The following is a 59,312-nucleotide window of genomic DNA, read 5'->3' as shown; positions in this document are numbered from 1 at the left end:
GGTCTTCTGCTCAGAATTACAGGATTTTGTATTGCTTTCCAGCACAGATCAGAAAATATTCTGCATTCAGGTGCTAATGTTTCTGTCTTTTGTCCCAGGTAAGGTGTGCACAAAGCAGGGCTGATTCCTGGAGCAGAAGGGTTTGTATTCGTTGTGTTCTGGCATGCTGAGGCCAAATTCTTTCTTTAGACAACCCAGTTCTACAGAAATTAAATATAAAATCTGGAATTCTGCTTGAACAAGATGGAAGAAAACAAGTCTTTAAGGAGGAGAAGCAATTTGAGGTAGCTCAAAACTATTTCAGAAATTAATTGACTTTGAAATAATTGGCAATGCTATCTAGGCACCAAGTAGGCAATTATTTATTTTATGAAGTAAGACATCTAAGGGATGTTGAAATTGGAGAGCAGAATACTTGTATAAAATATATGGGTTTTCCTGCTAGTTTTCCATAATGTTATCTGTAAAACACATACAGACAGTGCAAAGGCATCAGAGCCTTTTTGTGTATTCTTCCTCTGCACATTAGAGATGGAGATATTAAGAGCTGAGCAAATCGTCAAAGGAAATGTATATTCCTAAATTCTCTTTGTTTGAGTAGACTACATATTTTCTGAGGATCTGAGTCCAGAGACACCAGATGGTTGTTTTTTCTCAGATATTTAGGCACCTACACATGCAAATAGGTGCCCAGCAGTATTTTCAAGCATGTCCAATGCTTCATTCTCTAAATAAGCATTAAAAATATTGATGTAACATTTTCATCCTATGATTTTTTTTTTCTCTGAAATATCAAAGGAAAAAATACTTCTATGGAAATTTTTAACTGAAGAGATGAGCACCCCCAGGCTACAGAGGGGGACCACACAGATATTTCTGCCAAATACAACACTAGACAGTTGAAAGCGATGGCAGCAATTCTAGGAACAACCTGGCACTGGAGGAGTTAAAAAATGCAATTACAGAGAGATTAACAGCTTCAGCCAAATTTAGTTGTGTTGCAACCATGTAGTTAAACATCTCTGTCCCTCCCTACCTTCCAGTATTCCCCAAAACTGAATGGGGACACAAAAATACACTTGGGAGGGGTAATTTGAAGTTCAGCTGATATTTACCCTACAAAAAATCAGCAAAAAACCCTGAACCCCAAGAAGAGAAGAAGGAAGCAACTCAGAGAGGAGAAGATGAGAAGTATAAACACTAAACAAAAATACTGAATTTACTCCCCCTTTTCTAGGACCATGGATCTTGTGTAGCTTAATGACACAGCTTGACAGCCTGTGCTGGGCTCTGCTGAAGAGGAATAGGATGTTATTTCTGCTCTTGAGAAGAATATATGTTAAGAAGAATATATGATGTTTTGTCCTAGAGATACTTTTTTTTAGATTCCTGATACTTGAGTAAATTGATTTATAGCAAAATACAGAGGAAGATGGTCTTGGGGAACAATTAGGGAGTTTTAAAATGCAACAAAAAGTTACAAGGAAAAAAAATCTCTTTGCTATAATTGATAGTTTTGTCTCAAAGGGAATTAACAGAATTTTATGACTTTGATCTTCTGAAGAATGAGGTTCTTAATTTCATTAGTCATTTTGCTTCAGTTTCAGCATAGATGCCACAAGAGAGAAACCCCCAGCCTTTTAAAAGAGGCAATCCTCCTACATTTGTCACAGCTGCCCTACTGAAGTTCAGTTCAAGAGATCAATTAGAGATTTTGTGCAGAAAATCCATTATAATTAATGAGCATTGATAATTAATGGCTGGCCTGATGTAGCCTTTGAGAAGGATCATAGATTTTCTCCTTATGATCTTAATGCAACAATTTCACTTTATGATCACAACCTTTCTATCTACTTAAAAACTTAGCAATGGGTTAAATGATAGCAGGAGTTAGATAATTCCACTATTAACCAAAGTTAAAAGCTCTTTAGTTTGCTGTTCTTGGAGACTGCACTAACTGTTCTGATTGTGAAGCATGAATTTTAATAACAATACTGTACTGTACTCCTCACCTGCATAGGTTTAGAACTAATTAAAATACAACAGGAATGTATCTGCTTCCATCTAGGCAAGGAACATGACTGAGTAGCAACATCTTCCATCACCTCAAAAGAGCCATCTCTTGCTAACACTGCTTTCCTCTGCAAAATTAAAAATCAGGTAAAGTTTTTACTTTGTTAATGGGGGAAATTAGTTGCAAGTATTTATATTTGCTTTATATTTCATGCAGTTTTATGAGCACTGTTACAGGTGGGAAAAAGAAAATACTGTCTTTCTAACTGATAGTGGAGTTTGAGTTTCTCAAATTTATTTCCATGAAATCATGGCAATGGAATTAAAACCAATTTTCTTGCTCCATGAAAGAGCAGGTATTCCCAGAAGCAATAAGATCTTAGATAACTAAAATAACCCTTGTCACACCCTGATAGATTTTATTGGCAGGTACATTCAATAAGCTCAAGGAGCAGAGCGGCGTTGCCGAGTATTTTAAATGCAGGCGAACCCAATGGGAAGAAATGACAATGTCTGACTGCATTCAGAAGGCTGAATTATTTCTTTATTATAACTATGCTAAAATACATTAATATACTATACAAAAGGAGGATACTAAAACTACATACTACTTTCTCTGACTCTAACACCACTCGTGACCCTCTCTGAGAGCCCAGCCCCAGGTGGGTTGGATTGGCCATCAGCTCAAACAATCCTCACCAGAATCCAACCAAGCAACGCCCCAGGTAAACAATTCTCCAAACATATTCCACATGGGAAAACAAGGAGCGGAAATAGAAATTGTTTTCTCTTTCATTTCTCTCTGTGCACCTCTGTGAAAAATCCTGAGAGAGAGGAATGTGCTGCCACAGCCGAGGGCATTTCCAGCTTTGCTGGGGTGGGCAGTGAGGAGCAGGGCAGGAGCATTTCTCCAAGGCTTCCCAAGGCACAGGCTGCTCTTGCACGCTGCTCTGCCATCCCTGTGGCAGCGTGGGCAGGCACCTTGCCTTGATTACTGCTAATTACACAGAGCCAAAGGCACGGAGCTGTCACAGCTGGGGAAGGACACGGAGGACGCAGGGGACCCACGGGGGTGAGCTGTGCCAGCCCCGGGGATGAGGGAGGGTGGATTCCCTCCTGCAGGCATTGCCAGCTGCGCTTCCCACTCACAAATCTCCTTTTCCACCTCTCCCTGGCAGCTGGGCTTTCCTCTGCTCTGGCTCTCCACCAAGGTCTGACCAGCAGCTTCTCACAGGAACAAGGAGAGGCTGCTCCAGGGTTTGTGGAGACACTGAGGAATCTGGATCACCAGAAAAAATTCACCTGATTCAAGGCTGGGTCTGCTCAGGCAGGGACAGTGCATTGTCGCTTCTATAATAAAATTTATCTGAAATAGAAAGTGCTGACAATATGTAAATATGTAACATTTGTATTATCAAATCGTTCTCTGGGATTCAGACTCCACCACAGAACAAGGGATAAACAGACAAAGAAACCTGATGTACAGGTGTAAGAGCCTTTTGTCTCCCTTTTAGTGTGAATATCTTCAGTAAGCAGCACAAATCTTTCAGATCAGCTCTTCTGTAGGAATGGAAATTACAAATTTACCCTTCTCTTGTACATCTGCAGGTGTTTTTAGAGAGCAGAAAAATAAGGATGAGGTTTCTTTTATCAATTAAAGACTTTATAAAAAGAAATTGAAACAAAGTTTTTGTTCTGTCATGCTTAATTTACTTCAGTTTGGGCACACAATATTTCAGCTGATGGAAACCTGGTCTCAGCTGAGGACAGACCATCCCCTGCTATGGGCAGGCCCTGTTTTCAGAGGTGTTCTGTGTGTTTTAGGGGAGGTTTCTATCATAACATCAAAAAGACCCTGGAGTTAAAAACAAGCAATGTGATTTCTTGAGTCAGACTGCTCTGAATGACAAATTAGAAATCACAAAACTGCTTTTCTTTATCAAGCAGCACACAGGCAATTAAACTCCCCAATCCCTGGCCTGCTGGGGAACACTGTGTTCAATTTTCCTTTAATTTTTTCACAGTCATAGATGGAAATACATCTTAAAGCAGTAGCCAGCCACACTGAAGGACTGTTGCTCCAGTGGGATGATGGTATAACTTTCCAGAGAGTGTCAACAGCTTATTAAGATTTCAGCTTCATCACCCCCAGGGTTCAGCTCCATCTTCCACCCTATTTTAGATGGTTCTTTAGTATTTTTATTTTTTTTTAATCTTTTAACCACATCAGAGCACCTTGCTACCTTTACTGATTAATCCTCTGGATCCCTTCAGGGTAAGGAAGTATTACCAAGTCTGTTTTTCAAACTAAGGAGGAGTTTGCAAACTGAGATATTGCAAAATAGACATCTTGTTGCCCAGAACATGACCAGAGACACCCAGGTTTGGCATGCAGGCAGGGAGGCAGGAACACCATGGGCTGGGAAATAACTTCCCTCTGCATGTCATGGGGATCTCCCAGGTTTAATAACTCACCTTATTGCTTGCCGTTGACTCCCCTCAGAATTTGCAGTTAATATCAACCTTAAGAAAAACAGAGTAAAAATCAATAACCAGAGAAGAAAGAGGAGCCCCATCTCCCCAGGCTGTCACCTGCTGCCTGACAGCCACAGCTGCCCACCCCTGACAGACCCTGCCCAGGGCTCAGAAAGAGAGGAGGAAGAATTTCTGACGCCAGACAGGTGAGTTCTACCAGCAAGAAGCCATAAATAAAGACATCCTGGTAATAAAAGAACCCTGTGATGATCTGTGAAGCTTCACAACAATCCTTGGCTCACCCCAAACACCTGATACTGGCAAAATTAATGTAGGAGGGTAATGCCAGAGGATTTCTGCCTGAGAGTTCAACACTTTTTCAAGAGATGATGGTGGCCCCCAGCCATTCTTGGTCTGAATTCCTACAATGAAGTTAACATTACAGTTAAATAGGAAGTTTTGCAGCATACCAGTGCACAGTGCACATAAAAACTAACAGTGCACATAAAAACTAACAGTGCACATACTGCCAGTGCACATAAAAACTAACAAAATCAGCCACTAAATGGAACCAGTGGAACAGGCAGGAGGAGGGTTATACACACAGGTAGGGGATATCTTTTGTGCAGCAACCTGGAGGAAGACTGCTTTTAATCTTTTCGAGAAGAGACATGAATAGGAGACAGGTGAGAAGCACAATTTTCCACAGCCTCCCCAAATCTCCTTCTGATCTCCAGAGGATCTATTCAGGATGGGACTGATACTGCCTCTTGTTTATATTGCAAGTTGGTGAGGGACTGTAACACCAGAAGCAAACTGTATTCAAAACTGAAACCTTGTCGTGAGTTGCAACCCTTCATCCTTTCTTTTCTTACTGAAACTCAACCCCCAGTAATTTGGGTTAAACGCTGGCCGTGCAGAGCCAGTGAACAGCACACAGCCTTGTCACTGCACACTGCTGCCCTTGGAGCTCCTCCCTGTCCCAGAGAGAGCCCAGGAGCATCCTGTGCTGCCGGGCCAGCACTGCCCTGCTCCTGAGCCAGCCCATGCAGGCAGCACCCCAGGGCCCAGCCGAGGCTGAGCTGGCAGCCCTGGGCTGGGTGAGGCTTTTCTCCTGCTGCAGAGCCCAGCCCAGCATCCAGGGCCCCTTTTGTTCCCAGCTCAGCTGACAAAGCAGCTCTGTTTGACTCGGGATCTGCTGGAGTGTAAAAGAGGAATCAAAGACAACTTTACAACCTTTCTCTACAATTAAGCCTTTTGCTTTTTCTCCCAGAGCACCTCCTGCTCGTGTTCTACCTGTGTGGATGCGTGGAAGCTGCATCCCCAGGAGTGTCACTGGGTGCCCACCCACATCTCCTCGCTGCGTGAAACTCGATCGAGCTGTGCTCTGTCTTCTGAACACACCAAGAAGGCAACTGCACAGAGAAAATGACAATTTTTGTCAGGACCCAGGGAATTCATGCATGACCACACAACCTTTCCCCAAGGGTGAAGCTGTTCACCCTGCAGAAGCCCCAAGGAGCTGGGCCAGTGCAGGCAGGGCAGGGAGGCTGGGATGCTCCCACCATTCAGGTGACATCCAGAGTCATTCCCCTGCACCCCCTGGAGCAGTAGCAAAGCTCACTGGGATGGCAGGAGGTGTGTGCTGCTTATTGCCCAGCCTGTGCCTGGATGAACCACAACACTCCTCCCAGCCCAGAGGAGAACAAAGGATCTGGATGCAGAACTGAAATTAATACACACAAGCTCCCTTTTATAGAATGCAAGAATGGTTTGGCTTGGAAGGGACCTTAAGGTCACCCAGTTCCACCCCACTGCCTCAGACTTCTCTGGAAACTTCCTAAATGTTCCTGCTTTAGCTGGTGCAAACACGTCCTGAGGAACCTAATGGCGGAATTTAGTTTGAAATAGCACACACAAGCTCTTCTGAAATAAAGCATTTTCATGACTTCTGTGCACTTGAGCCAATTTCTTTAGGCAGCCTGCCCCATATTTAAGAACCAAAGGTAAGATCCCCACATTAGGTGTCTAGTGCTAAGTTTTAAGGCCCTGCGCTTGAAAATATGTTCCTAAATATCTGAAACTCAGGCACCTGGAAATAAGTATTTGCCTTTGGAGCGAACAAAAAAGGAAAGCATCCCTGTATGTTATTTTTATTTTCTTTCCTTTATATGGTTTTAAGCTGCTTTTATGCGGCACTGGAAAGTTACAGCCCGTGATTTGTTGCATTCTGGTCTGCTAATAGAAACATCCCCCTGACTGCTGCTCACTCTGCAGAGCAGGAGGATCGTAATGCAGATTGTAAATGGTTGCATTACGGGGAAGGATAATGTTTCTTTCCACTTTCATTTCCCTCGGTTGGTGTTTATCGTGGCAGGGGTTGCGTAAGCATATGAGAGAGAGATCATGCATTATTTACCAGGCTGGCACTGGGGAAAGGCTCCAGCCTTTCAGAGTGTGGATGGACGCCCAGCAGCTCCCACCCGCTAAGATTTGTGCTGTGTTTGGTGGGAGCTTGGCTGGAGGATTGTTCAAGCAAACATGATCACCCTGCCAGCCTGGAGAGCAGCAGGGATGGGGTTGAGGGACACAGGCTCTGCTCTCTCTGCTCAGCTCTGGACACTTCATGGCAGTATTTATCTCACTCCTTGGCAAGACTGGACCAGAACTGCCACCAAGTCACCAGAACCATCAACCAATTCCTAAAGATCTGCTGGGGCTCCAACACACCTCAACAAAATTTCTTGCTCTTGAATGCAGCTGCGGGCAGACAAACCCAGAGATGGGGGGGCTGACACAGGAGGAGACACAAGCCTTTCCAGCCCCAGGATTGTCCCCACGATGCCACCGGGGCCAGTGATGCTGACCCAGTTTCTAAATGGGACAGGAAGTTGCAACACTCTCAAGTTTATTATCATTAAACTCTAACCAGGGTTACAGGCTCTGCTTGTCCCTGCAGTGCTACTGCCAGTGCACATAAAAACTAACAAAATCAGCCACTAAATGCTGGCAGCCTTGGGAAAGAATTTTTTTTTAAAATCCCAGAAACCAAGAAACAACCCAGTGAAACTACTAAATAAGGAATAAGTTAATGAGGAAAAATTAAAAGGAACTGAAGACTTTAAATACTCTTCCAAATTAAGGAGAACAAAGGGAAAGGATCAGCTCTTATTTTTGCAATTAAGGTGTTGTTTACGGCAATTTAGCTGTTTTAAGATTAAGCTTGGATACAGTGCCATGGAAAATACATCTTATTTACTCCCAAGACTTCTCATCAGTTTCTGGATGAGCACCAGCCAGCCAGCCAAAAAGCAAGAGGAGCTCTGAACTCCCTGTAAAACACCCTGAGGACTGATGCCCACACTGGGCAGCTGCACTGTGACCACTGGGAGCAGCCACAGCACTGGCACCAGAGCTGAGCTATGACACCTTCAGGGCAGGAACCTTCCAAGGGTGAGAGAGAACTTTGTGTAGGAGCAAAAGGGAAAAATAAAGATTCTGCTTCTGTGTCTATGTGCAGCCTGCATGTGAAGAGGGGTGGGAAGAGGCTGCTCAGGGGGGCTCCCTGTGTGCAGGGCAGGGATGCAGCCCCATGAGGCTGTCTGGGGGCATTTACCAGGCAGAGCAAACAGCCCTGTCCCAGCAGCAAGGGAACCATCCCATCCTGGGACAGTGCCATCCTCCCCAGGGACACAGCCAGGGAACGCTCCCACGGGCTCAGGGGAGGGAGGGATGGAGGTGAAGGATGCCAAGGAGCCCCTGGCAGAGCCCTTTCTTCTGCACCACACTTGCAGGGGGGAAACACAGCAATGTCCATGACATCTCTATGCATCTTTGGTTGCATTTTCCTCCTATTACAGAATTGAAAACATTTGCTGAGAACTTGTATGAAAAACATTAAGACTGTGCACACTCCTTGTAGGATTCAGCCCCAGATGCCTTCTTGTTTTTCCTACATACAAATAAAAGCAATAAAGGAAATAAATAAAAAAGTATGTAAAGCTTTGTTAAAACAGTTCAGAGAGGAGAGAGCTGAAGATGGGATGATGCTGGGAAGACATTCAGCCTTGCCATGCTGCTGCTCACAGAGTCCCCTCTTTGAAGGAGGCATGAAAGGAGACTTTGCAACATGAGAGTTCAAACTCTGTGGCTCTGTTGATTTTTCCAGCCCCCCCGGCTGCCTGCCTCGGCATCCAGTTCTTTGAACCCACAGAGTAAATAGGTGAAACTCCCGTGGCTCTGCAGGCAGGAGATGTGCTCCAGGGAGGAGCACTGGGGGCAGGCAGGAAAAGCTCCTGCTGCCATCCTGGAGAGCAGCATGAGGCACTCAGAGCACTTGGGCTGAAAAACGGGGGGAAGAGACAGAGGGAGGAACAAAAATCAAGAAAACCTTCCAGAGAGGAAGACTTCCTTGGGAACGACAGGGCCCCAGGACTTGTAAGTAAACACACAGCTAATGCCTCATCTGAGGATGGATGCAGGAGGATGCGAACAGGAATGTGACAGAGATGTGTCAGCTTGCTACCACCCAGCAGAGCTGCTGGCAGCTCAAGGGGTTTAACTGGAGCACCTGGAGATGGCAGGAGATAAGGAACATGCTGACCAGGGCCTCAGAGGGTGTTGATTTGATTTTATTTAAATCTAACTGACCAGAAGATTTCTCTTCTCTTTGTTCGACCTCTCTCAGCAGAAACATTTATCATGCTAAGTGAAATGTTTAACCACTGGCACTGTTGGCTGCAACAGCTCATCATAAGCAGCTTTAGCATTCTCTGGGATTGGCACCCTGGGGCTGGAGGTGGCGTCTTCCTCTGCCCAGTTATTCTTCCTCGCTCCTCTTGTCTCCCCTGCCCATTTTTCAAGTTGCAATGCGTTAAAATAAAAGTATTAACGGCGCTTATCTTTTGCATGGGAGACTGTGAGAGCAAGCTGGCGAGCAGCCAGGAGCTAATAGCAGCATAAAGCAATTTGCTGAAAAAAAGAATTAACATGCTAATTGTCAGGCTGGAGAGGGTGCTGCGGATCACAGAGGAGTAAAACAAAAAAAAAAAAAAAAAAAAAAAAAAGGACATCTAGATTTAAACAATAAAGAGCTGAGGAAGAAAGAAGGGTTGTGAGGCAATTTTCTTTTTTGTCCCGTTCTCTGCTACCCTCCCCCAGCTCAAAACCTCCAGCCAGAGCCTCAGGCAGTCACGGGAATTTATCCGAAGATCTCTTCCTCTCTAGCAGCGGGTCGGTGCCAGCTGCGCGGCGGGCTGCGGGGCGGTGGGCAGCGCCGCCCTGCCCTGGCACGGAGCTGGGGCTGCTGCGGGGCACGGCCGGGCTGGCACAGCCCCGGCCCGCAGCGGGCAGCCTGCCCCAGAGCTGACCCTCGCCCGTGCCCAGGGAAGCGTTTTCGGTGCTGCTTTCCCGAACAAAGGGACATCGCTCTGTTGTTTTTTTTTTTTTTTAATTATTATCTTTTTAATTTATTTCTCTCAAAGCAATGAAAGGAGTGCCTGGAAAGCTCAAGCAGAAAGCTCAGCCTCTTAACAGCGGCTCCAGAGAGCGCCGTTAACTGGGATTAAGAAAAGTCAACTAATGCTTCCCAGCGCCAGGATTCCAGCAGCACGGAGCCTCCCGAGGCGGAGAACCGCGGCGGCGAACCCAGCGGGCTGTGCCGGCTGCCTGTCCCCGCGGATGCCGTTCCAGCCCGGCTTTGTGAGCATCCCTCGCCCGCAGCGCAGCGAGGGGCGCTGAGCGCGGCCGGCCCGAGCCGCGGCCGCTCCGCCCCGGCGCTGCCCGGCGCTCGCAGCTCCCGCGCAGCACATCCCGCCGGATCCGCACATCACATCCCGCCGGACCCGCATCACACCCCGCCGGACCCGCGCAGCACATCCCGCCGGACCCGCATCACACCCCGCCGGACCCGCATCACACCCCGCTGACCCGCGCATCACACCCCGCCGGACCCGCGCAGCACATCCCGCCGGACCCGCATCACACCCCGCCGGACCCGCATCACACCCCGCTGACCCGCGCATCACACCCCGCCGGACCCGCATCACACCCCGCTGACCCGCGCAGCACATCCCGCCGGACCCGCGCAGCACATCCCGCCGGACCCGCATCACACCCCGCCGGACCCGCATCACACCCCGCCGGATCCGCATCACACCCCGCTGACCCGCAGCACATCCCGCCGGACCCGCAGCACATCCCGCTGACCCGCGCAGCACATCCCGCCGGACCCGCAGCACATCCCGCTGACCCGCGCAGCACATCCCGCCGGACCCGCACATCTCCCCAGACCAGGCGTGCTGGGGGAACAAGGACACGAGGTACCTGTATCATTTTTGATTCATATTTGTGGATAAATGCTGTAAATATGAGCCAAGGAGGTTTAAAATAAAGTCACTGAGCCATGCAAGTGAATTGATTTGTTTCAGACAACATGCGGCTGGGCTGCATCCTTTTGCAAGCAGGAACATTATTTCTTTCCTATGCCAAAGACTGACTGCGTTTGCCCTCCCGTTTTACTTCTGTTGTGGAAGAAATTTAAGCAAGAACATGTATAGTGAATTGCTGAATTCCACCAGTGCCACTGAAGCTCACCTAATGATTCAGACCAACACGCCCTACCTGAGCAGCACTCCGAGACCCGTGAGCTCCTCTGCTCTTTACATGTCGACAGCCAGGGTGTTAAAAGAAGGGGAAATAAATAAGCCAGACCTGGTGACTTACATCATTCTATTTTTCTTTCTGTTCTTGACTGTGACATTCATTGTGTTCTTCATAAACTGCCAGCTGAAAAATTCTTTTTTTGCTACTCTTCCTTATGACAGATCGCTCAGGGAGGCGAGGAACCCGTGGAGGACACAAGCTGTCTGACACTTCTCATTCCAGCAGGAGCAGGCACCACAAGCCCTGTGCAAAAAGGAGCTAGTGCCATGTGCCAGTGCATGGATGTGACCCCCTTTAGAGTAGGGGGCAGGAGGAGATTGCTCAAAATCATGCTGTATGCCAATCTGAGTAGCTGTAAATAAAAAGCTCTGTTATGAACTGAAGAGAATGCTTTAGCAAATTTATACAGTTTTTGCAAAAAAATTGCCCCGTGATTCCAGATTAAGCTCTGTATGTATGCAAATGTCATCATCCACCCATTCAGTGTCCATACAAGGATAACTGTATTAACAACAATCTCTGATTTGGGCATCTGGTGGAGCTTGTTCCCCCATGTTTATGAAACCAAGCATCAAATGTAAAAAACCAGTGTGTTTACCTAACAGCTCCACAGAGATGAGTTTACTTTCCAGACCCGTTTCTCCCAACTGCTGCTGGAACTGCATGGTGATGCTGTGGGAGGCCTGTCAGGCAGGAGGAGAAAAAGAAAAATGTTTATTTAGGCTTTTGATTGTCATTCTGTTAAGAGTGTTTTTGATGTTTGAATGCATCATCGATCAAGTCTTAAGTTACTATTTATGTGAAACACTTATCACCTAAGGAATTTATTTTCATCTTTCATAAGCTGCAAAGGAAATTATTTGCCACAGCATGAAACCAAAATAATCAGGATGGGGAGAAGTGGGGAAAGAAAATTAATATATTTAATATTATGCAAACTAATGAAAAGTGTGAGCAGAATGCTCCAAGTTTGATACACAAAGTGGATAAGTTCTGAAAGCCATAAAACACAGCTTTATAGGAATAGTAGCTTTACTTTATCACTTCTTGTTCTTCATCTAAACCTGGCCCAGCATGAATTATCAATATGACAACAGCTTGATTCAACCCTGGTCACTGGCACCCCATACCATTTCAAATTACTATCTGATTTTGTTCTAAAATCAGAACAAAAAAAGATTCTGCTTAACACTGGTAGGTGACAATCTATTTGGTACATGATGATTTCCTGTAAACTTGCAGTTACAACACAATTCCAAATCAAGCTGCATGAACCTGGGAAGAGTGTCCATAATTCCCACAAACAGCAGGCAAAGTGCTTTTTTTTTTTTTTTTTTTTTTTAAATATTAAATTGTTCAACACACAGGAGAATTGCAACTATCCAGAAACACCCAGTCCTAAACCCTGTTTTAGCTACACTTTTGGATATTGGATCATCTGAAATGGGGTTCAAAGTGGTGTCAGATGCTGCTCCTAATCCTGTTCTTGACCTGCAGAATTCTCCAGAGGAGCTGTGTGTATAGATGTCTACATAACTTATTTCATCCAAAGGAGGAGATTTTACAATGCAATTACACACACATACAGGCTTGCACTCAAGAACACAGATAAAATGTGTATATATGGAAGTCGGTTTGCAAGCTTCTTTTTTAACCCAAAAATTGCACAGTTGATAAGACTTCCGTGTCATTGGCTTTGTTACCATGTTTTATTTTGCTCCAATAAGCCAAACTACTAAATAACAGATTTCAATATTTTATTCCTGGATATGTGGCCAATATTTCCTCTGAACCAAATTTAACTGGTGTAATTCCAATTAATGCAGAAAGCAACAATGTGTATTTCTCTCCGCTCTTTTTGAATAAATCAAGTTTTATCAAATCAGGCATTTCTTATTTATTTTTAAGTAATGACAGCATGTTTTCAGCTACCAGCCATAATGAGTTTGGTCTAAGAATTTCTGCTGGCAAAAGCCTCAGAACCTGGCAGAGCACATGTTGCTTTACACTCTTTATTTAAACATTCAAGAATAGCTCCAGAATAATCCTATTTTTCTCCACAGCCTGGTTGGAGTAATACTAGAGAAGAACCTGTCATGCTGAGAGCGTTAACTGATTTTCCGGGAATGCTTTTATCCATGCCCTGTGTTGCTCTCATCAATATCCAGGATCATTTCTATTGCAGAAGAAAGTTTCATTAATGATATTCAGAATCATAGAATCCCAGAACAGTTTGGGTTGGAAAGGACCTTAAAGATCATCCAGTATCAATTTCCCTGCCATTTTCCAATACCAAATTGCTCCAAGCCCTTTCTAATCTGACTTCGAGCATTTCCAGGGATGGGGCACCACCATAATTTTAGCCAATGTACAAAACATATATGTAGAAAACATTCTGTTTCATCAGGCTCAGGATTCAAGCTGACCAGAAAATCCACTTTCCAACCACAAGCACACCAGGGAGGGACTGACAGGCATTGCTTCACTTGCTGGAACTGCTTTATTAGATGTATCCCACACGGATTCTCCATCCCTTTCCCTCATCCCCTGCCAGTCACAGTCCTGCCCCTGATACAAACACACCGTTCCCTGCATCTTTTACCAAATCCCATTTTCTCAATGTGCCTTTTAAGAGGCTCTGAACACAGCCCTGCAGCAGCCTCCCCCTCCTGAGGGCTTTTCCTCAAGGCAGACTGGAGGTCAATACACTGCAACAGCAAAGATGGGTGACACACCAGGAATGTGGGCCACGAGGCTGTGAGAAGCAGAGTGCTCCCCATTCAGAGAAATCCTCACTATTACAGGCTTTGCTTCAAAAGATGAGCAGCCCCTGTAACACTTTGAGGAGCATTCATACACTTCACATCCATGGCTAAGCACTCTGCTGAGTCAGGACCTGGGAGTTAAAGAGGGCTCTAACTCTCCCTCTGGGCCAGGGAAACAACTCATCACTTCCACCTGGAAGCAGTGAGATGCTTGGAAGCTGATGACACCCTTTCAATGGATTATTATTATTGTGATATTTCATTCTGTTGTAATATTTCATTCTGTTTGAATGCACAGGCAGTGCCCTCAGGGAGTTTACCTGGTTCTGAGTAACCAGAGAGAAACCACCAGCCCTGTGCTCCTCTGGGAGAGCATTCTATAACTCATCCCATTGCTCTGAGTGCTGGGTTTGTTAACATGTTGGGGACCCAGCAGGACCCACCTTTCTTGTCATATTTCCTGCTCCAGGTGGGCTTCCCCATGAGCATTGGTCCTCCTGCACTTTCTCTTAACAAATGTCAGGAGCTGAGGGTTTTCTATACCCCATGCCACATGGCCATGACAGTTTCTGCTGGAAAGATCTCACCTGTAGGACTCACAAGTCAATGAAACTGCACAGCAAGACAAAAGGCAGAGAAATCCTAAGAGCTAAATATTCCACGTCTGCCTGGGGTGTCAGCCTGGGAAGCAAGGCAGTGCTGCACTGCAAGGCTGCGTTGTAGGATCACACTCTCCAAACCTGTACCAAACCACTGGGGCCACTGCAATTTGTAACTCACTTGCTTTAAGGAGATTTTTCTAGCAGGTTCAAGTCCTGATTTCCCGGTGACATGCTGCTGCCCCACTCCCACAGAGCAGTGTGGCCAGAGCTGACCCCAGCAGACCAAAAGGTTCAGTTCAGCTCTGCCAAGGCAGTGACCCCGCTGAACACTGCTCTGCCCAAGGTCCTTGCTCTCCTACACATTTTTAGAGCCAGGAGCCTTACCTACCTGATATTTGAAATATTTAAAACAATGGAAGATGTATCAGACTGAGATGGTGAAAGGAAGATCTTGATTGTGCTCACAGCACATTTGTTTTTAGGAGGTTCTTTCTTCCAGAAACTACATGTATAAGTAGATAAGTTTGCTCTAAATCTATTAATGCATACAGAAAGTCTCCCAGACACCAAGGTACATAGTCACATCAAGTTTCTTTTTCCTCTTCTTGACCTCCTTTTTGCCCTCCTGGTATCATCACATTCTTCCCTGCAGGGCTGAGCATCTGCATAGAGCACCACTGGTGAATTCTATTAATGGGCAAAGTCTGGGCACTCCTAAGTTTGTACTTTTAAGTTTAATATACTGTACTTACCTCAATGTCTTAGAGAAAACTTAAGAATTCCTTCTATTAAAATCTTTTAGTGACACTGCTCACCAGAGACCTGAAATCTTAGAAAAAACAGTTTCCATTTGGCTCTTACAGAAAAGAGCCCATTTTGTCTGTTTTGTGTCTGAAGTCAAAGTCACACACACAGCTCAAAGCTTTCTCAAGTGGCCCCCAAGTTTGCCATCAGCAGTTTCTCTAAGAGACTTCAGAAAAATCAGGATTTGCAGGAGTGACTGGGTTACACAGCACCTACAATGTAGTCCTGGAAATAAATTCTGTTATTGCAAACAACAAAGTTATTTCTCAAAAAGGAAAAAAAAAAGATATATTTATAAACAACAAAATAAAACTGGCCTTAGAATAGAAAAGCTGTTAATTTAAAAGGTGTGGGGTTTTTCTTCCAATGCCTTATGGAAAAAAGGAGCCCTGCAAGAAGCTGTTACAGAGAATGGCTGGACATGACCCAACAGCTTCTATCCCCCACAAAGTCACCCTTCAACCCCCTCATCTCACACCTCCACGGGAGAGAAGTAGTTATACAGAATTTGTCTTTGGGAAGGGAAATGTCACCTAAGCATGCTTATTTCTGAACACAAGTTGGAAGCTTATTTTCAAGCCCTAAGTCTGAAAAAACCTGATTTCACATTAATCAGCTGGTGTGTATAAATACCACCTGTCATGATGAGACTTTCACCTTGTCCTCGCTGTCCCACATCCCCTGCAGCAGGAACATTTCCGTGGCACGGTCCCTGTCTGTGCAAAGCCCACCTGCAGAGCAGCAGCTCAGCCTCTGCTAACTCACAGCATCCCTTTGGTGCAGGAACACCAGCTCCTGCCCGAGGCAGGGGGCTCCAGGTGACAGTGACAGAACTGCCCGTGCCACCTCGGGATGTGCTGCCCACTGCTCCTCCTCCAGCAGAGCACATCAAACAGCAGCAGAGCTCAGCAACTGAACATGAAACGGAGCTGGCAGAAACCTGCTCTGCACTCCAGGACAGGAAAGATCTCTCCTGTCACAGGGTAGGGGACACTCCATGTTTAATTAGTTGAAATGACTCTGAGGTATTTGCTTTTCACATAGCAGTGAACAGAAGCAGCCTCTGACATTTAACACACTGTGTAGGTGGGAGAGAGGGTGGGTGGAAGAGGGCTGTTTCACCCAAAACTTTTCTTCCATCTGTAAAAATCCCATGAATAAATAATTTCAGAGGTTTCTTTTGTTACCTACTCCCAGAGTTGTTACTGTACCTCCAAATTCCCCAGAAAGACCAGTAAGATTAAAAAAACCCCAAAACCCTCTTCATTTCAACATTATTTAAAACTTTTAATAATCAAGGTATTTTGCTTGCTTGCTTTTTACTTAAAAAAACTATTAATAAAAATCCACATAAAGCTTCTAAAAAGCTAATAAGCCACTGAAACTTCATCTGAGATCTTGCTCAAAAAATAGGCTGTATAATCTGTGTAAGACTACTACAGTAAATGTTCTGGGGATTTTCATGACAATCATTGTTTTGGAAGCAAACCCATGAAAATAGTACAGTATCAAAAGTTTAATTAAAAAAATACATTTTTACCTGAGCCAATAGATTCTCATTCACAGAAAAAAGCTCTTATTATTGAGAAAATGTCAGAATTTCAGAGTAATTCTGCAGGTGGCAGTCTGCTGGTAAAATTAAATCCCAAAACAGGAAGCCCAGACAAGATAAAGTTGTATCAACATTTTCATTTCAGTTTTATACTAAAGAAATCTTCTGCCATTGTGGAATTGGAATTCAGTTGTTTTGTACTCATTCTGCCCAAAAAAGATTTAATATATGCACACCACTTTTCACCCTCTATTTCTGCAGCATCTTTGTAAACAAGGGAAAAGTTTTCTTCCCCTCAATCTTTAAGAACAAGCTAATATACAGTTCACTAAAATTCTAAATGTACATTTTATTGCAGCAGTACTTAGTTACAAGAGATATCTGAGCAGCCTTCAATTTACTGGAAGGCTGTGGGTCAGCAGTTCAAAGCCTGACACTTTCAGGCAGGATGAGTTGTTTCGTCACAGTTGGCCACAGTGGGAAAAAAAAACCCAACCACCTCCAATAGTCATCAGATTGCTGAGGTCTCACAGAAATACTTCAGTTGGCAGTACAAAAAATAGTTCTGTAAGTACTATCAAAATGATACCATTTTGGCCCATTGCATTCTACAAGAAAAAAGAACTCTTTAAAATGAAGTTATGAAATAATTTATGTCTCTGCTCCTGAGAGCACAACAGTTTTACATTACCAAAAGCTAGAGAAAAGTATTTTTAAAATTACAGGATCACCTTTGTGTGAGGAGGAATACACACATGGAGAGGCATCAGCAGCAAGTTACATGTGATAAATTAACCCTTGTAAACAAATACTTGAGACACAGACTTAAAGGAAATCAGAAGAATCTGTGGGGTTTTTGTTTTGTTTTATTGAAATATGAGCAGCAGTATGCAAAAAAATATCTTTAAAAACATAACATAGCAAAACCTAGTAATTTTAAAATTAACAAAATAAAAACATGTTTAGAGTTAAATGAAAAAAAACTCATTGATAGAACTGTGTTTTCTACAATGTAAACAAAAGCATAAAGGTTATGCTTGCAACAAACACAGAAGCAGATTTATGGAGCAGCACAAGAAAGCAACATTATATTGTAATCTGATGGTTTGGTCTATTGATTTGAATTCAGAATGGGAAACCCTCCTCAACAGAAACTTCACAACTCCAGAAGAAAGTCACGTTTGTCATTTGAAGGAAAATGTTTAGAAAATGGTTGGGGTTTGGTTTTTGTTTTTGTTTGTTTCTTTGCCTTTCCAGAAACCATCACCAGCAACACTTTGAGCAAGTAAAACAATATCCTGAAAAAGTTACTATTTCAGACTAGTGAGGAAACCTGACACATTTTAATGTCCTCTAGAGTTATACTGCAAGAATCCAAGTTAATCTTAGACCCAAGAATTGACAACTTTCACACTGTAATACTGTGTGGGGGGAAAAAAAATCATTGCTTCCAGCAAAACTAAAAGAATTCCAACATTTTAAACAATTCTAACCTGAATCATAATACCTGGGCTGTTTCATCATTCTTTTGCCTGCTGGGCTGTGCTGTCAGATTTGTCTCTCACTGGTCAGTCATGCTAGAAGGTTTTATTTTGGTCCTGTACATTTTATAACCCAGTGTCAGCCCTTCATGCCTAATGCAGCTAGTAAGTGTGTACACCAGGCACTGCCTGACTGCCAGCAAGGCCCAGGTGTCTAAGGGGCAACAGCCAAGCTGCTGTCTTATCTCAGGGACTATAAAAGCACTCCCAGGAAAGCCTCCAGGATAAGCCTGCTCCAGGTTCTCTGCTGGTTCCGCCAAAGTTGCCATTCAGTGCTGGGGCTGGTGCAAAGCAGAAAGATGCCCAGAAAGAAGAAAATACACTACAAGAGTTTTTACTGAGGAGTAACATTCAGTCTAAGCTCGGCTGCAGTGGAAAGGCTCCATCTGCCACTACCACACCACTGGCTGAGTCAATCTCCCCATTCCTCTCTCTAGGCCAGGGGGTGATTTCTACACAATGGGCTGTACCAGGAGCAGCACTCCCTGCTCCTGTGACACTTTACACATTGGTGGCACCAAACAACTTTCTATCCAATCTATCCATGCACCCATATCTGAATCTTTTTATCAGCAGCACAGATGAACAAAACAGGATTAGCAACACCATGAACCAGTAGCACACAAAATCTGCTACCCAGAAAGCTCCCAAAAAGCCCTACAGGAAGGAACAGAGGAGTAGAATGCAGACAAATCTGACTGGGTTTGCTCCTGCAAGCCAGCCCTGCCAAAACCAGCAGTCACAAGGATATCCCAGCACTGCAGCTAGTACAGTTCCAGAATAGGTACACAACAGAAAAATGCCAGAGTACTTCAGTACTTAATGACAGCATCAGAGGTGGGTTAACTGGGTATTATAGCAGAAATTATGGTTCAGTGCATGGGTAGCCAATCTAACCACAATACTAGCACTAAACACCAGCTCTGGCTGACAACACCCACTGCAGCATCCATTCTGGAGTCATTCAGTTGGCCACATATAAGCATACAAGAGAACAGAGATGAAGCCAGGTAAAAAACATTTTGGATAAAGTAAAATCTTGTACCTACAACTGCAATCTTTCCTTAATTCAATGTGCCATGTGGTTTATTATATAAGCTAGTCAAGAAATATAATATTCTGTAGTGTTAAATATACATATTCAGCATCTTGACAAATGTCAGGCCCCAGAAAGAAAATAGAAGTAGGATCCTAAGGCCAACTGACTTGGCATCTTATTCAATCAAAAGAACTGTCTGTGGGTTGCAGCTTCAAAGAATGAAAGGGAAGAAGCCAAAGGTATGTGGCAAATAATGTTACTTCCCTTCTCCTGAAGATGTACTCATCTGTTTTCAAACACACTTGAGAAACTGTTATAAAAAACAAAACACAAAAAAACCAAAACAGTAATATAGAAATTCCTGTACAAGAGAACATTAGGGTTCTGCAGAAGTGTTACAGTTTATTCCTTTAAGGCAATTCATAAAAAGCATTTTAATGACACGTAAACAATTTTTAATCCTCTAAGATAATTTGTTATTTAGGTACCATAGAATGCACGATTTCCACATTTGAGGAGAAACTGTCATTCAACAGAAGACACAAGAACCTGTTTAAAAAATAAGTTTCTCAGGATTGCAGTAATTAACTGCAACACATATTTTAATAAGTATTTGCCTGTTAGTTTTCAGCCTCTCCTCCAAACACTGAAGAGGTGTTCAGGAAAGAGAAAAAGCAAGGTGAGTTTAGAAAATATAATAGGGTCTTTCTGCATGCAAAATTTTGTATATAGTTCACTTCTAATTCTCTTAACATGTTTCTCTCAGCCTCTTTTTTATGACATAAAGGACAGAAATAAGCATATATGTAACTGATTTTAGTGTTCAGTGCAGTGTTTAAATTCTCTACTTTGCCAAATGCAAACATCATTAAGTTCAACCAAGCCAAGTGCAAGGTCCCAGCTGGGTCCCAGCAATCCCAGACACACCTACAGGTTGGGCAGAAAAGTGACTGAGAGTAGCCCTGCAGAGAACAACTTGGGGGTGATGGTGGTGAGAAGTTCACCATGAACTGGCACTGAGCACTCCCAGCCCAGAAAACCAACAGAATCCTGGGCTGCAGCCCACGGAATGTGGGCAGCAAGGGTGAGGGAGGGCACTGCCCCCTCTGCTCTGCTCTTATGAGAGCCCACCTGCAGTGCTGAGCACAGCTCTGGGGCCTCCAGCATAAGGACATGGAACTGCTGGAGCAAGTCCGAGTCACAATTCTGGTAAGAGGACTGGAGCACCTCCTGCAAAGAGGCTGAAAAAGTTGAGGCTGTTCAGCCTGGAGAAGGAAGGCTGAGTACAGACCTCATGGGAACCTTCCAGGATCTGAAGGGGCTACAGGGAAGCTGGAGAAGGACTCTTTGTCTGGAACTGTAGTGACAGGTCAAGGAGTAACAGGTCCAAATTGAAAGAGAGCAAATTTAGCTTAGACATACAGAAGAAATTCTTTACTGTGAGGCTGATAAGGCACTGGCACAGGCTGCCCAGAGAGGCCGTGGGTGCCCCAACCCTGGTAGTGTTCAAAGCCAGGTTGGAGAAGGGCTGGAGCAACCTGGTCTGGTGGGAGGTGTCCCTGCCCATGGGAAGGGGGGTTGGCACTGGGAGATCTTTACGGTCCCTTCCAACCCTTAACATTCTTTGATTATTTAGATGTGAGAGAGAAATTGCATTGTCATATTAACACATAAAAATGCCAACCACAGCTGCAAGTCTGATTGAAGCCCTGCCATCAGGGACAGGATCAAGAGCACTGTTTCAGGCAGGCTACAATGAAGTGATTACTTTTGGTCGTTACCAACAGGTCTGAATTAAATACATGATCTGGAAGTAAGAGCTTCTGCATTCAGTTATTCATTTGCTAAGCCACTCACAGTCTTCAAAGAGACTCAAACTCATACTTGAAAGTGAATTAAATACAGTGTAATCACTAATACTGCATAATGTCTACTGAGAGACTAAAAAGGCCTAACACAGATCAATTCCAGACAGGTAAAATAAACAGCTAGAACACCAAAAAGAAAACAAAAAATGTATTCCTTCCAAAAAGTAGTAAGCACTGCCATTTACAAATAGTAGTGTTTATGTTAAAATAGAGAAAGGTACCTAAAAAGAAATAGCCTTGGCAACCAAATCCAAACGGCATGAGTGTAAATCAAAGCAAAACAAGAATCACTACTCCAGAACCGTGCAGGATGTTTACCTTGGATCAATTACTACTTTAAATGGTGGTTAAAAGAAATATTACAAAACCAAAGTGGGAAAAGGATAAGAACTGCTATTCTGCATTAATATACAATGTGTTTATGACAGCATTTTCCAATAGAAAATACAAGTGTTTTTACACCACTCCAATATTTGTAAAAAGTATATTTCATGTGTACATTAAAAAAAAATCACATTGTTCAATCTGAGGCAAATTAGCCATAATAAAGTCTAATTTTGCTTGTGACAGATGTCAACCTTAAGATGTTAAAACACTAAGCTAAAAATACAGCTTGCAAGCTGGAGCTGCACATGTTCAAACAGTTTCATTAAAACACATTAAAAAATCCCAAATTATGATATGTATTTATTTTCTGAAGTCAGTCTTCATTAATTCTTGTCCCTACAGGACAAAAAGGTTTTCCAGTTAAGACATTTGTCTGTTTAAGTTTTAAGGGGAAGAAGGGGAAAAGTGTTCTGAATTTTTCAATAGACTATTTTTTCCGTTAAGGCTCAACTGTCACTTAAGCATCACAAAAACAATTTGAAATGTAAAACTGATTAGCTATACACAATGGAATTGGTCACAAGGGGATCTAAAAAAAAAAGTTAAATCATAAGATCCATTCCCCATATAGCTCACAGTATCCACTGGAAGTTTCTCTAGAATTAGAATAAGTTCACTAAAAATAAGGCTGAAGGTGGAATTTCAGCACTATGAAACAGATGAGATGGGATTAAGAGGAGAACCCATTTGTGTAAGTACTTTATCCAGCCACTGGAGGGGCCCATGAAGATGAATTTCTATCCAGCACGGGGTGCTCGTGACATCCTGCCGGTGATATTCAGCTCCCCAGCCCTAGGAAATGAACAAAACGGTACTGATCAATTTGAGGACATGCTTGTCTTTTAAAATAACTACTAACAAGAAACAGGAAATAATGATCTCAATACACTTATCTGAAGGTAATTCACAATCTAGTCACACTGATCTAAAGGAACAAACTCGAGGCTGGAAGGAGCAGGAGGGAAGCTGCACCTGGAAGCCTGAATCAAGTCTTGCATGCTACAGCCTCCTGCGGAGCTCACTGCTGCCTTATGACTCCTGGCCATGGCCACATCTCTCTTCTCTTTCAACCTTCTGCTCCCTCTCCTCCACACTCCAGCTGAGCAGTATTTGTCATAACTGACAAAATCAATGAGACATCTTTTGGATAAGATGCAAATAAAACACCTGGAAGTCCAAGTTTGAACTCCACACTAAACCTGAGACAGACAACATCTTGATTAAATAATGTTCAGGAAACGCTCCTGTGAGAATAACAGCACAGCTTGACTTCAGAAACTTAAATCGTGTCTTTTTTCCATGACCAGGGATTACTAATAACAAATTGGAAGAAGTTGAAAATTTTCTTCAATCATTATGCTCCTTTCTACTCAGATTCTTTTAGTGGACTTGTTATTCCCTTTACTCCTTGAAATTCAGACCATGAACTTAAATCTCTTTTAACAAAATTACAGGAACCATAATGAATTAAATTCCTGTCCTGAATACTAGAGTAACTGAATACACAGCCAACATTCAATATAGAAACTGTGCTTTTCCTTTCTTGCATTGATTTCCTTCTCCCTCAGTTAATCACTTTAAAAAAACTTATAATTGAAAAGAACCACATCAGGCCAGAACAGCTTTGCTATAGTGCTAATGGAATTACTGCTAAATACCCAAACCCATAATAAACTTGAATACTCTCAGAATAATTTACCTTTACAAAACTCATTCGAATGGTGCACATTTTGGTGAGCTCATATACTGCTTCAAATCCATGATTGACAGACTGAGCTAAAAGCTGAGCAAACTCCTGATTGTTAAAAATTTTCAGACTGCATCCACTGGGAATCTTGCATACAGTTGTTGGATGAAAGCCATGGTGGTAGTTGCAGTTCCTGCTCTGTACAAATATGCTGCTATCACTTAAACACTCAGCATAGACTTCTCCACCAACATAGTAGAGATGAACTCCTTGAAAACAAAGATAAGAACATTTCAAATTACTTTGTTGTCTCTGATTTTGAGGTAGTTATCATAAATTCTATTTTATTGGGAAGAAAAAGGTAAAATTTCTGCCTGAGGGGGTTTTCAGAAAGGCTTTTGCTTGCACTGTAACACACTGTCAAATTTCAACACATCAGGCTCATGATACACCAACCACTAGATGTCCTTCTCTGACAAATTACAGAATAGAATGAAAAAATTACTGCCACATTTCAACTGTTATTTCAAGCTATTTTTCTAGAGAATTTATGTGGATTTTAAAACCCCAGTTTTATATACCTGGCAGCTTTTGCCTATGCCAAGTAGAACAGAAATAGGTGTGTCCTGGGAGAAGGGTCATTGATGGACATGAATGAGAAAGAATACCCACAGTCTGCTCTGATTTTACATTTTATCAAGCTGAAGGACAGTAAGTCCAACTAGCTGCTCCACTTAATTACCATCAGGGTTTACAAACTTTAACATTAACAAAGACCCCAGATTTATCACATCTGTCTGAATTCAGCTAAGCACATGTTTTGAAGTACATATAACATTATTACTGGCTAAAAAATTAATATACAAAAGCTGCCCATGCCTTCAGCACCCAAACTCAGGTGCTCCCTGCTGCTTTACCTGCCTTCCCTCCCCTATCCCAGTTTACAAGGTTGGGATCCAGCTCCATTTAAGTCATCCCTGCAATACCCTGAGAACCCACTACAGACCATCCCGTGATGTGCCAGAGGAGGCTGCAGCAAGTCAACAGATGCCAGTTAATCTTTCAGACAGCAGCCACTGTTGTCAACATTGCTAGACCGACTTGGGACTAAGGTAGGATGGTGGTTACAGAGGAAATGTTGGCTTCAACAGCTACAAGCAGCTGTCAGAGAATCTGGGGTGGGCAAGACTGCATTTTCACAACACAACCCTATTTATTTAAAAAGGCAGTGACCACCACTTGCCAGCTACAGTAAAAAACCGTAGCACATAGGGTTGGGTGGTTCTAAGGAGGCAGAACCTCAAGACCTTTCAAGCAAAAGCCATAAATAAAACAGTATTTTATCTCCAAACAACCTTAAGTGTTGTCAGAACAGTTACCATAAAGCAAAGTTTAAGTTCAATAATTACTATTAGAGATGCAGACATTTTAAAGCTCGTCACTATTCTACAATATGATGATGGGTCCTGGTTACACTTTTGACCTTAGGCAGATGCACAAGATTTCTCTGCCAATACTACTAAAAGAGGTGAGACAAAACAAAAGAGCCTGACAAACCACCCACACCCCACAAATCACTTGTTCCATTTATATTATTTTATTTATAATTTTTTTTGGACAACTGCATTGCAGAGCCAAGCATCCAACAGACACAAATAGAACTTCTGGTCTCCAAATTATCTGCAAAATTTTGTCATATTTATAGTAGTTTCTAATTAAAAGAATGTTAAGGGACAGGGTGAATTTTCATCAATCAAAAGACCAACTTTACCAAATGCTAGGTGGTAAAAAGGCTTCTAAACATGTGCAAGAGAAACAGGGTCCTCTTCTCAGGACTGAGTTAATCACAAAAACAATATATTCAGAAAAAGTGTTCTACAATTTAAGATAATCCAGGCAATATTCCATCTAAGATGAAAACTGTGCATCTCTATGTACTATCAGCCAAAACAGTACAGGAAAACTAGAAGATCTTGCAAAACCTGCTGTCTCCAGGAATCCCTCCCACACACATCCACGCCCCATGGATTCACTCAGACAAATGAGCCCTTGCAGTTTTGCATTAGCACTTCAAAGTCCTGCTGCCAACTCACCAAGATATTTGAACATACTGTAGACAGAAGGTAATACCTTACAACAACAAAACAAAAAAAAATCTGACATACTGCAAAGGTGTATGCAGAATTTAAGAAGTAGATATAACGTGGAGTATCATGGCATATCCTGTAATGTTTCTTGGTGCTGAAACACAGACCACTACACTTAGCCTAACAAGCAAGCCTCAATGGCAATCTATTTTGGTAAGGAAGGGGTAACATTTAGTCTTTTTAATTAGTGACAAAAAAATTGCATGAAATTCCTGACTAATTAGAATCAAACCATGCCTAATTAAGCTGTTTTCTGATACTGGAGAGGTAATGTATCATATCTCAGATTACCTCTAGCATTCTCATCTGAGAATTATCACTGCTGCAGTATAGAGAAATAAAACCAAGGACTTGGTTCATAAGACAGCTCAGTTTTACCTTTGCCAATGTGCCGCCGAGTGTTCTCGATCGTTGAGTTGCGGTTGACGTTGGACAGCAAACCTAAGCAGAACCTGTTCTTGTTATTGGAGGGATCTGTAAACCCATCCACTAAGACACTTGTGGAAGATGCATGGAAAGCCTCCCCAACACGGTTATTTAACTCATAATACACAATGGAGCACCAGTGTTTGGGTTCTTCATAGGCAACAGGCTGAACATCTGAAAAGCAAATGGAAGGAACAGTTTAGATAAGAGTTAAAACACTAAAGCTACAACTGTCAAGCAGAGCTTCCAAAACACCAACAGCTAAGTAAAGTCTGAGTAAACAATTAAGATGGACAAGAAGTGTCTTGATTATAACCTTAAAGATTTTGACCTTCATGCATTTTAGCTGGCCTGTTGTTTACTGTTTTTTATAATATTAAGCCTGATATTAAACAAAAACAATCTTACACACACAAAAAAGACTATGTTATAGCAGCTAAAACATAACTTTTCTGCTCACTTTTAAAAAATTCTGTTATAACTGGTATTTTGGGACTCAACTGTCAGAGCCTTTGTGCAAATGTTATTCCAGCAACAGACAAAGATAGCAGAAAAGAAATAAAAAAGTTCAACTCACGGGAAGCCACATTATGCACCTGAGGCTTTGAAAGGAAAAGATGAAAATAAAAATAAGCACGGTAAGTTTTATTTCTCAATTATGTCTCTTACAGCCCCAGTTTGCCTAGGAGGACTGCTTCCAGCTACCAGCAAGATTTACTGGCCCAAACTGAAACTATTCATTCAGTTTGGTCATGAGATGCAAGACACCAAACTATGTAATTTTATACCAGACAACACAACTTACCTCTGGTAGATATATTTGGCATGATCTGAGGGATCATAGTATTGCTTGTGTCCATAGACTGTGAATTATCCTGTCCCATTTGTTCATCAGGGGGCATATATGCAGGAGGTGGAGTATCAGCTACAAACATGAAAAAAATAAGAATAAATTTCAACAATTTAGAGCATTTATTTATACAGTCTACAGCTGTAAACACACAAAAATATTCCACAACAAGATGTTACAAAATTTGGCCTTATTTTCAAAGAAATCTGAACACAGCCAGCTGTCTTTACAGTAAAGTCCTCCAGTAGCTGAAATTTTACCTACGGAACCAATAACAAGATTGGAAATTTGAAAAAAAATAAGTGATACACTTTTTTCTTTCTGCCGTTTTTTTTCTTTAATACCTGCACTCCTGCACTTGGGCTTGATGACTCTGCTTCCCCCTTTTTGTCACACAAACACGAGCTTTCCTGGCTACCCTCTTCTCAGTGTTCAAAAACAAAGCAGTAGATGAAATAACTATTTGCTTAGTATAACAAAGGCCTAGAAGAGTTTGGGGGTTTTTGCTGCTCCTGCAGGCTGAGATCATTACAGAAGTGTGGATCTGTTATCTTCCATCACACAGCACTCAGTGTGGTAACACCCCACTGTGCCCCATAAATGCATCCACCCCAGTGATCCCGGTACTTGGTCAACACAGGTACCCACAGACTGAGACACTTCAGGGGAACTGAGCAACCAGAACACAAAGATTAGGCCACTGAGCTAGTGGAAAAATAAAATCTTTACTTTATTAAATTCCTGGCTTTATAAACCGTACCGATTATCACAATGAGTAAGACTTCTTTCCCTTGTCCCTTGTCAATTTTTTTCTGTGTTTTACAACTCGGTTAAACAGAATCAGTTTATTCAAATCCGTTCCCAACAAAAATCTTACTTTTTTCCAGTTAAACACCATATTTTAAGTGTTTTCATTCAGTGAAAACATCCATAAACTTCCTGATCGGCATCCTGTATTTGCTTTCTTTTAATTTCTACTTCTTCTTCTAAAGTATGGATTAGTTACTCTGTAGTGAAGCTGTGCAAAAAAACCTCACCAGTATTACAAGCAGGACAAAAAACAGTTGGAAAAATAAAACTGTAACAATTAACTCTGACCAGTGACAAAACTAGGAAGAAATTCCCATGAAATGCAAAAGAAAAAGCCATTTATGGCAAACATCACAAATTCCTGAGGTCGTGGGTCACAACAGCACGTGACATTTCAGTGATTATTATGGAACTGTCATTCAGGCTGTACTCACCTGGAAGCTGAAAGGGACTGGATGGCCCAGAGCTGGCTGGGGAGCTCGGGTAAGTGCTGCTGGCTGGAGAAGGTGGGTAGGGGCTGTTTGGCGAGATGGAGAATGGAGTGCTGTTGGGCTGCTGGAAGGAGTCCGGAAATGTCGCGTTGTGTGGCATGTGGGGCTCGTTGTGGCTGAGGTTCCTGAACTGAACTAGCAGACTGTGCTGGGGGTTGAATTCACTATGTCTAGGCACTAACACTGGAGGTAGAACTGCAAAAAAAAAACAAATCCCAGATACATTTAGATTAAAACCTGAGATATAAGGTAAGAGATACAAATAATGTGCTATTCTGCTCATTGTGATAATTTCAACTGTGGCTGGGGTGGAAAGAGGAGCAGGGATGGATCTGGCATGCCTTTAACCCATCCTCTCCTTTATTTTTAACATCCTTCTTCACGGAAGAGTCAAACTTTACTCTTGCTAGAATCACAAAAACACACACATATTTCACACAACCCAAAGTTAAAAAACATAAACCAAACCAGGCTACACGTGGCACATACTGAAATACTGATTCAGAAGGGCAAAACTTATGTCTGAGTACATTAGCAAATCAGAGAAAATGGGAACGCAGTCTCTATTACTACAGTCAAACTATATAGTTACATACTAACCTTTCCACTGAAGAGAAACAAAATCTGTACTGCCATATATTTTAACTTCAGGACTGCTGGAGTGTGGAATTCCAGTGCTGCAGCAGTGCACTTGAGCACTACAGTCAATGCAGTAGAGTTACAACCACTTTGGGGAGCAAGGGAAGCAACTTCTCACCACACTGTCCAGAGCAACATTCTTCATCTCTCCCACTGCAATCCCAATCCTCCTCACCTTTCCCACAGCACATTTTAACAGCAAGCTCCTTACCTGACACACATCTTCCTTTAACTGATCACATCTCCTAGTTCTATTCACCTCTGCTGTCTCCTAACTGGAAGTCATGTGGGGAACTCTACCACGCTAGAATTTTATTAATTTTATTTTTCATCTCCTCAGTTCATGTCACACATTGACTAAATAGCAAGCCCCTGAAGGGCAGCCACCAACCTCCTTGCAAGGACTAAGATTTTGAAACAAGTTTCTCAAGGAAACGGAACCTGAAAGAACACATCCTTCTTTCTATTTCACGACAAAGGAGAACTTTGCTACTAACTTTAAGGGCAGCAGGCTTAAGAAGTCTGTGGGAAAAAAGGTGATTAATCCCAAAGAAAACAGCTTGGACCATTAGTAAAGAATGGACCACACACCTCCCGAAAACCCCACCAGTAATGTACACTTTGAACATTCCTCTCCCAAACTGCCTCATACACCACTTTCAATTGGTTGTACAGTACCAGAAGAGGAGGAGGATGGAGAGAATAGTTAAGTGGTTACCAAAGATTCAGTTCAGTTTTTAGGACAACGACTTTCAAACATACCTGGGCTCTCCACCCTCTTGTAGTGGTATGGATTGATGCAGACTTCCTTTTGTTTGGATCCAAAAGGAAATTCACAGATATCCAAGGGCTTCAGCTCGTGATGGCTCTGCAGATCCGGCCAGCGCCACACACGGCAGTAGATCACATGGGGAAGGCCTTTTCTGTGAGAAACCTGCAGCCGTCCATCTAAAGAGCGGGGGATAGTCACACACTTGCTGGGCTGCCCTGGACTGCTCAAGGCTTTCTCCAGTTCTTCCATAGCACCCTTTTTCTTTTTCAGCTTTTTTACCAAAGCGTCAACAGCTTTTTCTGCCCATTTTTCCTCTTCATCTCCTTGTTTCCAGCCCAACAGACGCTTTACAGCTGGGCTAGTAAAGGAGAACAAACTGGCCATTGACGTCATTTGACACAAGTCTTCAAAAAATTTGTAGGATTTTGTCTGTTGGGTTTTTTAGTTATTTGGCTTTTTCCAAATAAATGTGACTGAACACCCAAAGCAGTTATTGCAACTGATAAGCTGTATTATTTCCTGGAGGATGAGAAATGAACATAGAGATGTCAGCGTTGAAGACTTCACATCAAAAATGATGATCGATTCCTCCAATTTAGTTCTAGTAAAAAGATAATTTAACAAGGAATTAGCAAACAAGTAAAGGCTGCAGTAAAACAAAAAGGCTGATATGAAAAGACTTCCTGTTTCAACCCTAGAATTGTACCTGATTTTGTTTGAAACCAAAAAATCCCAGAAGTACTATGACCCCACTCCAAAAAAGTGATCAGTCCCCAAAGCTTGCCCTGATCAGTGGGAAAAAGGACCATAAAGGGATGATGGTCAGTAGGGACAGCACAGTTCCATTAACACTCCTTAAATTGATTACTTTCTCTCAGAAGATAGGCTTGAGGAACATGCTTTAAAACTAATAATATATCCCTGTCACAGTGCTGCTTTAGAAGACTAAACTTGCTATGAAGAAACAGGGAAGAGGCAGGGTGGAATCACCAGTACCAAGACCAATACTGCACAGAAATACTCAGCTTCTCAAATGGATCTTTATTTCCAAAAAGGAAAAAAATCCTAAAGCATCTGCTTTTTCTTGAGCTCTAACTGGTTACCCCTTGTTTTTGAGAGTATTAAAAGAAATTAGAACTTAACTGTAGATGAAGAAAACAAAGCACAATTAAAAGAAAAATCCAATAAAAAGCAGAAACCAAACCTTCTTCAGCCACCCAGAGAGCTGGTCAACCTTTTTTTAGCTGTAGCTAATTTTACACTGTACTTCCTTATATCTTTTAAGAAGAGTATTTGAAAAGCTAGATATTTTTAGCCTTGGCAAGGAAAAAAAATTGTTTTCTCTTCTCCAGAAAAAAGAAGGGGGAAAAAGACATGGTGGAGTAAGCATTAGAAATGTGACCTTTACTACAAAGTGCCTCGGAAAGGAGAAGAGCAGAACAACTGGCTCATGAATGGTGTTTTACCACTCACCAGCCCTAATGCAAATCCTCCCCCAGCAATTTAAGGAGTACCGATGACAAGAGGAAATGATGTGCTGTGGCAACGAACTGATAAGAACTTGTAAAATCCCTTGTGAATACTAAATAAGCAAGTATAGACAATGAGCAGCTGGCAAAAAGCAAGAGCAGAGCTAAGAGAAAGGATGTCAATAACAAAAGATGCTTCCTCTCTTGCTACAGAGACTGCCAAACAACATTGTCTCTCCACTTTTGATAAACCAGGGTGAATTAGAACACCTACCCCAGCCCGAGACATCAAATCTGCACATAAGAGAAAAAGGTGGTGTGAGGGGGAGCAAAATGTTAAATAAATATCTCTGTGCTGGTTCTCTTAGATTGCTACCTTTAATCAAGATCTTTCTTCCTCCCATCTTTGATAAACTAAAAGTAATCTGATAAGGCTTTTTAGAGTGTCTGGGTACATTTACAGGCTCACTTAGGCATTTGGACAGATCCTTCTATATAACAAAACTGTACTAAAGCACTAGCAGCCAAAGCTACAGCAAACATCCCTAGGGAAGGCATTTATGTCCCAAGTGTAACCACCATATATTTTCTGTTATCGAGTTAGAGGGTGAGGAAAGCAGAGAACAAACCCAAGGACACTTGGCGTTCCTTTACAGGAAAAAAATCCATTTATTTCATGCAGTAGCTTAATCCCATTGGTACTTCTTTGATTATTCAACTTTGTTTCAGTAATATGGAAAAAAACTGGAAAAGCAAAACAAATAGAAAAACTGTTTGAAGGTCATTCTTCCTAGAGCTCTCATAAAAAAACAAAACGGAAAAAAAAAAAAAATAGAAGACCCTCACTACTTCAGTAACTCCCTAGAAGAAGGTATTGAGAAAAAAATTAAAGGAAAAAAATCAAATAATTACAAATCACCTGTTTTCTTCAGAAATATCACCATGTCTGCACTTTCAGACTAATTTAGTTCCCTCAGACTATTACACATGAGAATCTTTGCACCCTTCAAAGTAACAGGAAATACATAAAGGGAAATAAACTTGGCCAGGAACTCAGGGTGAATTTTTTCTTTTTCTGAGGATAAAAGTTTACTGTTTTAAAAAGTAAAAGCTGTTTATAGTTGCAACTAACTTACTTTCAAGCCTTGCATACATTCAAGAGCTGCAAGATCAGCAACTGCTCACACCCCTAGAAAAGGAAATGAACCCACCTAGAATCTCAGACCAGAAGACAATTAAAATGTACTATTTTTGCTTTCAGCTATGCTTTCAAAGAATCTTAAGCATCATCAAGGCAGAAGATGCACTGGAAATTCCTCTAGTTAAGCTGAGCTCAAAGGAGATCTTAACAAACATCCCCTGATCTATCCCATTACAGGAGCCCCATCTGTATTAAGAAACCAAATTTAAAGATCTACAATTCTATGTTCTATGATCATGCAAAATTTTATTTTGCTTTTCAATATTTTGAACATAATGGATCAACTAGGAAAGATATTTTATTTGCTTTATATAATTCCAACATCATTTACCCACAAGTACACCCATGGAATAAACAAGCTCACTAAAAGGAAAGGAAGTTGGAACAGTTCTACTAAGATATTTGCAGTAATTAGTATTTGTAGGGCAAGTGGCAAGGGAATTGTGATAAATTACTGTCCTACAAACTATTATTTTAGAAATAATCTGCTCGCAGTTAGTAACATAATTAACTCTAAGAACTTTACATTTGAGGGCCCATTAACAAAAGCAAAGCCAGGTAAAACAAGTATTTCAGAAACATCAGAACAGATTTGATCAAAACTGCTTCAATTTCTTCAAAAAAAATTTTCACATACATGCTTGTACTCTAACCACTGAAAAATGAGACTGTTGAAGTCCTTAATACCATTCACTGTAACTCCATTCTGGCCACTTATGAGGCTTTGAAAACTCTTCTGTAGAAGTGTATTTGAATCTGCTTAAGAAAATCAAGGGCAAGAAAGAAAATGCAAAAAAATACCAATAGGATTTGAGAAGTAAAAAATAATACTGAATTTATCCCATTGAACACCTGCCCAAAGTTCATTTTGGATGGCAAAACACTGAAGGCTTACAGTTTTTGCCTTTCTTAAGAAAACAAGGCAGAATTAAAAAGGTTCATGAATCATGTGCTGGCTTCATGAGCTATTTAAGGCCACAAAGCCGTAGGTTCAGGTATTTATGTAGAAACCAAACATTTCCATGTAGAAACTGCAATTCATGTAGGGTTTTTAGATTTCTGAATGTGTGGCATAAACCACATTTAGAACATTTACTTCGATTTGCTGTAATTTCAGCATCTAATTTGTGAAAGGTTTCTAAGTAATCCTGACATCTGCCAGGAACAGCTTCCCCAGATCATCTGTACTTACAATCAATTTCTTCTGAAGCTTAAAAGCAAAGTTATGAGCTGTGATTACAGTACCACAGAGCATCACTGAGCTCTGAATACAGAAACAAATGCCTTGAAGAGTCACATTTTCATTTACTGGTGCACAAATTACTCCTATTGCTGCACCTCTAGACACAGCTGGTAACAACTTTCATGGGGAAAAAAGCTTGCTTAAATTTCCTTAAGAGGCAGAGGATCTATTATGCGTTACCTTCTTTTATTAAATAACTTTTCAGCTGAGCTACAGGAGAACATCAACTGAAAACCACACTATTACATTAAAAGAAAAAAGCTACAAACACTCTTTAAGAAGCGAGGGTAATGAATTACGTGGAGTAGCATGAGGGGGTTTTTAAAGGGCAAGTATAAAAGGAAGTAATAGTTGTATCAAAATTAGACTTTGGGGCATGCATTTTTTATACTTTAAAAGTTCTTGTTAATGACTACAGCAAATGGAAGGAAACTAGTTGGATGAACAAGTCCATTGTTGAACCTCCTTAATACTACATCCAGCCAGACAGATAGAAACAAAGTTGGCCAACAACAGAACTTGTATTTCATTTATGCAGATGGGAGAACTCTACCACCTTCCATTTGCCATCACAAACACTGAGCAACTTGACTTCCCTTTAGCAGTCCTTGTGAAATTTTCTTAGCCTACTCCATTAAATTGTCAAATTCAATAGGTTCATTTGATGTCAGATCAAGGAATCTCCTTCTGGCTAAAAGGACATGAGCAAGAGTCACTCCAGAACAAAAAATGTAACATTACATACGGTGTACCTATTTTCATGAGATGCATTTTGTATGTAATGTGTTCTCCTATTGATTCCAAACTAATTTCCCACCTGCAAAATCTAGGTTTGAAGTACCATTAACCAAGCAAACCTTCATCCCAAACAGCAGGACAATGAATGATGCTTTCACAAGCACAAGAATAAAATGGGTAAAACCAATGACTCTCATCCCTACCTACTGTCAGTACCAAGGCTGTATTCAAATGTACAAGGACTATTCTCTTCCCACTAATTTACTTGTTTGCAAATTCGGGAAGCCTCCTGTAGCATCATACCCAATCTCAAACAAGGAACTTCACTACTGATGATTAGAAGCTGTTTTGAGACTCAACTTCATACAATAAACAAAGCACCACTTATAACCAGCAGCACAACTGGGAGTTCATTAGAGCTGCTGCAGATCTGCAGTTAAAGCTGCTCTGCAGTCAGCTCTTGTGCTTAACTTTATTGCCCTTCAAACTCAGAAATGCTCAAGTATTTTGACTCCATACACACTAACATACATATTCATACAGAAAGCTGAGAAACTTAACTGCAGTATATTATAGTGTGTTATGCTATATACACAGATCAATACTTTCTTTAAAACTACAACCTCACACTTCATTTCACTTGGTGTTATTAAAATCCTTCTTTCCTTATAAATTTCCTGACAGGAACTGGGCAGGATTGTGCTTGAGTTTTATTATCATTTTCCCAAGCTTACATTGTAGCCCAGCACACAGTCCCATGCAATGGCACATATTAGAGTATTTTCTTGAAAACAAACACAGGAGAAATGTTAGCATACACATCAAGCATAGAACAAATCCTAAGGTAACACTGTGGTTAAAAAACTTGTTCAATGAACTTGAAGGGCCTGCATCCTTCAAACCACTGCCACAGCTTCTCCACAGAAAAGATTTATCTTCAATTACCCTGTGCAACATCTCAGCCACAAGGAATACCACCAATGAAAAAAACTTTTGCCTCTTATCCCTGTAAGTTTAAGTAAAAGATGAAAGAGATTTTATAAATTATATCAAAAAGGAACCTGTGGTATTTTCATGAGAAGCAGCATCCAGCTGACCAAAAACTAGGGTAAGTGCTTTTACCCTAGCACTAGATTTCTTGTTTCAAACATGCCTTGTAAGGCAATATAATCTAACTGATAATATATGTAAACAAGAAGAGAAAATAACTGTCTGGTATCTTCAAAACTTTTACCAACCGTGACTGCCCTGCAAACAGCAAAATCTACTGACAATTGCTGACAGGGCTTTCTCACACAATACTTTTGCTTTTAATTTCCACACATCTGTACACCATCTAACACAGCATAAAAAATGCTGAAGCATTTAGTCCTGTCAACTGAGAAGTATTTAACCAGCACTCTCTTTTAAAAAACCTAGCAAACTCTGAGGCCAAGCACAAGCAGCAAGTAATACAATGGACATTGAAGATATAACTAAGATAGCAAAGTGATGCTTCTGTTTCTTCTTAAAGTCTTCTCAAAAACTATTGTAAAAAAAATAATACCACTGATAATGATTTATACCACAAAATATGTCTGGGCAAAGAGATCACCAAGAGACTTTCATTGCATTTCCAAAGCATCCTCACTTCCATCTGATGTCAATAACAGTTCAGAAAAATTATAATTGAAGAACAGTTTTGAATTTGTTCTGCATCATGGCAAGACTTGAGTTTAACTCTGATACAGGGGAAGGGAGAGGGAGGGAGAAAACACCAAAACTTGCTATGCCTAAAATGTTCTATTCCTTAAAGCATCCATATTTACAACAAAAAAATCCAATGCTCCCATGGCCCTGGTGTCTGCAGCTGCTCTAATTACTGAGCAATTAGCTTTTGTAGAAATTCTCAAAACTATAATTTCCATCTTAGAACAAAAACCTGTCTTCCTGAAGTGTTTTATCAGAACTGTAAATTTTTTCACTTTTCTATTTCAGCTAACTGGCACTTTCCAACAGAAGCATTATGCTGGAAAATGCCACCATCAACAGCAAACAGCCCTGAAAATGCCTCCTGTTTTTAAGGTTATTTAAGATCTACTCTAACCAAAGCAGATAACTACAACTTAGAATCCATTTCTTAATTAAAATTCCAGAGAAAAGCACTGCTACATTTCACTAAACATGAAAACAAAGGCCTATGCCTCCATTGGTAGGTTGGACATGGACAAGCAAGTGGGTGATTAGGAATGACCTCAGTGCTACACTTGGAGACAAAAATGGGAAAATAAAGGGCACCTTGTACTTTCCAAAAACCCTAAAGTATGCTAAAAAATGAACAAGCTGGACAAAGCCTTCTAAAAATGTAGATGCTCATGTGCAAGACCTTCATTAAAGACCAAGATTCTAAATAGTATGAGCTGACAACAAAAAGTATAACCTGGAAAATGGGACAGCCAAAAAGCTTTAAAAGAAGACGAAAAATAAAGATGTATATGTGTGTGTGTGTGTGTTTGTATACACTTCACTCCAACTGAATTGCATTAAGCCTGTGACAAGTTTACAAAAGCTACAGGATTGGAGGGAACACTGACAATAGTAATTCAGCAAGTTTTTTTTCCCCCTTGCACAGAATGAATGAATGGCAAAGTATTCTAAATTTGTCAGTTTGTGACATCCACTGACCCAGAATTCAGAGACACTACTTCATAGTTGGTGTATCAGTAGCAGGACTCTGACAAAGATCCTCTGTCAAGGATGACAGTGCTGGCAGGCTCAGCCTTGGTGGTAGGTCAGCGGGGATACGGACTTGGCAGGCAGCGTCTTGCACCTTGCCAACCCACGCTGGTCAAGCGCGCTCCAGTGCCAGCCAAACTTTTCTACGTGGTCACAGGAACACGGCTAAAAAGGCTTCCAGAAAACAGTGCAGGAACTTGCACTGTGACTAATGATAATGGCAAAAGTGTTAAATTACTGCTCAACTTGCTTTTAATGAGCTGTTTATCGTTAGTCATGAAGATATCTCAAGTGCACTCAAGTCACACAAGAACAAATCTTCTCATTTTGAGCACAAGCTCCTTACCTGTTATTAAAAATATCAGTAAAGATCTTTAAAGAAACATTAACAGATTAAAACAAAATTAATTCTACCAAATCTAAGAGAGATATTTGAAGAAACTCGTACTTTAATTTAAAAAACCAAACAAACATGAATATAACCGGCAAGGCCTTAACAGGAAGGAAGGGAAGACACAGGGACTTGCACAGAATTGCCACAGGAGTATTTCTGCAGGTATGTAATTCAGCCAACAGCAATAAAAGAGTTCCTAGCACCTTCCTTAGACATCCATAAAGAGAGGACAGTTTTCTGCAATATAAGTATGTCCTCCAAAGCATTAAAGATCACAACATAATTTACAAAGAACTTTCAAATAAGCCCAAAAAGTTCCTTAACTGAGCATGAGCACTACATCTTGGGAGGTATTTTTTTCCAGCTCAAATAATATTCTGTGATCATAAAAACTCTGCACAGATCACCCACTCCTGTTTCAAGATTAAAAATCTGACTTCCTAACAAGTACAAAATGCTACAGGGTCAACAATCACAGTCGCTCCTTCAAGTTCCATTAGAGGTTAAATCTACAAACCTCAAAAAAACCGAAAGAAACCACCCACCACAGCTGTACACAGCAGCACACCCTGTTATGATCTTTTGTCATCAGTAGAAAGAAATGCAGAGGAAGCCTCTCTTCCTTCTTTTCCATTTGTCAGCTCCATCATGATTGTCCATCTGGGCTTCCACCAGGAAAGTCCTCTTCAGAAAAAGAGAAAATTCCAATCTTTAATGTATGTCCTCCACATTTGAAAGGAAAAGAAAGGTTTGAAAAGGCAGGTATCCCAGTAAGCACATGGTTTGCTGGGGTTTTATTTTGCAGAAATAAGTGGCATTAGTCACTTAGCAGCAATTTCAAGGCCAAGTGAACAAAATTTTAATATCAGAGGTAAGAATAAACCACTATCAAACGGCAGGGATTAAGACATTAAATCCAACACAGACAGGGCACTCTCAAAAGTTACAACACACTAATTATGAAACATCTTCAATTAAGTTATTTGCTGCTTCTATTAACTTCCACTACCACTAGCTGCCAACTTCATAAAGCATTACAGGTTTTGATGAGCACAGGTACATGCCTGCAAGTGTTTGCACCTTTTTCTTTACTCCAGTCAAACTGTGATTCCTCAGAATACCAGGAAGATATTCTGTGCAGAACTTCTGTAACTGACACATGCAATGAACTATTCTCATTTCAGGTTTGCTTATTTTAAAGCCACCCATGGAAGGCTAATTATCTGAAATTAACAAAGGAATGAAAACAGCACGAGATTTCATCTAAACCCATCATATACTGACAATCTAATTTCCCATGACAGACAGAACTTTGCTGATGCAAATTCTGACAGTTATTCCTTGGAGGTTTTGTTAAAGCAGCGAGCCCAAGTGATTCACTGCATGGAATTTCTAAATTCCTACCTATTCTACCAAGAGACTCAACAACTATTACCGAACCTATTCAATAATACATTCAACGCTACTGCTGAATCAGTTCTTCCCTATCTCATTTTCCTGCGAAGTACCACTCAATTACCTTACGGTCACATTAGAAACCCCGCAACTGGAACAAAGCACAGATCATTTGATTTCCAGTCTTGTGCTTTTAACCGCAAGAGCATATTTCCTCTATTCAATTTACAACCCGCAGAAGACAAAATTTGCCATTCTAAATCACCGAAGCTGTGCATCTGTTGTCAGGCAGCTGTCAGGGCAGGGCGCACGGAGAAAGGCCAAGGTGGACAAGTGTGTGTTTGGGAGAGTTGTGTGTGTCTGTGTGTGAGCCCGCACCTCGCCTCCCGCCTCTTCGCCAGCGGCTGCAAACGTGTTTGTTGCTCTCCCCCTGCTCGGTCAGGCCCGACTCCAGTTAACAGAGTCCTCGTCTTATGGAAGAAACCCGAAAAATCGCAAACAACGAAAAACAAGAGTCAACGCTCTGGAGGCTCTGCCGAGCCCTGCGATGTCCGCTCCGGTACCGGCACCACGCGTGTCCGAGCGGCCCCGCGGCCGGCCCCGCGCTCCCCTCTCCCTCCCGGGGCTGCTCCTTGCCCCCCAGGCCGCTCCCCGTCCCCTCCCGCCCCGCCGGGACCCCCGGGCCACCGCGGGCCCGCCCGAGGCCTCGGCCGCGTCTCCCCCCGCAGCTCCGCCCGGAACCCGACCCCGCGGCCCGGAACCGCCCCGCAACCCTCCCGCCGCGCCGACCCACCCGGCGCGGAGCAGGCGGCCTGCCCGGGGCGGTGTCCGGGCGTCCGCGGGGCGCAGGCCGGGCCGCGGCCGCCGCTGCTGCTGCAGCCGAACTTTGCCGGGAGCGGCGGGACGGGAGCGGCGGGACGGGAGCGGCGGGGCCGGCGGGGCCAGCGCCGGGACCCGGATGTGCGCGGGGGGCGGGGCCGCGCGCGCGCCGCGGCGGCGGCGGGAGGAAGCGGGAAAGGGCCGGGCCCGGCCCGGCGCCGTGTGGGAGAGGGGCCCTGTGGGGAGCCGGCCGCCCCTGTGCGAGCGAGAGAAATAAACGCCAGTGGTGAATGAGTAAACCGGCCTGCGGGGTGGCCGGAAAGAAGCGCACCGCATAACGGAGCACCGCAAAAGGCCCTGAAGGTCCCGCTGCGGTGGCGGGCGCTGCTGGGGCTCAGGGCCGGCGCTCTCCCGCAGTGGCGGACACCGCCCTGGGCACGGCGGCTGCTCGCACACAGCCACGGGCTCACCTGGGCCGGGAAACAGCGGGACATCGCCGAGCACAGCCTCTGACCAACACCACCGGGTCAGCACGGCACTGAGGGACACGTTCACTCTTCCCTGAAACACTTCCAGGAACAGCGACTCCGCCACCTCCCCGGGCAGCCCCTCCCAATGTCTGAGCACCGCTCCTGCGAAGAAATTCCTCCTGATGCCCAACCTGAACCTCCCCTGCTGTAGCTCATGACTGTGTCCTCTTGTCACTTACTGCTCAGGAGCAGAGCCCGACTCCTTCCTGGCTACAAGCTCCTTCCAAAGAGTTGCAGAGAGTGGGATGGTTCCCTCGAGCCTCATTTCTCGTGGGTCTGGCTCTTATCCACAATGTCTTGGGGCAGTTGAGCTCCTTCGGGAGCTGCGTCTTTGAGCAAGTAAAGCTTCAAGAAAATGTGCCAGCCGTGTTAAGGATGGCTCTAGAAAGGACTGCACAGATGAAGGTTTTCCTGCTGTGTATAATGCCACTGCAGGACAGACTCTGTCCTCATTGTGTGACATGGAAGTGAGCACTGTTGCCTCAAAGCTGCTTTTGGACTGGACAGAAGAAAATTTCAGAGGTATTGGGCCAAAAACATGTCCAGTGTGGCACAGCAATGTCTGACCTTGGTTAAACATACTGCAGGCACAGTGTTTCTTGTCATTTTTAACTGAATTTTAGATATGAGGGTATATTAAAGAAGAATTGGATTCCAAGCCATGACTTGATGTCAGGTTTTCATTTTTTTAATTGCTCTCAATACATTACTGACTTTTGGAACTCCAAACACCTAAATTTCCACTAAAGCTAAAGAATATGCTTTCTTCCACTGAAATCAATTATAAAAGTCAGTTGTCCATGCAGAAGCCTCTCATGGCAGGGAAGGACTGGCAGCTCTTGTTTGCCTCACAAGATGCCATACAGCAATGCGTGCAAGGCTGACCCATGCTCAACTCTGCTCTTCAGGACTGGGTGGAACCATTCACCACAAACTATTGTTGAGGCCTGAACTCCAATGGCTTTGAAAAATTTAACTTTATATGGGCAACAGAAATGTCCAAAATTAGACTAAAGTATTTCACACTTCTGCTCACAAAGTGATTTTTAAGAGGAAACTTTTCCTATGGGATAATTCTTCATAATCCAAAGGCTGTTTTCCTCAGAGGAGGCTGATCATGGCCAGCTTCAGACACACTACTGAACTAAGCTAAATCCTAGTCTGATAACTACAGAAATTCCTACAGAAGAGTTCCTTCCTTTGGTCAAAAAAAAAAAAAAATGTATAGGAACAGATATATGTGGCAAACGCATCATTTGTACATAAATGTGTGTCTCTGTTGTAGAATGTGTAACTACAGTTAGAAATCTGGCATGCCAATTGTATCTGGCAACTGAATCTTGCTATCAGATTCCTTTTGGAAAAAAAAAAAATATAAGCATGCAAATGGAATTGAAAGTGATTCTATATACATATAAAAATACATATATAATTAAGTTACAAAGAAACCACATAGAACCCTATGTTTTATTTGTGTAACTTAAAGGTAAAACATCTACCAGAAAGAAAAAAAAATCAAGAAAAAACAATGTAAATTTCATAGAAATAGGGAAAAATATCAAATGAGTCAAGCTGAAATTTCGATTTCAAGTATGTTTGAGCTTTAAAGAAATTTTCTTTTGGTTCAAAACTACATGGCTCTTGATTATTTTGCATGTAAACAGAAGTTCTTAAGAAGTCAATTAATAGCCCAACAGGATATGTCTACTAAAGTTCACAGCAGCAATGAAGGAGCAAGCCTTTGGTGTAATTTAGTCCCAGAGCAGAGCTAACCTTTGGGGACTCCTCTGTATCTCTGCACCAGCAATTGTTCTGCTTTGGCCAGGCAGTCCAAAATATGGGACAAAAAATAAAACAATAACTGTTGGCCTTTTCCCAAAGCTTTTGTGTAACTTAATTAATAAACCAAGTAACAAACAACAAATTGGCAGCAGGCATTTTAGGTGTTGTTCATGTGCCAACCATCATGTCTCTAGAAAACAATATGTTCTCCTCTGTGAGGAGTTACAAAACAGTTGTATGCTGCTGGGTGAATCTACATCAGAGAGCTCCAATGCACTTCCTGCTGTGGAGGTTTCGGGGTTCCAGTGATGAGGGAAGCTGAAGGTGTGCATGCAAGAGCATGGGAAGACGAGGAAAATTAAGATTTCCAAAATTAAGTTTTCCTAAAAATTCTCGATTTAAAACTACAGGCAATGGAGACATGTCTGCTTGCAGCACCATCCTCAGAAAACAGTGCACAATGCAGAGGCTGTTTTGGAGTGTGGTAGCAAGGAATATGATAATCAGTATGAAAATTAGGTTTCCTTTTTTTTTCCATGCTAGTTTGTCATAGATTAATGTTGAATGGGCAAACCCCAAATGTCTGAAGTCAAATTATCTCTTTGTAGTCAATGAGAGGGATAAAATACAAAACAAGTGACATTGGCTAGCTGATGATTCAGGTCTGTGTGCCCTTAAGGCCTCAGGAGAATTAACACCACTTTCACCACTGCCTGTTCATACATGGTCTCCATTGTTTGGATCTCTAGTGCCACATTCCAGTGGGTCCACTCTAATAACATATCAAGTTCAATAAAAGGACAACGAGGAGAGTCAAAGCACCCTGAACACATTTTCCAGGAATCATGTGATTTCACAAATTCCTGAATTTCACAACTCATGGAGCCATCGATCCTATTTTATCACTGTCAAACCCAGATTTTCCAGCACACAGACATGCAGCTGTGCTAATCCAAGGAAAAACAACTACCTAAACTCTCCCTTACCTGAATGTTTTAATAATGAAATTATGTTGGATTCTGCAGAGACAACTGTACATGCTTATACTTTGGGGCCTGCCTTGTAAAGTCAGCTGAAGTCCAAGTACCTGTCTGATTCCTTTGTGCACAGGCTAATGGTAATGAGGGTGGAAAAACACCTTCCCATAAAGCTGAGTTACAGGAGGTGTTTATGTCAGAGTGAGAGATAACCTCAAACTCCGATCAAAGTGCAAAACAACCAACAAAGAACTACCTACAGCTGTCAGGCCTGTAGTAGTTGTGGTTGAGAAGTGTGAAGTTTAAGATCTACCTTAAACTCCATTATTTTCATTTTACTCTCCAGATTTTGAATACAATTCCTATATTTCTTAATGAAATTTTTATTTGGTTGGAAGGGAATTTGTATGAAAATCAAAGAGATGGTTTGAATTATACGGAAATAGTCTTGAAAAAAGTTGCTTTATTACAAAACTTTGACCTTCCTGTGATTTCTTAAATGGCTGTATTGTTTAATTTAATTCTCTATCAACTTCTAAATTTCTGGGGGAAGAAGGTGGAATGTTGTTTAAAAAAGAAAAATAAACATATGTAAACAGTTGCCATGTCTCTACCCATGTTAAGCATTTGCAAATCCACTTTATGTTAAAAAAATCCTGTAGTGTGAAAGATGGCTTGGATATTTAAACCAAATCTAGCTTAAAAACAGAATTGGGGGAAATGGATAGGATAGCTCAAGAAAGTTCCATTCTCACAGCTGTCAGCTGAGAAGAAATGGGGGAAGGGGGAAATGCTGAGAAAGGAATTTACTTTTTTTTTTTGGCAGTGAAGAGAGGAACATGCCATCCCTGTTTGAAAAGATTCAGGATGGGAAAGGCTAAGGAGGGGCTAACATACTATACATACCTTTATGTATATTTTTGAGGCAGAAAAACAGTGTTGTGTTTAAGCAAAGTTCAGCAAGTGGAGAGGGAGGTGACATTCACTCTGTCCATTTGGTTCTCTTAAAGAAGCCCACAATTGACAGCAGGCTGAGAACAGGCACAGGAGGTGGTAAGAGGCTGCCTCCCTAGAAGACAATACAAATCCTGTGTACCTTACATCACATATGTAAGAAAATGGAAATAACCTTTAGTGTCTGGAGGAAAGATAGTGAAATGTTTATCTACAAGGCCCTCAGAGGTGTAGGCTCCTGCAAAGTTACACTCACTGGCTCACAGCCTTTGAATCCCCAGAGCTAATTCTCAAATTAAATACCCTGTTATTGTTACAGCCACACTTCTGGGTACCTTGCATGACAATTCGCAGAGAGAAAGGGAAAGAAGAATTTGTCTGGTTTCCCGAAGCCACAGATAGAAGACATTAACATGAAATTGTAGACCAGGGGAAAGACAGAAGGCAAGCCAAAAGTATTCTTCCAAACAAGTTTAAAGCTGCAAACTTTTCTTCCTAGACTGGAACAAGAAATGAGCTTGAGACACGTAGCTGTGGGATATCTTTGGGGATGTTAGAAACAAAGACATAATTATGTAAAAGTTTTGTAAGTTCAGCTCCGCTCCATATAATAAAAATGTGAATAATACTGGGGATGGTATATCCAGTTCAACAGACCCGAGAGTCACTTAGGATGCAAAACTGAGCACATAAAGAAAAAAAAGTCTGAAAAACATATTAAAAAAACAAAATCCTAAGAAAGGAAAGAGGACACTGCAGGAAGAGTAAGATATGTATGAAGGTATGAAAAAGAGCACATGCTTGAGAACTGTCACAAAGTCCACATCAGAGTGGGAACAACCATCCGTTGACACCTGTGGATAGAGTCTGGTCAGGGCAGAGTACTTCTAAATCAGATCTTCATCTTGGAATGGGATGAAAACCTTTCCAGAGAAATGAAGAAAATGGCCCAGGTGATGAACACTAAGTATTATAGTGCTCTCAGAGGAAATTATAAAGAAGACAGTTTTAAACAGCTCGATTCCTTTGAATATTCTTCTGGTGTTATTTTTCTGGACCATCCCCAGCTTGCTCTCACCATCACATCATCAGCACAGAAACATGCAGTGTTCTCATTCTTCTAAATCAGTGATTTTCAGCTATTTCCAGAATATGACCTCACATTACAAGAGCACTTTCTGGAGTCTGACACCTGCTACTAAGCTCAGAAAAAAGTTGGCCCTTGCGTCTTCAAAGCTGTCTGCAACAACGAGACCAATTTCCTATGGACAACAGAGAAGTTGGACCATGGAATTGGGATAGAACATGTAGTTCAGAAATAGGATGAATCTGACATCACAGTGACATCCTTACATGTCCCATAATCCTGTGATCACTATGAGTTTTTTTCTTTGATGAAGACTGGCTTCAAATTAGCCATGAAGAAAATTTGTCTTCCTTTCCTAAAGGTTTACTCCCTTCCCTCCATTTGTTTTATATACCATACTATTAGTCAAACATGGAGATTTCTGGGTGAATTCCTCAATGTTCTGTTCTGCATGGTCCCAGTTTTTCATAGGGTTTTTCAGTGCCCAGCCCAAGCACTGCCTTCCAAGCATGGTCCTTTTGGTGGTCTCTGGCAGTTGGGTGGGACACATGCTCACTTCAGGACAGTGAGGAGATCTGACATGCAGCCTCACATAAGCATCTCACTCAACATAATCGTCTGCTGACACAGTCATGAGCTGTGTCATCCAGCAATAGAAGGACCCAACATCCACAATAACTGTGCACTGAAAACTTGCATTTGTGGCTCCATGGCCAAAACCACAGGAAAACTATTTTTAGCACAACGCAGCTCTAAATAGTGGAAGCACTGAAAATTTAGCTCACATCATGGGCCAAATTCTTCCCCTGGTTACACCCACTCTATGGAGAAGCTTCAGTATAGTAAACAGACACACTCTGAAACAGAAATTAATTTTTTTTATAAAGTTTTGCTTATGAGCAAAATAAGTATTTTAAACTTTAAATGAAGAAGGGTATGCATCCTCCAGCATTTCCTCTGGAAATAAATGAAAGGAGAAAGGAATGGTTTGAAATAGAAGCTCTCTATTATAGTAACTGTATCTGTTGTGATAAAGGTAATTCTTCCCACCTGTATGTATAAACCATACCCAGAGCTGACATCTCTCAATTCATTACACAGCCACTTTTGGCCTAGACCAGTGAAAAGAACACGCAGTTTATCTGCACCTTGAAAGAAAGCAACACAGATGAGTGTAACCTATGAGTAACAAATCAGGTTTTAATAGCTAGACCTACACTTAATTACTCACAAGCCAACTTTCTAACAGCCGTTTTATCACCTCAGGATTTCCCAACACAAAACAAATTAGTGATGGCAGTGCAGAGCACTCAGGCTTTCTCATGTAGGAACTGACACGACCTGACTTTCTCCTTCTGGGTGTAATTCCAACGGAGTCACCAAGTTACAGGGTGCTGAGCCTTTATAACTTGCATTTAAATTTTGTGGCACACTTAGGGACACAATTTTGTTTTCCAGCCTCATGACCAAACAGTTGGGTTTAGTAATTTCCTCTACCATATCAAGATCTGCATATACAAACATAATAATGTCTATTGTAAATGAAAGTGCTTTTGGGCATAGTGTAGGAAAGCTTTTGGACAGTGTGCTGAAAGCTATTTGCTTTCTCTTACCAAAATTTCCACTATTTTTTTTTTTTTTTTTTTTGGGAGAAGTGGGAACTGGACCATCTTCTAAACCCAAAAGTTCTTGGAAAAGCCAGTAAGATGAGAAAATCATAAAACAGTAATATAGTAATGATAATGTTATTTCTCACTATCTTATTGTTGATGAGTCTTCTTGCACTCTTTAAGCACTGCCCTATGAAATATGTTTTAAAAGGAAGTACAGGAAGGAAAATCAAAAGGAAAACAACACATTTTCAATTTGGTTACATTTTTTTTCTAATCTGATACAAATTAGTACTGATGTTGTCTAAGTATCTTCATATGTAATACTGTTAAGGGCAAAAAATAAATTCATAAATGCTCCAGCTGCTTAGCCTGGCCCCGTGTAAGGCACTGCCACTAAAATAGTTCACAACCGTAATTACAATTCGCCACATCTTGGGAATGACATTTAGGATTCTCGAGGCGCTTTCAGATAATTTTTAGACTACACGTAGAAGTTCAGCTGTCACAAAGTCAGTTTTATTTTGTAACAGATTTTATCCTTTGGAATGTTATGTTTGGAGTGAGCTGAAGATATGGAAAAATACATGCAATGTAGTTCGCTTACCCGACTGAAATAAAAGCTGAAACTTTTTTTCTCCTTAATGTTCATATTCCAGCCTGTGCTTGTCCACAGCTATTTAGATTTGGAAGTGGGGGTGATGGGGGGGCAGGAGAAAAAACTCCCCTACTGCACTATTCTGACTCCATTAGTGGAGGCAACAAGAATTCCTGCTCCCTCTCCAGTAATTAAATAAATATTTAACATTGCGGGATTTAATTGGAATCCCGAAAGTTAACAATAGCCTGAGCTATCGGTGTCGCTATCTCAGGGGTTCTGCTTTCACAAGGGTATATTTAGATCTCGGCCACATCGCCCACTTGCATTGCGAATAGTACAACCTCTCTCCTAAAAAAAAAAAAAAAAATAAATAAAAAAAGAAAGAAAGAAAAAAAACAACTAAGAAGCTCGGTAGAATCTGGAAACTTTTATAAAGTGACGCCGTCTCCGCGGATCTCCTTCCCTGCTGCACAACGTACTTGAAAGCGGGGCAAATGCAGTGGCCGGCAGGCTCGCGGAAAAAAAAAAAAACCAAAAAAACCAAAAAAAACCCAACAAAACAAACAAACAAAAAAACCCCAAACCCGAAAACCAACCAAAAACCAAACCAAAACAAGCCGAAGGAACACAGCATTACCTTCCAGCACTTAGTGCAGCTCCACTCTCTGCCCCCGTGCAGGGACCGCGGCCCCGCTCCCGGCCCGGGGCACGGCCCCGCGAGGGTCCCGGCCCGGCGGGACGGGCGGGACGGCCCCGAGCTGCCGCCGGACAGTCCGCAGCCCGCTCTGCAAACTTTATGCAAAACTCGTGTGTCGGGTCTTTCTCTGCTTCCTTCTTCCATCCTGCAATGCCGCCCTTCGCTCCGATGCAACGCAGCCATGTTCTGTGCTGTGCCTGTGCTACAATCCCTGGATTTTGCCGGGGTAAATCCTGGCTTTGCCCCAGAGCACGCTGATCCCTTTTGGTGGTTAATTTATCTGCTTTATAAAAAGGGAACTACAATCACAGTGTATTGATTCTTTGCATTAAGTCTCTCTGCACAAGAAGAATATGCACTGAATAGAATATGAACTCTGCACAATCTGAGTTTTTAATGGATATAAATGTGTATATGCATATATAATACATATAAATACATATGTATACATATATTTAACGTATTCACATGCTATGTCTGGGCTCACATCAACACACACACCTCAAAATTGGAAAGTTTAATTAGGATATTGGTGCTTTTCAAGTAAAAATTATAAAGTATCTTTATACCAGGCCTATGTTTGCATTTTACTACTCTGTATGTATAAACAAGATGGCAGAAATGGAGAGTAACATTTTTAAATGAGAATACAGGTTTCCAAAAGACAGGTTGTTCTCTGTGTAGCTACTGAGCTAAACACCATTAAAACAGATTAGTCTTGTTGACAACAGAGCTCACAGAGGTTCCAAAGTCCAATTAACAGGAACAGTTTAACAGCTGCACCCCCTAGAAGAACCACTTAAAACAGAACATCGAATTTATGCAATTAGATGCTTGCAGAATCAAAACATTTCCTATTAAAAAAATGAAATTATTATGATTATGGCTAATCATTATCCCTTGCTCTTCATGAAGATGACTAGAGCTGTGAATGACCAGCTCAACCCTCTCATACCCCAGTTTGGGAGAAACTTTGTGTCTCCCTCACACTGCAAGCTTGAGTTCCCCTGCCAGAATATCAACGTTCTGACAAGATTTGAGCCAGCAGTGGAAAGGAAGGTTAAAGCCCCCTGTGAGGTGTTGGCTTGTCAAAGTCAGATTTTGCAGATTACTGCTGCCTTTCTTTGAACGATTCAGCCAGAGTATGAGGAAGATAGTATTCTTCTTGATCTATTCATCCTGGGTTTCTTAAAAGGCTCTTGGCAATGTCTCCCACTTGTCTCAGAGATTATCTGCTAGGGAAGAGGAGGTAATGGTCTCCTGAAGGGTATAACCACTCAAAAGAAAGGCAGCAAAGAGTGGTGGTTTCTGGTTCCTTTCCACAGCAAAGGAAGTGGAATTTGGCAGGGAAAAGTGCCCATTGGTGCACACCATCATTGTGTCACTGGGTGAGCTGGAGAAGGCACTGAGATGAGCTGTGGATAACAAAGTCATGTATGAAAGGGAAGATGAGGACTTGGTGTGAAGAATTGAAGGACAACTTTCCCATACTGAGTGGGAAATAAAAGGTAGATGAAATCCAGTCTAGATATAAATGCAAAGTAGCACATGTGGAGGTGAAGTAACATCCAAGATTACATGATCTAACATCACCCACTAGCTATGTTTTGTAATAGTTCAGTGCAGGTATTGGATGAATTTTTGATCACCAAGGAATGCACTGGACATCAGGAATTGCAACAAAAGCAATAGCAAAAAAGAAAAGATTGATTCCATGCTGGGAATTCTGGTGCACCTGCATCAGAGGTTCCAGACAGAGGGACAGTTCTCCATCTCAAGGAGATCTGCTACATCTGGTACAAGTACAGACAAGGCCAAAAGGAGTGGTCTGAAGATCAGATGGGTCCCATGCAGAGCATGCCTAAATATTCTCTTCCATCTGGAAAAGAAACAGCTGAAAAGAGACATTAAAGACACCTGCACAAAGCCCAAATTGAAAAGGTGAAAGAAAAGCCTTTGTCTTCAAATTCTGGAGGAAGAAAGGTTAGCTGCAGGCTTTTGAAAAGAAGAAGATGGTTCTTCACTCAAAGTATAATAAGAAGTTTGAATTTCTGCCACCAAACATTGTGGCTACTAATGGTTTACATTAATTCAAAAATCAAAACTGGTAACAGAGCAAATTCACAAAAGCAAAGCCCGTTAAGAGTCATTAGGTACAAGACACTGGTCTCTGGCTCTGGAAGTCCCATGGTTGTAAACTGGATTCCATGGGGAGGATTCCATGCCATCACTGTTTTCCCAGCACTTGCACTCTTCCTCTGGGCATCCCTGTTGTGGCTGCTGTCCAGCACACTGAGCTGGACAGGCCTTTGATCCCACCTGCAAGGGTCATACTCGTATTCTTCACATGTCAGCAGAACTGTTTTTCATTCTGGAGCTCATCTCTCACAGCAGTCATATTTTATTGTCAATAATATCACAAATTCTGGCCTTGTAAACTGGTAATTCTGGTCTTAAATTTTTGTAAGTTGTGTGATACCCCAATTCTGCCTCTCCACCATTCTACAAATATTTTATATCTACCTAAATTACACATATAAACACACCTGTTAATAGGAGTAAAAGTCTTCTATTCAAAAACTGTGAAATTGTTTTTGTTTATGTACCACTCTAGCTTTCTCAATAGACTCAGAAGCAAAGATTCCAAAAAGTCAGGAATGAGTTTACACTCTGAATTTTGAGTTTACAACTCAAAAATGCATCAATTATTCTAATCTACATTAAGAAACTATTATTAAGAATTCCACATTAAAGGTAATTTCAATAGAAACCTCAAATTAGTGAAGCTTCAGTACGGTAAAGCATGATTATGAGGGCTCATAGTCCAGTTGCAGATACTGAGTGAACCCTGTTGCACCTTTGCATCCACATTTTTGTATCACTATGTACAATAATGAAAGTTGTGTTTTGAAACAGGCATCTGGTCTTTGCCAGTGATACCAGGGCTGTGTAATAATGAGAAACTTCCCTTCATGCCAAACAAGAAAAAAAAAAAAAAAGGATTTTTTTCATTTTCTCTGAGGAGAAAATGGTAGCAGGCAGAACAGTAATTTGTCATTTGAAAAGTTTTGTTTGATGGAAGAAAAATCCTTTTGAAACAGTAGTGCCAGTGAGGAACATCTAATGGAAAAAGCAACTTCCAAAACTTGATTTTTGACAATGACAAAATGGGATTGCTGCTGAACTTCTCCTTTTGTCCGTTCTCCTCCTTCTCTAAACTAGCAGTAAAATACAATGTATTTCATGAGGTACTTTGACAAATTTGTATAGAGCAGTGGAAGAGGGGTAGGCCAGAGATTCTTTGGTCCAACTCAAAAGAATGGAAACCTACTTGAGGAATATTTAGTTATTACACTTTCTAAGAGGAAAGCATTTGCATTGCTATTAGAAATACAAAGAAAATTAAGTTCAGCTAGAAAATGCCACATGTCCAAAATCAGTCAGATATATCAGTGGCAATTTCAAGGTTCAAGATTTTAATTCAGGCCCCAGTTTTGATTCCAAAGACTGCTCTGATGCAGAGGATCTTGGGTGTATAAACACAGAGCAGTTATAGTTGCTCTGCAGTTTCCACTACCCCTAAATACTGACATTTTGGGGTTTTGTAGAGCAAGGAGGTTTTTCCATTCTAGATTGCCAAAGAACTGTTTCTGAGAAAGCCACACAATTCAACTTGAAATAAGCTCTTTCCTGCCTTTCTTACACACAGCTCATCACACCCAGATTTTAGTATTTGTGTTCTTGTTTCAAACCTACTCTTCTAATTTATTGTATGAGCAATGTCTTGCTGTTCGTGCTGTTGAAGTGATGTCTTGGAAAAATTCTGGGTTTAGTGCCAGGTATTTTTAGTAGGATAGTTGGAACTGCTGATAGAAGGCTATAAACTTTAGTTTTAAGAAAATAATGATTAGTGCTTACATTTAAGCATAAGAATAATCTCCCATTTATTCAGTGAAGTATTTATGGCTGTGCTTTACTTTAAGCCCACTTTTAAATTCAATTAACTTAATTTTAATAATGGACTTAAGTGCTCTGCTCTCTCAGGATAATAAGAGCATTGGCATTTCATTTAGCTGGCTGAGCTTGTTTTTAAGTAAATTTTGTACTCTCAAGCACAAACTGACAAACATGCAAATAAGAGTTACCTTTTTGCCTAAAGACAGAAAATGATAAACCAAGTCATTTTCCAGTCCATGAGGGGAAACACCTAGGCAAGGAATAGATTTTCATTTCCCTGATACTATCGTTTTAATTGTCTGGAAGTGGAACACTGCCTTGCAAGGAGGCTTTGTGCCATCTTTGATCTCCTTCTGTACTTGAGCAAAGAGAGACATAAGTGTTGTTTTCCATTGAAATGAAGAACGTTTGTTTGCTTGTTTTCTAGACAAAAGCAAATGTCTTTGAGACACTGTGGGCCATAGCTCCACTTGATATAAATTGGCACATCTCTTTCATTCCAGGGGAATTACACTAATTTTACACCTCAGAGTACATCTCGGAGACTTTCCACGTCATGTATGGACTTGAATAGAGATATTCTGTATCATGAGGTGAGATCATAATATGCAAGTGTTTCACAGACATAAAGCTATGAGGTCTGGGAATGCTTGACAGTAGCTAGTAAATACAGTATAGTCTAGTCATTAAGTGGGACCAATTGTTTATAAGCAGAATAAACAAGTTGGTAGGCAGAGCCAAAATGCAATTTTCTTTACCATGGCACTCCTAATTAACAGCTTTTCCCCACTGAAGCAATAAAATGAAAAATTATGGTTTTATTAAGTCTTATGTAGCTCAAAAAAAGCCCTTTTAAATGTCATTAACACTTGATCTGTTCACCAGAGAAGTAGAAAAAGAAGTAAAAGAATAATTGAAAAATTTGAGCATAAAACAGCTTACAGAACTGACAAGGCTATTTCTGATGCAAATTGTGAACTGGCCTAAAACAATGCCAATTTTACCACCATTCAATGTTAAAGGAAATAAATTGTGTTATGTTGTCATAGTTACTTCAATTAATGTGAAATAAAAGACTTTCAGTATTTTCTAATGCTGTTAGTGTTTATGGAACCAGACCAAAAGCAAGCCCAGCAAAATTGGACTTTCTGGTGTTCATACAATTACTTCTATGAATAATATTAGCAAAGGCTCAGTATGAAAAAATACCTTGAACACATGTAGCACACTTCCACTTTTATATTGTGAACATTACTGCAATTATTTTTGCATACAGGAAAATGTATTCCTGGCTGAAGAACAGCAATACTGAACAGGTATTGAGAGAACATCGGACAGGAAACTTGGTACCTTCAAAACCAAAAATTCTGAATGACTCACAGCAGTTTAGAGCAGCTCACCTCTGCAAGAACTGGCAGGTGGTTGAGGGTACAACCAGCACCTGAGCTGCCACAAACACTTGACCATATCCATCATGTACCCCAGGGAGATGGTCCAGCCCAGAGAGGTGGAAGGAGAGTGGGCTTTCCCTCCTCCAGGCCAGGATTGCTGCAGGAAGTTCATGTGCATTAGAATAAAGTGAGACTTGAAGAAGTTGGCACGAGCACTTTGGGGTTTTCTCCCAAATTACAGCATATTGGCGCTGCTGGTGGCTCAAAAATTTACAGAGAGCCTAATGCAAAGTAGGATGGCTTCCCCATGTCCTGCCCTTCATCTGACTGATAAACAACACCCTTTTCTAAGTTGAGGAAATGCTGGGTTTGTTTTGAAGAGGTCCCTCTGGCTGACTGCTCCCCATTGCCTGCCTTTTGTCCTTTCCACTTACTTTCACAGGTTTTGCATAATCTGCATATAAACCCTAAAGATACTGTTTAGTCCTTTCTTCTAAAAGGTAGAAAAGTCTGAGGACAGAATGATTTCAGGCTCTTCGAATTCCTGACATGGAAAACCCTGTGGTTAGTCAAAAGTAATCCTGTTATTTCCACCAGTTTTACAACACTATAACCATCACTTCCCCTTGGGTGGTTTTGAAGCTACATCAATGCGAAGGGAGAACAAAGTTAAACCATCCCATCTTCTGAGTACAGAAGGGCTTTGGAACCTCCATAAAACTTCACTTCCTTGTTGTAAATGATAATAATTCAGGACAATTCTTCATAGGTTCTTTGCATTTAAACATCAAATGGCATTCAAGGCTTCAGAAGCACTCACAATCTGTGCTGCAAATCATAGGAAAAGAAAGCAGTAGGAGTTAATAAGTTCTTTGGAACAAATCATCCTTTACAGCTGGTTCACCATTAATGCGTACCTGAGCAACCACTCTGAGTTCATAAAGTTCAGTGGATCCAGTAAATTTAAATGAATTATTGTATATTAAAGGCCAAGCCATATGTGTTTTCAGGCAGGCAAAAGCTTCGCTGTTTCTTTCTGAATAGGGCCTGATTAACAACAGCAGAATTTAGCTCTATGTTAATGCACCATTTAGTGCCCCACTTTTGCACACTGCAATGCTATATCTGTGCCCATTTCATGTTCTCAGCTAAGTTAAAAGCCAAAAAGAATAGATTGAAATGGTGCATTACAAGTATCTCACGTATAGTCCTGCTTATAAGCTGAATGGCTTTTTTTTCAACCAAAAAAATGTCCTCATTTCCTGACTGGAGGCCTTTTCTAAATCTGAATCTGGCTTTTAAAATTCTTTATGGTAGCAGAGAAAAACCCCATAATCTGCATTGGTGTTGTGCTTACAGATTGTCCTCCTTGCACAGGGCACAAAGAGCTGCCTGGCCTGTGCATGGTTCTTCAGAATTAGCCATTTTTATCACTTTCAGTTATTGTTTCCTTCCCTTGCCACAAATATTTCCCACAGTGCCACTGTTTTCCCCTGGCCTCCTTACTCATCCAAGCTATTAGGGGCACACTGGGCATTTCGTTATGCTATTTTTTTTATGTTCTGGTAAGCATGAAAACACTCAGTAGGGATTCCATTATGTTTTAGCACTTGTGTTGAAGGGTGAAATAACTTCACAGCCTGTCACTCCTCACTGATGCATCATGAATAGTTCCTTCCTTTATTCTACATATTTTTATTTAAACATTCCTAGCCATGTTTTGTAACAAGCTGCTTTCACTGTAATAGACTGTCCAGAGGAGGAGGGTCTGTTTTTACTTTCAAATGACCATGAAAGATTGGAGAGAAGAAATAAACAAGAACATCTCTGTGTTAAGTTACCAAACTTTTTGCAGGCATCTGAGACTGGAGAGCCAAACGTTAGCAAAGCAGTTTTACCTTTGTTCAAGTTTTGCTTATTTTCAAAAATTTGCATTGTTTTCACCTGGGTATTGATTTATTCCCTAACTGGGACAATTTTATCTCTTCTGTAATTTCTTTGAAGGCCTAATGTGTCAGAATTTAGGTGGAGAGAGCAATGGACAAACAAGTGTCAAAACCCCACTAGGTACCTATTTTATTGAAAATCTTCAAATTTTTGTCACAATATTATGTTTGCAACACAAGCAAATGTCAGCTTTGACATTTTTACTCTGTTGCAAGAATTCACTTCATTATCACATCCAGCTAAATAACTGCACCAAGTCTTTTATTAATGGACATCTCTGATGAGTGAAATACCCAAACCTCCTTTTAGGATAGCAAATGGGTGAAGGCCATTTAGCCTTCCACAGTCCCTGCCTGGAAGGGACTGTGACATGCTCAAGAATGGATCAGGGAGAAGAGGAAAGGGCATTTTCCTCCCCTCAAAGCTTTTCACAGTGCAGGTCAAGCCTGAAGTTACTGAGTTTTTCTGACTCTTCTAATCTCTTTAAAACAAATGTATCAACAATGGAAGGGGTTTGTAAAGCATAAGTTGAAGTCAAGTCACAAAAAGTTTGCAAAGTCTTCTCCATGTGATAGTTTCCTTCTGGTTTTCCCAGCTCCCTTTTGCATTTGCTTTTGGAAGTTCTCAGGGGTTGTCCAAAGCCACCAACTCTGATGGTGCATCAAACCAGGACAACACATGATCAGCACTACAGCCATCATTATCTAGCCTTAGGCACTGATCTGTGCTTGCTGTTAACATTATATATTCCTCCAGATGTTCACCTTTAAAAACAGTCTAGGTACAAATTATTGAATGCTAAGTTGAAAACCTAAGATTAATATCTTCACAATACTTGAATCTGGGACATCTGTTGTCACTGTGCCCTAAACCCCACTCATACTGAGCATGACACATGCTGCCCAGAGGCAGGCTGAGACTTAGGTCATGACTCAGAGTGCTTCATCTTCCTTCCTTAGGGTTTCCTTCCTCTCTGTGTCCAGGAAGTGGGTTCTGCACCAGCTTTCTGCCTGGAACAAAGCGTGGTCCCACAGCTGCATCTTGAGCTCACCTCTGGCAAAGGAGAGGAGTTACTGCACACACAGCCCCACCAGTTCCTGTGACATCCAGGGGAGGGACCGAGCTGCCCTGCTGAGACTGCTCACTCTGCTACCCCTGCTGTTAGTATAGGAGCATCAAGAGCAAGGAGCTTGTCCAGGGATGTGCTTAGCCGATCCAGACCTGGCCAGGTTTGAGCACTCTGTGTGAGTTCCTTCATTTCACTCAGCATCCACAGGCCCAGGATGCTGGTAGCCAGCAGCTGTGAAAAGCAGGGTCATGGCATGCAGAGACTGCAGACTGTGCTGGTGTGCCTTGCTCGAAGTCACAGGGATGCTGTGATGGACCAGAAATCAGTGGTCTCATATCAGGCCCCACACTGGGACCAGAGCTCTGCTTCCCAGCTGGTGCACGGCAGTCTGGCTGGGATAGTGGACCCCAGGGTACCTACATGCAATGACAAGCTTCCCATCTCATCTTCTGCTTCCAAAGCAAAAAACTAGGGGGAAGAGGGAGATGGCACAGTTTTTAAATCAGTCCATTACTCTTTGGAAAAGATGGCAGTGAACTGGAATTAGGCATCCTGCACAGAAACAGGAGACTGAGAAACCTCTTCCTAAATCTGTGTAGTTCTGTGCTGATTTACAAGTCCTAAAGACAAAGTTTATTAACAATATTCTCCTTATGACCTAAACAGGGAAAATTCTTTTTCACCCTTGGCTGGGAATATAACCTCAGCATGGTAACACAATATTATCCTATTGATGCAGTAGAAAAAGATTGAGAACTGATTAAAATAGATGGTTGTGTGGATTCAGTGGCACAGGTGTGCAAACTAAAGGGTAGAACCAAAATAATACAAGAAAGCTTTAGAAAAGCAGTTTTGGATCTATCCTTGAGCTGCATTGACATTGATTTACTATAATGGGAAGAGTTGATAGGAGGCTTTAGCCTCAAAACCCAAAGGAAGTAATAACAAAGTCCCTAAAATAGAATGGCAAATTTACATAAAATAAGGAAAAATTCTGGGGATGTTCTTCACCATCTAGGCAGGCTGCTCTTTTAAGAAGCCCACATAGTGGCTGGGGTTTGCAAAAGCTATTCAGTAAATTTAGCAGCACGAAGGTAAGAGTAATTTGGGGATTTTTTTCAGCTCCTCAATGTTAATAACAAATCCCTTTTCTTTTTTTAATTTTTCTGAGAATATTGAGAAAAACCTTTTTCCATTTTTTCAAAATAAAATCACCTTTTCTCTTCTGATCCATTTGTTATGGGTGTAACTGTGAACAGCAGGATAAAATTGCTGGCTGCATGCAGTGTGTGCTTAAAGGACACAGACCAGATTCCAGGCTCCCTCCTGCCTCACAGATATTTTATCAGTTGGAAGTAAATTAATAAAACCCAGAACTGATTTTCATTTGCAAGCTCAATAAAAGAGAGGGGATGCAGAAAAAGTAATCACACAGGAATGTACAGAACATTAAAACCAGCAGCAAAAGATAGTGTATAATGAAAGCACAGGTGCTTCATCACCATATTTTCACTCAAGTACTCCTATCCTGCACAAAAATCCCTGGAAGACACTGGAAGATGACGGAAAAGTCTGAGGAGAGCATAGAGCTGGCACTGAAGGATCACAGACAGCAAAAACTTTTTGAGCTAAACTTCTTCACATCAATACAAAGCTGTCCAGTCACAGGCTGGGCTCTTTGCTGGGTGCCCTGCTTTCATCTTCCCAGCAGAGCAGATAGAACCTAATAAAGAAAATGGACTTTTAAGATTTTCTTCATTGTAAATTTTACAGTTAAGCCAACATCAGGTTGAGAAGCAAACTCTTGCTGAAGAAGTGGAGAGGAGAGGGCAGGGCTGGACACCCCAGAGCTCAGCAGACATCCCACAGCTCAGCTGCCATAGTGAGTGGCATTCTTCATGCTGAGTGTGCTGAAACTAAATCAAAATGCTGAAACGAAGAAGGTGCAAAAGTGTAGAAGTGTCTGCATCGTGTCACTCTGGTTACACACTCCTCTCATCAGGGCAAGAACAATGGACAGCCAGAGCCATTGAAGAGATGCCTTGTTCACACTTTTGCCATCTCTGGTCAGAAGGAACCATGTATGCCCCCAATTACAAACCAGGGACCTGATCCACATCTACTGAAGTCCACTGAAAGGTTTCCATTGGTGTCAGCAAGCGTTGGATGGGCCCCTGGAGCTTCACTGCCTGCTGACAACATCGTGACTGATGTTAGCTGGAGCTTTGCTGGGTGAATTTCAGGACTGGCTCAGGTGCCAGTTTCCTCTCCTGTCATGATGGGTCAATGGCCAGCCTGCAAGGACAGGGCTGCAGGTTTTTAGGCTGGTTCTAAACAAGGACCAAGCTTCTGCATATTGTGCAGCAGCCTTTGGCAGTGCTAAATTAATGCCATCTGCTCCTGGCCTTCCTCCCCTGGCCTCCTCCCACCTCCTCCCTCCGGGGGCTTCTGACAGTAGAGAATAGCTGGAGTACAGTCACAAGCATCACGCCTCTTCCTGTCCCTAACACACCCTTTACACCCTTTGTTTCTCTCTAAGTGTCATGGGTGGAGTAGGATCCCAGTACGCTGGCTCCAAACCAGCTGGCAGCATCTGGCCAGGCTCAGCCCCATTTCTCCCAGACTTGGAGGACCTGAAGCAGGCAGAGCCTCGGCTCTACAATCTCCAGGGGTTAATGAGTTTTTTTTTTTTGTTTTGTTTTGTTTTGGTTTTTTTTGTTTTGTTTTTTTTTTCACCCAGGAGAGGAGTTATTTACAGTGACATCACTCCCAGCTGAAAGCTTATGAACTTTCCAAATTCAGAGGAGAATTGCAAATACCACATGAAATCTTTACTCACCCGAGGTTGAAACCTTTGCCAAGAGCCCTGTCAGGGCAGGGATCCCACCACTAGTCTGAAAGTTCAAAAGGTAGGAGCCATTTCTCACTATCAGTGTTTGTGAAACCCAGCTGAAAGGAAAGATCCTAATTACATTTGGCATTTCTAATAGTCAGTCTCCCGCTAAACAAATGACATCATTTGTGGCATTGGCAGTAAAAGAGCCCACTGTAAGGGACTGTAAACAACAGTTCATCGAGTCTCATTCTACTCTAACAAAGGAAAGTGAAAGGAGGGAATCTCGCTAAATGGCCGCGATGTCCACTTTTTTTTTTTTTTTTTTTTTTCCTAGGATGTCCTGATACTTCTGCAAAATGGTTTTGAAAT

General features: G+C 41.8%; 2 protein-coding genes across 6 annotated transcripts; one reads left to right on the top strand and one right to left on the bottom strand.

Annotated features, from left to right (window-relative positions):
- The first annotated feature begins 10,453 nt into the window (after positions 1 to 10,453).
- On the top strand, positions 10,454 to 13,033 carry SMIM32 (small integral membrane protein 32). Its single transcript, XM_085591295.1, has one exon. The coding sequence runs from the start codon at positions 11,038 to 11,040 to the stop codon at positions 11,356 to 11,358; it is 321 nt and encodes a 106-aa protein (XP_085447421.1). The 5' UTR covers positions 10,454 to 11,037; the 3' UTR covers positions 11,359 to 13,033.
- A 4,689-nt stretch (positions 13,034 to 17,722) lies between these two features.
- On the bottom strand, positions 17,723 to 47,775 carry SMAD5 (SMAD family member 5). Of its 5 annotated transcripts, none has more exons than XM_021549431.4 (7): positions 47,684 to 47,775; positions 29,522 to 30,132; positions 28,064 to 28,315; positions 26,775 to 26,894; positions 25,922 to 26,143; positions 23,409 to 23,665; positions 17,723 to 22,501 (listed from the first exon to the last, which is right to left on the bottom strand). In XM_021549431.4, exons 2-7 carry the CDS (start codon positions 29,922 to 29,924, stop codon positions 22,358 to 22,360), a joined length of 1,398 nt encoding a protein of 465 aa, XP_021405106.1. In that variant the 5' UTR covers positions 29,925 to 30,132; positions 47,684 to 47,775; the 3' UTR covers positions 17,723 to 22,357. The 5 variants fall into 5 exon arrangements, with proteins under 5 accessions (XP_021405106.1, XP_021405105.1, XP_021405107.1 ...); XM_021549430.4 differs by lacking the exon at positions 47,684 to 47,775 and adding an exon at positions 39,480 to 39,647; XM_021549432.4 differs by lacking the exon at positions 47,684 to 47,775 and adding an exon at positions 39,480 to 39,629 and having other exon boundaries at positions 29,522 to 30,050.
- Positions 47,776 to 59,312: the final 11,537 nt, after the last annotated feature.

The sequence above is a fragment of the Lonchura striata genome, chromosome 13, assembly GCF_050655825.1.
Source record: "Lonchura striata isolate lonStrDom1 chromosome 13, ASM5065582v1, whole genome shotgun sequence".
NCBI classification, from domain to species: Eukaryota; Metazoa; Chordata; class Aves; order Passeriformes; family Estrildidae; genus Lonchura; species Lonchura striata.
Note: the sequence above shows the minus strand (reverse complement) of the source record. Positions and strands in the feature narration are given on the sequence as shown.

Bases quoted from the DNA above. Each gene is read 5' to 3' on its own strand.
- SMAD5 (XM_021549431.4), bottom strand. From the start codon at position 29,924: ATGACGTCAATGGCCAGTTTGTTCTCCTTTACTAGCCCAGCTGTAAAG. The intron at 26,144-26,774 runs GTAAGTTGTGTT...TTTGCTTTTCAG, and splicing joins GCCAAATATATCTACCAGAG to ATGTTCAGCCTGTTGCCTAT. The intron at 23,666-25,921 runs GTAAAACTGAGC...TTTGTTTTCAAG, and splicing joins TCGGCGGCACATTGGCAAAG to GAGTTCATCTCTACTATGTT.
- SMIM32 (XM_085591295.1), top strand. From the start codon at position 11,038: ATGTATAGTGAATTGCTGAATTCCACCAGTGCCACTGAAGCTCACCTA.